Raw genomic sequence first — 72089 nt, 5'->3', positions numbered from 1 at the left:
GGGAAGTTGAGAAGGAGATCTTGTGAGGATCAGAGGTTGCTTGCTGGTAGGTACCAGGAGACGAGGTTGCAGATGTATGGATGAGACAGGTTGTGGATAGCTTTGTATGCCATGGTTAGGGGTTTGAACAGGAGTCTCAACTGGAGTAGTTGCTTTTGCAGTTAACAAAGTTTTTATGCTTGCAGTATTATCTATTTTAAAAATTAGGTGTGTATAAAGGGTTAAGTGGACTGACCACAGTGAGTTTGATGATGCCACAAATGAAGATGTTTAACCCCTTAGTGACTACCAATACATCTTTTTACTGACCTGAGATATAAGAGAATAACATCCCCATACAAGTGACAATGCAGCAGCTGTCAGCTGTACACTATAAATGACAACTTACTGCATCAGTCACAATCAGTGTTGGCACCGATTATGGTTGTTTAACCCCTTAAATGCTGTCAATAGTGACTATGTAATCTAGGTGGTTAACACATTGTGGAGGCTTCCTCTTTAACCCCATTGGCACCCTGAGATATTGATTGTGTGGTCCTGATGCTTACCATGGCAATTCATGGCCAAACTACGGCCCTAAAGTCTTCCAGCTATAGCGGTCTATTCAGAAGTTATCACTTAGTTGGTAAAAATAAACTTTTTCATTCCTGTTATGCCACTTTGAATTAATTCCTGGAAAGCACCTGAAGGGTTAATTAAGTACCTTAAACTGATTTTGAATACGTTGAGGAGTACAGGTTTTAAAATTTTTAGTTTTTTTCCAAAATATAGGACCCCCAACGACACTTCAAAAAAGAACAGGTCCCTAAAAAAATAGGTTTTGTAAATTTCCTTGAAAAAAATGAAAAATTTCGGCTATAATTTAAACCTTCAAACATGCTAACAAAATAAAATGATATTTTCTAAATGGTGCTGATGTAAAGCAGATTGGAGGGAAATGTTATTTATTACTGTTTTTGTGTGATATGATTATCTGGATTAAAGGGATAATCATTCAAATTTGAAAAATTGCACATTTTTAAACATTTTTATCACATTTCTGACATGTTTATAATTAAGTTTGCCATTATCATAAAGTGTAATGTGTCACGAAAAAACAATCTTAAAATCAATGGGATATGTTCAAGCGTTCCAGAGTTATTACCACATAAATTGACACTGGTCAGATTTTAAAAGAATGGCCAGGTCACTAAGGGGTTAACAACAATAGCATTAGTGTGTATTCAGGCTAGTAGAAGCACTACGGTAGTGAGTGTGAAACAGCTGTCACCTGCACATGTATTGCATTTTCCCCCTTACCTAAACTTGCTTATAATATGATGTAATAAAAAAGAGTTTTTATAATTACATTATTTAGTTTTTAATATTTGGAAAATGTAGCTGGAAATTCTTTACCCTCGATATGAATGACAATGGATGAGTTACATACAGGAAGGCAAAACAATACCAAGGCTAGGTATGTGGGAGCTGATACTAGCAGCAGAACACCACCACTATTTGCAACATCCATTGGGTGCTAGTATTATTAAATGAATGAGGAGTAAGATGAGTGTATTATGGAATGTTTAGCACCTTGTACGTCTCATTCACAGCAGGATAATGTTACCTCTAACAGAAACACTGTCAGAGTAAGGCCGGTTTCACATTTGCGGTTGGGTCCGCAGCGTTTCATCCGCAATAATCTGCATGCGTTGTGTATTCCTATATTTAACATTAGAAACGCAAGTGTCTGCGTTTGATTGCGTTTTGCCGCGTTTGATGATGCATGCGTCGTTTTGCCATCTGCGGTTTGGCGCGGTAAATGCTATATGTAGTAATTTTGGAGGCATCAATTAGCTGCCTAGAAACGTATGTGGTTGTTAGCGGTACAAATGCGCCAAAAAAACGCATTGCTGTCTATGTGAACGCATGTGGCCGCAAGCACATACGTTTGCTTGCGTTCGTGAATGCATGTGTTGCACCAGAGAAAAACATGTCTAGACACTGATAAGCCACCCCCCACATACAAGGAGATAAAGGGAGGGAGTGGGCAGTTGCAGGTCAGTATGCAGCAGACAGAGAAGCTTTCCAGACGCAACAGAGCCGACACAGGAAGGAATCTACACTCAGAACAATGTGAGTATATCTGTTGTGAATTCCGCTCTTGGGCTCCCTCCGGTGGTTGTAAGTGGCACCTTTGTGAGTTCTGCTCTTGGGCTCCCTCCGGTGGTTTTAAGTGGAAAGGCTGCTCCTTGGATTTAGCTGTCAGCAGCTGCTTCCACTGATTGTCTATTCTGCTCGGCTATTTAGCCTGGCTCTTTCCTTCAGCTTGTGCCACTTGTCAATGGTTCCTGGTTGGATTCACATCTCTTTGGATTTCCCTGTTATCCTGACCAGTTCAGCAAAGCTAAGTCCTTGCTTGCTCTTTTCTGTCCACAGGTTGTGGACTTATCCGTTCTGTGCTTTCTGTTTGTCCAGCTTGTCAGTATGAATTAATTCAGTGATGCTGGAAGCTCTGGGAAGCAGATTTACCCTCCACACCTTTAGTCAGGTGTGGAGATTTTTGTAAACTCTGTGTGGATTTTTTGTAGTGTTTTATACTGACCGCACAGTATTCCATCCTGTCCTATCTATCTAGCTAGACTGGCCTCCTGTGCTCATCCTGGTTTCATTCCGTGTATGTCTTTTCCCTCTCCACTCACAGTCATTACTTGTGGGGGGCTATCTATCCTTTGGGGATTTTCTCTGAGGCAAGATAGTTTTCCTGTTTCTATCTTTAGGGGTAGTTAGTTCTCAGGCTGTGACGAGGTGCCTAGGGAGTGTTAGGAGCATCCCACGGCTACTTCTAGTGTTGTGTTGAGCTTAGGGACTGCGGTCAGTACAGGTACCACTTCCTTCAGAGCTCGTCCCATGTTGCTCCTAAACCACCAGATCATAACAGTACAAGTGGCCAAAAATGAATTAAATGCATATCAAAAGAAGAAAAAATTCTGAGCCATTTTTTTTTCTGTGCTCTCTTTTGTCTTTTTTTTCCTCTTGATCTCTGGGTGGTTCAGGATTTATGCTCTGGCATGGATGTTCAGGGTTTGTTTTCTTGTGTGGATCAACTTGCTGTAAGAGTACAGAGTATCCAAGATTATGTTGTCCCGAATCCGGCTTTGGAGCCTAGAATTCCTACTCCTGATTTGTTTTTTGGAGACAGATCCAAGTTTTTGAACTTTAAAAATAATTGCAAATTGTTTTTTGCTTTGAAACCCCGTTCTTCTGGTGATCCCATTCAGCAAGTTAAAATCATCATATCCTTGCTGCGTGGTGACCCTCAGGACTGGGCATTCTCCCTTGAATCAGGGGATCCGGCATTGCTGAATGTAGACGCATTTTTTCAAGCGCTCGGATTATTGTATGACGAACCTAATTCTGTGGATCATGCAGAAAAAACCCTGTTGGCCTTGTGTCAAGGTCAGGAAGCGGCAGAATTATACTGCCAGAAATTTAGGAAATGGTCTGTGCTTACTAAATGGAATGAGGATGCTCTGGCTGCTATTTTCAGAAAAGGTCTTTTTGAAGCCCTTAAAGATGTTATGGTGGGCTTCCCTACGCCTACTGGTTTGAGCGAATCTATGTCTCTAGCCATTCAGATTGACCGGCGTTTGCTCGAGCGCAAAGCTATGCACCATATGGCAGTGTCCTCTGAACAGAGTCCTGAACCTATGCAATGTGATAGGATCTTGACTAGAACAGAACGGCAGGAATTCAGACATCAGAATAGGCTGTGTTTTTACTGTGGTGATTCTGCTCATGTTATTTCTGATTGCCCTAAACGTACTAGGAGGGTCGCTAGGTCTGTTACCATTAGTACTGTACAGCCTAAATTTCTTTTATCTGTGACCCTGATTTGCTCATTGTCGTCCTTTTCTGTCATGGCATTTGTGGATTCAGGCGCTGCCCTGAACTTAATGGACTTAGAATTCGCCAGGCGCTGTGGTTTTTCCTTGCAGCCTTTGCAGAGCCCTATTCCTTTGAGGGGCATTGATGCTACTCCATTGGCCAAGGATAAACCTCAGTACTGGACACAGATGACCATGTACATGGCTCCTGCACATGAGGAAAATTGCCGTTTTCTGGTGTTGCATAACCTGCATGATGTTGTTGTACTGGGTTTTCCATGGTTACAGGAACATAATCCGGTGCTGGATTGGAAAACTATGTCTGTGACTAGTTGGGGTTGTCAAGGGGTACATAGTGATGTTCCTTTGATGCCAATTTCCTCTTCCCCCTCTTCTGAGGTCCCTGAGTTTTTGTCGGATTTCCAGGATGTATTTGATGAGCCCAAGTCCAGTTCCCTTCCTCCACATAGGGACTGTGATTGTGCTATTAACTTGATTCCTGGTTGTAAGTTCCCTAAGGGCCGACTTTTCAATCTGTCTGTGCCAGACCATGCCGCCATGCAGAGCTATGTTAAGGAATCTTTGGAGAAAGGGGATATTCGGCCGTCTTCGTCACCATTGGGAGCGGGTTTCTTTTTTGTTGCTAAGAAGGATGGCTCCTTGAGACCCTGTATAGATTATCGTCTTCTTAATAAGATCACGGTCAAATTCCAATACCCCTTGCCTTTGCATTCTGATTTGTTTGCTCAGATTAAGGGGGCTAGTTGGTTTACTAAGATTGACCTCCGAGAGGCATATAATCTTGTTCGTATTAAACAGGGTGACGAATGGAAAACTGCATTTAATACGCCCGAAGGCCATTTTGAATACCTTGTGATGCCATTCGGGCTCTCTAATGCTCCATCTGTGTTCCAATCCTTCATGCATGATATTTTCCGCAATTATCTTGATAAATTCATGGTTGTATATTTGGATGATATTTTGATTTTTTCCGATGATTGGGATTCTTATGTGAAGCAGGTCAGGATGGTGTTCCAGATCCTTCGTGATAATGCTTTATTTGTGAAGGGGTCTAAGTGCCTATTCGGAGTTCAGAAGGTCTCTTTTTTGGGTTTTATTTTTTCTCCCTCGTCTATGGAAATGGATCCTCTTAAGGTCCAAGCTATTCATGACTGGATTCAACCCAATTTGTGAAGAGCCTTCAAAATTTTTTTGGCTTTGCTAATTTCTATCACCGTTTCATTGCCAACTTTTCCAGTGTGGTTAAGCCCCTTACTGATTTGACGAAGAAAGGCGCTAATGTGACGAATTGGTCCTCTGCGGCTGTTGTGGCCTTTCGGGAGCTTAAACGCCGATTTACTTCTGCCCCTCTGTTGCGTCAGCCGGATGTTTCTCTTCCTTTTCAGGTTGAGGTTGACGCTTCTGAGATTGGGGCAGGGGCCGTTTTGTCTCAGAGGGAGTCTGATGGTTCTTTGGTGAAACAGTGTGCTTTTTTTCCAGAAAGTTTTCACCTGCGGAACGCAATTATGATGTCGGCAATCGGGAGTTGTTGGCTATGAAGTGGGCGTTTGAGGAGTGGTGACATTGGCTTGAGGGAGCTAAGCACCGCGTTGTGGTCTTGACTGATCATAAAAATCTGATTTACCTCGAGTCGGCCAAGTGGCTGAATCCTAGACAGGCTCGATGGTCCCTGTTTTTCTCCCGTTTTGATTTTGTGGTCTCGTATCTTCCGGGATCTAAGATGTTAAGGCTGATGCCCTCTCTAGGAGTTTTTCGCCTGATTCTCCTGGAGTCCTTGAGCCGGTTGGCATTCTTAAGGAAGGGGTGATTCTTTCTGCTATCTCCCCTGATTTGCGGCAGGTGCTTTTGGAATTTCAGGCTGATAGGCCTGACCGCTGTCCAGTGGGGAAGCTGTTTGTTCCTGATGGATGGACAAGTAAGGTGATTTCTGAGGTTCATTGTTCTGTGTTGGCTGGTCATCCTGGGATTTTTGGTACCAGAGATTTGGTTGCTAGGTCCTTTTGGTGGCCTTCCTTGTCGCGCGATGTGCCTGCTTTTGTGCAGTCCTGTGGGACTTGCGCCCGAGCCAAACCTTGCTGTTCCCGCGCTAGTGGGTTGCTTTTGCCTTTGCCGGTCCCTGAGAGGCCCTGGACGCATATTTCCATGGATTTTATTTCAGATCTTCCTGTTTCCCAGAAGATATCTGTTATCTGGGTTGTTTGTGACCGGTTCTCTAAAATGGTCCATCTGGTACCTGTGCCTAAGTTGCCTTCCTCCTCAGATTTGGTTCCATTGTTTTTTCAGCATGTGGTTCGTTTGCATCGCATTCCGGAGAATATTGTGTCTGACAGAGGTTCTCAGTTTGTCTCTAGGTTTTGGCGGGACTTTTGTGCTAGGATGGGCATTGATTTGTCTTTTTCTTCAGCGTTTCATCCTCAGACTAATGGCCAAACTGAGCGAACTAATCAGACCTTGGAGACCTATTTGAGATGCTTTGTGTCTGCTGATCAGGATGATTGGGTGGCTTTCTTGCCGTTGGCCGAGTTTGCCCTTAATAATCGGGCTAGTTCGGCTACTTTGGTTTCACCTTTCTTTTGTAATTTTGGTTTTCATCCTCGTTTTTCTTCTGGGCAGGTTGAGCCTTCTGATTGTCCTGGTGTTGATTCTGTGGTGGGCAGGCTGCAGCAGATTTGGACTCATGTGGTAGACAATTTGACGTTGTCTCAAGAAAGGGCTCAACGTTTTGCTAACCGCCGTCGGTGTGTTGGTCCCCGGCTTCGTGTGGGGGATTTGGATTGGTTGTCTTCCCGTCATGTTCCTATGAAGGTTTCTTCCCCTAAGTTTAAGCCTTGGTTTATTGGTCCTTATAAAATTTCTGAAATTATTAATCCAGTGTCTTTTCGTTTGGCTCTTCCAGCCTCTTTTGCCATTCATAATGTTTTCCATAGATCTTTGTTGCGGAGATATGTGGTGCCTGTTGTTCCCTCAGTTGATCCTCCTGCCCCAGTGTTGGTTGAGGGAGAGTTGGGATATGAGGTTGAGAAAATTTTGGATTCTCGTTTTTCGAGGCGGAGGCTTCAGTATCTTGTCAAGTGGAAGGGTTATCGCCAGGAGGATAATTCTTGGGTTGTTGCCTCCGATGTCCATGCCACCAATTTGGTTCGTGCTTTTCACTTGGCTCGTCCTGATCGGCCTGGGGGCTCTGGTGAGCGTTCGGTGACCCCTCCTCAAGGGGGGTACTGTTGTGAATTCCGCTCTTGGGCTCCCTCCGGTGGTTGTAAGTGGCACTTTTGTGAGTTCTGCTCTTGGGCTCCCTCCGGTGGCTTTAAGTGGAATGGCTGCTGCTTGGATTTAGCTGTCAGCAGCTGCTTCCACTGATTGTCTATTCTGCTCGGCTATTTAGCCTGGCTCTTTCCTTCAGCTTGTGCCACTTTTCAATGGTTCCTGGTTGGATTCACATCTCTTTGGATTTCCCTGTTATCCTGACCAGTTCAGCAAAGCTAAGTCCTTGCTTGCTCTTTTCTGTCCACAGGTTGTGGACTTATCCGTTCTGTGCTTTCTATGTTTGTCCAGCTTGTCAGTATGAATTAATGCAGTGATGCTGGAAGCTCTGGGAAGCAGATTTACCCTCCACACCTTTAGTCAGGTGTGGAGATTTTTGTAAACTCTGTGTGGATTTTTTATAGTGTTTTATACTGACCGCACAGTATTCCATCCTGTCCTATCTATCTAGCTAGACTGGCCTCCTGTGCTCATCCTGGTTTCATTCTGTGTATGTCTTTTCCCTCTCCACTCACAGTCATTACTTGTGGGGGGCTATCTATCCTTTGGGGATTTTCTCTGAGGCAAGATAGTTTTCCTGTTTCTATCTTTAGGGGTAGTTAGTTCTCAGGCTGTGACGAGGTGCCTAGGGAGTGTTAGGAGTATCCCACGGCTACTTCTAGTGTTGTGTTGAGCTTAGGGACTGCGGTCAGTACAGGTACCACTTCCTTCAGAGCTTGTCCCATGTTGCTCCTAAACCACCAGATCATAACATATAACCTAGCCAATGCTTTATTTTCTATTTTCTGTCACTACATGTTCTAATTTCTTCCATTTTTTTCTTTCTGCATGCATCAGAATGTCTTCTTCTGATGAAGAGCAACGTCCTGGGCCTTCTGAAGCCAAACATGTCAGTGAAGTGAGTACTCACCTCGTCAGATTGGTAAGTATTCACTGTCACATCTACACATATGACAATTTTTTAAAAAAATTTTTTTAGAATACTTCTACTGCGGCAGAGGCTGGGCAGGAGCAGTGGAGTCACGGTCATGTGGCAAGGCGACAGCATGTACGTATACAAGACTGACTGTTTACTGTATCCTCACTTTGTTATTCTTGAATCTTCCTTTCTTTACTTTCCTCTTTCTTTACATTTTTCTTCTGGACTCCTTTTGTATCTTGACTTTCATTATTCATGCTATTTCTCATCCTCTGTTTTCTTTCTTTTCTTTATGTTAATATATCCAACATTAATGTCTTTATTTAATTTTTAGGTTCCCGAACGGGATGAAGACCTCATAGAAAATGACCTCCTCATCTCCCTGGTCCAGGAGCAAATCCCGTTGTAGGACACCCGGGTTCCACAGCACTCGGACAATGTGATGATCCGGCGCCTATGGAATGAGGTGGCCAAAGCGATGTGGGATGGCTGGGACAACGCCCCTACTCGGGTCCAAAATGCATTTTGTAAGTATTGCAATGCAGTATGAAGCAGCAGTGACCTTGGCCATGCTCACACAACTGTGTGTGATGAGAGAAACTCTCAGGAGTTTCTCTCATCACACACAGTTGTGTGAGCACGGCCAAAAGTACATTGTGTAGCCATAATTTTTTGTTTTTTCAACAGTGTAGAAAGTCAAAACACGTTGGTGTTCGATGAAGGACCGCTTCAACAAGGACCTGCGTCAAGAGAGCCATGTTCCCAGTGGTTCAGGAGCCAGGATCCGAAAGTACAAATACCATCGCATTCTGGCATTTTTAAGACCCGTCCTTGCCCAAGAACGTAAATATTTCTCCCGTGCATTTGGTTGTGTTGTATTGCCATAATCTGTATGTTTCTATTCCACAGGAGTTGGCATCTGGTTAATTTTTGGTATTATTTTTTTTTTCCTTTTTTCACAGCACATGGAGCAGCACTGTTGGCCCAAGTTCTGGAGTGGTCCTTCATCAGACAGCCACGGACCCGTACCAGCCATCCTGCAGCGCTGCAGCAAGTGGGCCTGCCACACTACCTGGAGACCAGGAAGCTGGTCCATGAGGTGATCCCCTTTCCCAGTCCTCTGCCTCTGCCACTTTTTTGGGGCTCCTCCCGGCAGCGGCAGAGGGCATCGGACAGGTCCCTCATGCCCAAATTTTTGCACTTGATCTCGGTTTTTCACGAAGGACTCAAGGCTTTGCGTGACCGAATGGATATTTCCCTTAGCCACATGAATACACGTATCCAGGAGGTCAAATCATTTCTTTAACCAAATTGAGCAGGGCATGTCGGAACACCTTACTCCTGATCTCCAGCTCAGTGTCATGCAGGCCTGCAATGCTGCTTACCTGCAGGCTATGCAGCAGAGTCGGAATTTTCAGCAGACAGTGTCGGCATATCCACCTGTGCCTTCACTGTCACGATTAACCTCAATGCCGACCTCTGCTGCATACCACTGCACGGCCACCTCTATTCCTAGCACTGCCGGACACCTGTACAGCACCACCACCATGTCGGGTGCTGTAGGACAGCCCACCACCATCACAATGACAACCGCTGCATCTGCTTGGACCTCCTCCACTGACAGCATGATGAAAGAGCAGGACCCTGGCTGTTGTGAATTCCGCTCTTGGGCTCCCTCCGGTGGTTGTAAGTGGCACTTTTGTGAGTTCTGCTCTTGGGCTCCCTCTTGTGGTTTCAAGTGGTATGGCTGCTCCTTGGAGTTAGCTGTCATCAGCTGCCTCCACTTATCATCTCTTCTGCTTGGCTATTTAGCCTGGCTGTTCCTTCAGCCAGTGCCACTTGTAAATGGTTCCTGGTTGGATTCACATCTCTTTGGATTTCCCTGTTATCCTGACCAGTTCAGCAAAGCTAAGTTTTTGCTTGCGCATTTCTGTTCACAGATTGTGGACTTATCCGTTCAGTGCTTTCTATGTTTGTCCAGCGTTATCAGTATGAATTAATTCTGTCTTGCTGGAAGCTCTGGGAAGCAGATTTACCCTCCACACCTTTAGTCAGGTGTGGAGATTTTTTTTGTAAACTCTGCGTGGATTTTTGTAGTGTTTAATACTGACCGCACAGTATTCCATCCTGTCCTATCTATCAAGCTAGACTGGCCTCCTGTGCTACATCCTGGTTTCATTCTGTGTATGTCTTTTCCCTCTCCACTCACAGTCATTATTTGTGGGGGGCTAATCGATCCTTTGGGGATTTTCTCTGAGGCAAGATAGTTTTCCTGCTTCTGTCTTTAGGGGTAGTTAGGAGCATTCTACGGCTACTTCTAGTGTTGTGTTGAGCTTAGGGACTGCGGTCAGTACAGTTACCACTTCCTGCAGAGCTCGTTCCATGTTGCTCCAAGACCACCGCATCATAACAGTACAAGTGGCCAAAAATGAATTAAATGCATCTCAAAAGAAGGAAAAGAAGGTTCTGAACCATTTTTTTTCTGTGCTCTGGTTTGCCTTTTTTTTCCTCTTGATATCTGGGTGGTTCAGGATATATGCTTTGGCATGGATGTTCAGGGTTTGTTTTCTCGTGTGGATCAACTTGCTGCAAGAGTACAGAGTATCCAGGACTATGTTGTCCAGACTCCAGCTTTAGAGCCTAGAATTCCTACTCCTGATTTGTTTTTTGGAGACAGATCCAAGTTTTTGAACTTTAAAAATAACTGCAGATTGTTTTTTGCTTTGAAACCCCGTTCTTCTGGTGATCCCATTCAGCAAGTTAAAATCATCATATCCTTGCTGCGTGGTGACCCTCTGGACTGGGCATTCTCCCTTGAATCAGGGGATCCGGCATTGCTGAATGTAGACGCATTTTTTCAAGCGCTCGGATTATTGTATGACGAACCTAATTCTGTGGATCATGCAGAAAAAACCCTGTTGGCCTTGTGTCAAGGTCAGGAAGCGGCAGAGTTATACTGCCAGAAATTTAGAAAATGGTCTGTGCTCACTAAATGGAATGAAGAGGCTCTGGCTGCTATTTTCAGAAAAGGTCTTTCTGAAACCCTTAAAGGTGTTATGGTGGGCTTTCCTACGCCTGCCGGTTTGAGCGAATCTATGTCTCTAGCCATTCAGATCGATCGGAGTCTGCGCGAGAGCAAAGCTGTGCACCATATGGCAGTATCCTCTGAGCAGAGTCCAGAACCTATGCAATGTGATAGGATCTTGACTAGAACAGAACGGCAGGAATTCAGACGTCAGAATAGGCTGTGTTTTTATTGTGGTGCTTCTGCTCATGTTATCTCTGATTGCCCTAAGCGTACTAAGAGAGTCGCTAGGTCTGTTACCATTAGTACTATACAGCCTAAATTTCTCTTATCTGTGACCCTGATTTGCTCATTGTCGTCCTTTTCTGTCATGGCATTTGTGGATTCAGGCGCTGCCCTGAACTTAATGGACTTAGAATTCGCCAGGCGCTGTGGTTTTTCCTTGCAGCCTTTGCAGAGCCCTATTCCTTTGAGGGGTATTGATGCTACACCCTTGGCCAAGGATAAACCTCAGTACCGGACACAGATGACTATGTACATGGCTCCAGCACATGAGGAAGATTGCCGTTTTCTGGTGTTGCATAACCTGCATGATGTTGTTGTACTGGGTTTTCCATGGTTACAGGAACATAATCCGGTGCTGGATTGGAAAACTATGTTGGTGACTAGTTGGGGTTGTCAAGGGGTACATAGTGACGTTCCTTTGATGTCAATTTCCTCTTCCCCCTCTTCTGAGGTCCCTGAGTTTTTGTCGGATTTCCAGGATGTATTTGATGAGCCCAAGTCCAGTTCCCTTCCTCCACACAGGGACTGTGATTGACCTATTAACTTGATTCCTGGTTGCAAGTTCCCTAAGGGCCGACTTTTCAATTTGTCTGTGCCAGAGCATGCCGCCATGCGGAGTTATGTTAAGGAGTCTTTGGAGAAGGGGCATATTCGGCCCTCTTCGTCAACATTGGGAGCGGGTTTCTTTTTTGTTGCTAAGACGGATGGCTCCTTGAGACCCTGTATTGATTATCGTCTTCTTAATAAGATCACGGTCAAATTCCAATACCCCTTGCCTTTGCTTACTGATTTGTTTGCTCAGATTAAGGGGGCTAGTTGGTTTACTAAGATTGACCTCCGAGGGGCATATAATCTTGTTCGTATTAAACAGGGTGACGAATGGAAAACTGCATTTAATACACCCGAAGGCCATTTTGAATATCTTGTGATGCCTTTTGGGCTCTCTAATGCTCCATCTGTGTTCCAGTCTTTCATGCATGATATTTTCCGCAATTATCTTGATAAATTCATGGTCGTATATTTGGACAATATTTTGATTTTTTCCGATGATTGGGAGTCTCATGTGAAGCAGGTCAGGATGGTGTTCCAGATCCTTCGTGATAATGCTTTGTTTGTGAAGGGGTCTAAGTGCCTATTCGGAGTTCAGAAGGTCTCTTTTTTGGGTTTTATTTTTTCTCCCTCGTCTATAGAAATGGATCCTGTTAAAGGGACCCTGTCACCTGAATTTGGAGGGAACAATCTTCAGCCATGGAGGCGGGGTTTTTGATTCACCCTTTCCTTACCCGCTGGCTGCATGCTGGCTGCAATATTGGATTGAAGTTCATTCTCTGTCCTCCGTAGTACATGCCTGCGCAAGGCAATCTTGCCTTGCGCTGGCGTGTACTACAGAGGACACAGCATGAACTTCAACCCAATATTGCAGCAGCATGCAGCCAGCGGGTAAGGAAAGGGTGAATCAAAAACCCAAAAACCCCGCCTCCATGGCTGAAGATTGTTCCCTCCAAATTCAGGTGACAGTGTCCCTTTAAGGTCCAAGCTATTCATGACTGGATTCAACCCACATCTGTGAAGGGCCTTCAAAAATTTTTGTGCTTTGCTAATTTCTATCACCGTTTCATTGCCAACTTTTCCAGTGTGGTTAAGCCCCTTACTGATTTGACGAAGAAAGGCGCTGATGTGACGAATTGGTCCTCTGAGGCTGTTGAGGCCTTTCAGGAGCTTAAACGCCGATTTACTTCTGCCCCTGTGTTGCGTCAGCCGGATGTTTCTCTTCCTTTTCAGGTTGAGGCTGACGCTTCTGAGATTGGGGCAGGGGCCGTTTTGTCTCAGAGGGAGTCTGATGGTTCTTTGATGAAACCGTGTGCTTTTTTTTCCAGAAAGTTTTCGCCTGCGGAACGCAATTATGATGTCGGCAATCGGAAGTTGTTGGCTATGAAGTGGGCATTTGAGGAGTGGCGACATTGGCTTGAGGGAGCTAAACACCGCGTTGTGGTCCTGACCGATCATAAGAATTTGATTTACCTCGAGTCGGCCAAGCGGCTGAATCCTAGACAGGCTCGATGGTCCCTGTTTTTCTCCCGTTTTGATTTTGTGGTCTTGTATCTTCCGGGATCTAAGAATGTGTTAAGGCTGATGCCCTCTCTAGGAGTTTTTCGCCTGATTCTCCTGGAGTCCTTGAGCCGGTTGGCATTCTTAAGGAGGGGGTGATTCTTTCTGCTATCTCCCCTGATTTGCGGCAGGTGCTTCTGGAATTTCAGGCTGATAGGCCTGACCGCTGTCCAGTGGGGAAGCTGTTTGTTCCTGATAGATGGCAGAGTAAGGTTATTTCTGAGGTTCATTGTTCAGTGTTGGCTGGTCATCCTGGGATTTTTGGTACCAGAGATTTGGTTGCTAGGTCCTTTTGGTGGCCTTCCTTGTCGCGCGATGTGCGTGCTTTTGTGCAGTCCTGTGGGACTTACGTCCGGGCCAAGCCTTGCTGTTCCCACGCTAGTGGGTTGCTTTTGCCTTTGCCGGTCCCTGAGAGGCCCTGGACGCATATTTCCATGGATTTTATTTCGGATCTTCCTGTTTCCCAGAAGATGTCTGTTATCTGGGTTGTTTGTGACCGGTTCTCTAAAATGGTCCATCTGGTACCTTTGCCTAAGTTGCCTTCCTCCTCAGATCTGGTTCCATTATTTTTTCAGCATGTGGTTCGTTTGCATCGCATTCCGGAGAATATTGTCTCTGACAGAGGTTCTCAGTTTGTCTCTAGATTTTGGCGGGCCTTTTGTGCTAGGATGGGCATTGATTTTTCTTTTTCTTTGGCATTTCATCCTCAGACTAATGGCCAAACTGAGCGAACTAATCAGACCTTGGAGACCTATTTGAGATGCTTTGTGTCTGCTGATCAGGATGATTGGGTGTCTTTCTTGCCGTTGGCCGAGTTTGCCCTTAATAATCGGGCTAGTTCGGCTACTTTGGTTTCACCTTTCTTTTGTAATTTTGGTTTTCATCCTCGTTTTTCTTCTGGGCAGGTTGAGCCTTCTGATTGTCCTGGTGTTGATTCTGTGGTGGACAGGCTGCAGCAGATTTGGACTCATGTGGTAGACAATTTGACGTTGTCTCAGGAAATGGCTCAACGTTTTGCTAACCGCCGTCGGTGTGTTGGTCCCCGGCTTCGTGTGGGGGATTTGGATTGGTTGTCTTCTCGTCATGTTCCTATGAAGGTTTCTTCCCCTAAGTTAAAGCCTCGGTTTATTGGTCCTTATAAAATTTCTGGAATTATTAATCCGGTGTCTTTTCGTTTGGCTCTTCCAGCCTCTTTTGCCATTCATAATGTTTTCCATAGATCTTTGTTGCGGAGATATGTGGTGCCCAGTGGCGTATCTAGGGGGGGCAGCCGGGGCATTTGCCCTGGGCGCAGCCGGCAAGGGGGCGCAGTCGGGCCGCCTAATTCGGCGGTCCGCAGTGTCTCCTCCGGCGGCTGCATTCTGCTGCCCCCCGCACTGGGAGTCAGCTGTTCTCTGTGCCGACTGTCAAGCTGACAGCCGGCACAGAGAAGCTGCAGAGTGCCGACTCCCAGTGTGTGCAGAGGGGGAGGGGAGCCCCTGCAGAGTGGCTGCGACGGGCAGGGAGAAATCCCTGCAGCTCCACTGCCCAGCCGCACGATCTGTCTTCTTCCTGCTTCCTCTCACACAGACGCGCCGCTGGATGACGTCATCATTCAGCGGCCGGCTGTGTCAGAGGAAGGCGATGGAGCTGCTGCGCAGAGCGCGAGGAGAGGTGAGAGGAGTGTGTGTATGTGTGTGTATGTGAGTGTGTGTATGTGTGTGAGTGTGTATGTGTGTGAATGTATGTGTGTGTGAATGTGTATGTGTGTGAGTGTGTGTGTGAATGTATGTGTGTGTGTGTGTGTGTGTGTGTATGTGAGTGTGTGCGTATGTGTGTGTCTCAGTATTGTGTGTGTGTATATCGCGCTGCAGGGGAATGTGCAGAGGAGTGAATGGTGTGGGGGGTGAGAGGGCAATGATGGGGCTGACAGGGGGGCACATGCCCTTGGAGGGGGGCGCCAAAATGAATTCTTGCCCCGGGTGCCAGAAACGCTAGATACACCTCTGGTGGTGCCCGTTGTTCCCTCGGTTGACCCTCCTGCCCCGGTGTTGGTTGAGGGAGAGTTGGAATATGAGGTTGAGAAGATTTTGGATTCTCTTTTTTCGAGGCTGAGGCTTCAGTATCTTGTCAAGTGGAAAGGTTATGGCCAGGAGGATAATTCTTGGGTTGTTGCCTCCGATGTCCATGCCTCCGATTTGGTTCGTGCTTTTCATTTGGCTCGTTCTGATCGGCCTGGGGGCTCTGGTGAGGGTTCGGTGACCCCTCCTCAAGGGGGGGTACTGTTGTGAATTCCGCTCTTGGGCTCCCTCCGGTGGTTGTAAGTGGCACTTTTGTGAGTTCTGCTCTTGGGCTCCCTCTTGTGGTTTCAAGTGGTATGGCTGCTCCTTGGAGTTAGCTGTCATCAGCTGCCTCCACTTATCGTCTCTTATGCTCGGCTATTTAGGCCTGGCTGTTCCTTCAGCCAGTGCAACTTGTAAATGGTTCCTGGTTGGATTCACATCTCTTTGGATTTCCCTGTTATCCTGACCAGTTCAGCAAAGCTAAGTTTTTGCTTGCGCTTTTCTGTTCACAGATTGTGGACTTATCCGTTCAGTGCTTTCTATGTTTGTCCAGCGTTATCAGTATGAATTAATTCTGTCTTGCTGGAAGCTCTGGGAAGCAGATTTACCCTCCACACCTTTAGTCAGGTGTGGAGATTTTTTTTGTAAACTCTGCGTGGATTTTTGTAGTGTTTAATACTGACCGCACAGTATTCCATCCTGTCCTATCTATCAAGCTAGACTGGCCTCCTGTGCTACATCCTGGTTTCATTCTGTGTATGTCTTTTCCCTCTCCACTCACAGTCATTATTTGTGGGGGCTAATCTATCCTTTGGGGATTTTCTCTGAGGCAAGATAGTTTTCCTGCTTCTGTCTTTAGGGGTAGTTAGCTCTTAGGCTGTGACGAGATGCCTAGGGAGAGTTAGGAGCATTCCACGGCTACTTCTAGTGTTGTGTTGAGCTTAGAGACTGCGGTCAGTACAGTTACCACTTCCTGCAGAGCTCGTTCCATGTTGCTCCTAGACCACCGCATCATAACACCTGGCATGGCCTTCCATGCCGCCACCACCATGATGCAGCAGGACCTTGGCATGGCCTTCCGTACCGCCACCACCACGATGCAGCAGAACACTGGCATGGCCTTCCATACTGCCACCACCGTGATGTAGCAGGACCCAGGCATGGCCTTCCGCTCTACAAGCGCTATGGACTCTGGCATGGCCTTCCACCCTACGAGCACGATTGACTCTGGCATGGCTGCACGCTCTATGAGCATTATGGACTCTGGCATGGCTGCACGCTCTATGAGCAATATGGACTCTGGCATGGTTGCATGCTCTGCGAGCACTATGGACTCTGGCATGGCTGCAGGCTCTATGAGCACTATGGACTCTGGCATGGTTGCACGCTCTACGAGCACTATGGACTCTGGCATGGCTGCATGTTTTACGAGCACTATGGACTCTAGCATGGTTGCATGCTCTATGAGCACTATGGACTCTGGCACAATGCAGCCAGATCCTGACAGGTCATCAACCACGACCATGCCACGACATATGAGCCCACCGAGGCTTACCAGAACTCGGCAATCCCAGAAAGGGAGAAAAAACAAAAAACAGCATACTATTAGTATTCCTCCCCCTCACCTCCCAGTGTGTCTGTTATGTCAGGTTTGTCTCACCCTTCCAGTGCGTCTCAGGCCTCTCATGTGTCAAGCCCTATCCCCGAACTACCAGACCCCACAAGTTTCATTGCCCCTTCTCCTGCCACCCCTGTGTCGTCCACAGTTAGTCAGGCCTCACAGCTTCACACCCCCGTTTCCCTCACTCTACCCCAAGCAGGCGCAGTTAAATAAATATTTTTGTTGTTCTAAAATAAATACAAGTATTTTGCCCACAATTATGTTTGGTTAATTGTGTCTTTCGCCGCCGGCAACACACACCGTGCACCAAATAAAACACAGCGCCGCACACTTTATTTTTTGGCCACATCATAGCTCCAGTAGTTAACAAGTACAACACTTTGTGTGTCTTTAGTATAGAGCTATGAGGTGGACCAAAAAATTTATACTTGTATTTTCTCCATAATCTCTTCATTCTGCTTAGTCTGTGACTAGTGTTGGAGACTGAAGAGAAAATGGTGGCAATACAATGCAAAACTATACTCAACAGGTCAGGTGTCCAAAAACTCATTAGCTAGGACGCCTGACCTGGTGAGTAGAGAAGTGCATTATATAACCTCCATTTTCTCTTCTGTGTGCGTAATCTATTTCACACAAAGTGAAGGGAAGATGGCGGTCATACATGGCATATCTATGCTCACCTGGACATGTGTCAGAAATAGTAAATTCATGAGGCTGGTATATGTGCATCATGAATTCATTATTTCTGACACCTGACTTGATGAGTATAGATCTGTTTTGTATGACAGCCATTGTCTCTTCAGTCTGTGTCTAATGGATACTGCATAGCAGAACAGAATCAGGACGCAATGACATCAACAACCTTACCACTAAAACAACATGGCTGCCGTCACACTAGCAGTATGTGGTCAGTATTTTATATCAGTATTTGTAAGCCAAAACATGGAGTGAAACAAATAGAGGAAAATTATAATATTAACATACCTAGCACCTCAGCCTTTATCACCCACTCCTGGTTTTGGATTGCAAATGCTGATAATAAATACAGACCAAATACTGCTAGTGTGAGGACAACCTCGGTTTGTAGAGTAAACACATATGAGACACGGTCAAGACACCAACAAATAAAGTTTATTAACGAGAAACATTAGTAACATGTAAGAAAATATCTGGTACAGATAAAATAACAACAGGACATTTACACAACATTGTCCTGCCATGACAAACGTCCAATATCCGAATAAAAAAAGGCAGCAAATTGGTCCCGCATGTGGCCAACTTGAGCTGTTAACTGCAGCAGGTGATGCTGGTAATTGGGCAGTGGGTGTGCAACTGGTTCATCCAGTTCAATGTTGGGCCGCTCCTTAGCCATTGTGTAATTGTGCAGAACCACACAGGCTTTGACCACCTTGTCGACTGTCTCCATTTTTAGAAAATGGCTGAAGCAAGAATGCGCCATTTTGAGACTAGAATCCCAAAGGTACACTCTACAGTTCTTCGAGCCCTGGTCAGTCTGTAGTTAAAGATCCTTTTAGTGTGGTTCAAGTCCCGACTGGAATATGGCTTCAGTAGGTTTTCACACATCTGAAAGGCCTCATCCCCAACCATAATAAATGGCATTGATGGACCTTGAGTGTTGGGGAGAGGTTGTGGCCGTCGAAAATTAAAATTTTTGCCATACACACGGCAGCCCATATCAGAGTTCTTGAAAGTCTGGGAATCGTTGCCACGGCCAAAATCTCCAATGTCCACGGCGATGAAGCGACAGTCCGCATCAGCTATTGCCAAGAGAACAACAGAAAAATAATTTGAAGTACTCCGATCCTGTTATGGCTGGTTTGATAATGCGCATGTGCTTTCCATCCACCGCTCCCAAACAGTTTGGGAAATCACACACACTCCAGAATTTTTCCGCAATTCCAATCCACATGTCCAAGGTGGTTAGGGGTATAAACTCATCCCGGAGTACATTTCCCAAAGCCCGGCAGGTGTCCGCAACTATTCCCGACAGGGTAGATATTCCAAGCCGGTATTGGAAGTGGAGGGATGATAAACTCTCTCCGGTTGCCAGAAATCAGGAAGAAAATGAATAATAAAAAAATTACAATCAATTCTATTTATGGTGTTGTTATGCTAAAGACATAAAGGAAAATACCAAACAAAAAAACATGTCAGAACACCTGAAATGAGCACTGGCATTGGTTTAGATTTCTTACGTACCTTAATGTAACCAGCAGACGTTCCTCTGGTGGAATCGCTCTACGGAGCTGAGTATCCTGTCTCCGTATGGCTCCTGGGACACGAGCAAGCAAATCCCGGAACGAGTCTTGCAGCATCCTTGTATATTCTGGGAATTTATCCGGGTTGGCATTAAGCTCGCCATACTGCGTTTGATAGGCTCCACATCTCTCACGTAATTCAATAATGGGATGTCTCCAAAAACGCCTACGACGTCTCCTCCATCTTTCGCAATTTCTGTCTTGCTCCCAAGCAAACGCACAGGCAAGAAACAGCTTGATGCTTAAATCCAGGATGAAATAAAAGCTCTCCATGCGAAGATCCATCATGACACAGGATACAGTCTATATAAAGATATCCCATAATACACGCCCTCTGTAGTCACATTGGCGGTGTCTGGTTATCTAGGTTTTTCTCCTGTAAAATTTGTCACCATGCACACCAAAAACGCAAACGCAGGCAAAAACGCATAGCGCATAGAAAAGCCACATTTGTATGTATTTATATGCGTTTTTTTCCTGTACTTGTGGATGCGGATTAAACGCTGCGGATTCTAACGCAAATGTGAAACTAGCCTAAGTCAGTGTTCTGCATAAAATAGTCTGCCTGATCACAAATGACTGAGATAGAATTTTTTGATAATTTTTTTAATTGAAAAAACATGAAGAGTCTGACAGCTTGAAGAGTTATTAAATGGTCTGTTAAGTACTAATGGCTTAACTGAACATTCATTTCTATGGTGAAGTACTTTGACCTTATTAAGGTTGTGTTTGTGTTAATGAGTTCGAAAGTCTGAGGAGACTTCATAGTGTAACAGTCTTTTCAGGGCAGTTGGAGGCTTTGCAGTATTGTGGTTCGCGATGAACAGATTTTCTGCATGTTGAAAGATTTAGAAACATTTGTCGAACCTGGTGAATTTGAATTTCAAAAGATTAGATCTTATATTTGGAATCCATATTCTGGTATATGCTGAGATGAGGATATGATATTTTTGACCATTTCTAAAAAAAAATACTTCTTTAAAAAGCTTCAGAGATTGGTAAACATTTTCTAGAGCACCTGTCTGTGATTTATTTCTCACTATATGATGAAATTTAGTGGTCTAAAGTGAAGGATTTTGAGTAATGTGCTAATCTTGCAACAATTTCTAATGTTATAAACATGATAAAAAGGCTTTACACAAATCTATAAAAGTTTAAAATGCTATTTTAAAATGTAATTTTACATAATTTGTGGTTATTTGATGTCTTACTTACTTACTCACTATTTGTTGCGATATGTTTTGAAATAATAAAATCATTTTGGCTCTGCAGTTACTTGGCTGTATACTTCCAACATGAAATAATCTCAAAATATTCTTAAATTGGGGGCATGGCCTGGGCAGCTTAGAAGACGGACGCATATTGTTTCTGCTCCCACCCCAGGTTACTAAAACTCAAGTAATTCCTCCAAAAACAGCAACCAAATGGGACAACCCTTCCCCCCGGCACCCATAGAGAAGCAGACAGTGCTAGGCATAACAGAGACTGTAGGGAAGAGCAAGACAAGTGAAGCCAAATTGCCGACAGCCCACACGCATAGGCCTGTATTAAAAAGGACCCCTTCCAGGTCCCGCTGCAGCAGTTCTGCTGATTCACCCTCATCCCCGAAGTACAGTCAGCCACCACGCTTACTGGAGCCAGAGAGAAGCCCAATCCCACACCTGCAGATGGCATCTGGTCAAAAGATTTACCCAACAGCGGTTTGGAACGGAGGACGCCCGGGGGTTGCGTCCACTGGAGATGATCGCACACTGACAGGTGCCCGCACCTGCCTGCCCACTGGATATATTCACCTGATGCTTCAGCGCAGACTGAGGAAGCAGTCAGGATTGTCGGCGGAGAGACTGTGAAGCTTCCCCTGAATGTAAGTGAGAAGCAAGTAGCGGTCTGTGGCTCCTCCCCCACCAGTGCTTCCACGAGGCCAGCACCATCTTTTCTCTAGACTGTATCACTAAAGTGGAGCATACTGTGACCAAATCTCTCCTTCCTCGCCCAATCCCTAAATTTGGCAATAACCCTATGACCCAGACATTATTACTGCACACTGGATTATCTATTGTGGATTGCAATTACCTGTTTTCTATTAATTGAGCAACTCAGCTATAAACTATAATTTTCTAGCTGCTACAATAGTGACATCTATGACCCATTTCATACATGACCACTAACCCCACTGAAATGTACAGATAACTACTCCTTACTACGTCAAAGTGGTGATCACTGCCTATCACGCTAACAGACGCTCCAATATGGTCAAAATTAATAAATAGCATGAAAAACAAGACGTCAGCTGATGATCAGAAACAAAAAGCACATGGAGTCCTAGACAAATACCTAAAGAAGAAGTCAGATTCTAATCAAACCCCTTTAAGACGTGCCTCTAAGAGAACAAACTCTCTAGACATTATGGACAATTCCAAATCTAGCAGAGAGGGCTTTGACTCCGATTCCACCTCAGAGGACTCCATACCAATTTCCAGAGCATTTATGAAAAAACCAATGGAACAGAATATGAAAACCCTTCTTGAGGAATTATAACCAACAGAGATGGTGAAGTAAACACGATCAAAAGTAAATATAAATATCAACTCTTTATTATATGTTTTAGAAAATACATCAAACACTAACAATACATATACATAAAAGTATCAAGACTAATATATAGATAGTGACGACAGAGATGGAATACCTAAGAACTCTGCTGTCAATGGACTACCTAATGTAGCAACAAAGACATCCAATCTGAGAACTCACATAGATACCCCCACTAAACAATCCCAAATGAAAATAAATACTAGCAGTAATAATAACGCTGCAGCAGACTATCACTCCATATATATGATTAGTAGGCATAGAATATAGATAGTGTGGTATACACCCAAAATGTAACGGGTAATCTATAAAGAGGCTATACCCCCCAAGGAACTATGTCCCATCTCCCTTACAAAAAATATGATGTGTCCGTACCTGCAGCCATAGTGAGGGTAAATACGCGGCTCCCAGATGACCCCGACGCGCGTTTCGCTGTCCTGCAGCTTCGTCAGGAGGTGACTGACTCAATGTATGGCTTCCATATAAATAGTCTAAAGTGCCCTGATTTTGTGCAGCTGCCGCGGCGCGTCCCCGGCATGTTGCCGCCCGATGACGAGCGCGGCGCTCAGGGATCGCGTCACCCGGCAACAAAAGCCCGGTCACATGACCGCGCCTGTTGCCAGGGCAGCGCGATGCCCGTACCGAGCGCCGCTACCCCCATCCAGCGACAGCGCATGCGCGGGTCGCGCACTAGTCTGCATTGCATAAAAACATCTACTAGGTACAAGATATTGCATCCCCAACCCCCATGTCCTATCGTGGCTATACCTCTGGGCCTATCAATGTAATGATATACATAGATGGAGGTAAGTAACCCCTACTTCCATCTAATGTAACGCTAACCTCTCCAATGTCAATACGAACCTACCCACTACAGTGGCACATAGCACCAGTGCATCTCAATGTGTACATAGCATGATTCCAAGCGTATAGAAAGAAGGTGTCTCTCTTATAGAGTGCTGATAGTAGCCATGATACAAGTTGACATAAGTAAAGTAGAATAAGTTACATAAATAAACATCTGTATATAGAGCCACAGAATACAATATCACCCATATTGGGGACATAACACCAAATACGAAATATAAAATACCCAATATAAACTACCTCTACACAGCCCATAATCTGTCCCAACATAATTTTTAACACTATATTCACCCCAACATGACCAGTTGTTATAACTATTCATATCTGCTTTATAAATTCACAATTATTCTTCTCTCAATAGGATCGTTCCAGTTCATGCGGACAGTGGCTTCATCACACAGGTGTCAGTCGACTTGATCATCGCCCATAGGCTCGTCATAGATTTTTCCATGCCTAATGACCAGGAAGTTAGGGTAAGTATACAACTCATATACCTAGATAAATAGAAACGGTAAATAAAAACAATATAAATAACAACATACACAATTAAAATTCGCGCCATACATTAGATGAAGGATTTGAAGCTCAACACCTCATTTAACCCCCGAGGTGCAAGGGTATTGAGTACAACAATCCATTTGGTCTCCCTTTTTAGTAGTTCTTTTTGATAATTGCCTCCCCTTATTCCCAAATGAACTCTGTCTATTCCTCTTATTTAAATCCCCTAGGGTCACTCTAATGATGGACTAAAAAGTGTCTAGGGATAGTTTTTAACGTTGTGATGTCCTGAGTGGGATCCGCATTTTTAATGTCCCTTACGTGTTCTAACACCCTCACTCTTAGTTGTCGTGTGGTCATGCCAATGTAAATCTGATTACATGGGCAAGATGCAAAATATATTACCATATCAGTTCTACAAGTGATATGGTGAGTGATATTGTATGTACGTGATTGATCACTATTGAAGAATACCGACGTACGTTCAATAAATTTACAGGCCGAACAATCGCCACATTTAAAGCAACCCCATTTGGGGCCCAATCTCTCTGAAAAGAAGGAATTTTTAGGAGGTATATAATGGCTGCGGGTCAAGATATCTTTCAGGTTTTTTGATCTTCTCCACGTAATAGATGGCACCTCTGGGAGATGTTTGGCCAAATCATTGTCGGCTGTCAATACTGACCAATGTTTCCTACAGATATCTAATATATCCGTCCACCTGGAATTAAAATCAGTGATCAATCTCACTGGTTGTTCTACCTGTGTTGTTGGTTTTTGTTTCTTAACAAGTAACTGGTTCCTAGGTGTAAATTTGGCCCGCCGATAGCCAGCCCTAATGTTATGATGATTGTAACCCCTTTGTTTCAAATTCTGTGTCAGAATCTTAGCCTGTTGCTCAAATTTAAAACTATCTGAGCAAATACGTTTCATACATAAAAATTGTCCCACCGGGACGGACCTGATAGTCTGTGGGTGATGTGATGACCCCGCATGGAGGAGAGCATTAGTGGCCGTCTCCTTACGAAATACATCTGTAGTGACAAATCGATCGCTGCCAACCTCTATCAACACGTCTAGAAACTCTACACATTTTTTACTGAATTTCCATGTCAGATTGATGTTAAGAGAGTTCTTATTTAATTTATTTAGAAATGATGTGAGCCCTGCTTCTGTACCCTGCCAAATAAACAGAATATCATCAATATATCTAGACCATGAGATCACAGCGGCAAAGTCCTCCAAATCATAAACAATTTCCCTCTCCCACAGCCCCAGGAACAAATTTGCATACGAGGGCGCACAAGTCGCCCCCATAGCAGTGCCCTGGAGCTGTAGGAAAAAACGATCTTTAAACGTAAAAAAATTGTGTGTCAGGGAAAAAGTCAATAAACTAATAATAAAATCAATCAAATCTAAATCAAGATTAGTCATATTTAAGAAGGACTTTGACGCCGCGATCCCATGGTCATGTCGTATGGAAGTATAAAGCGCTTCCACATCACAGGTAACAAGAAACATATCATGCTCGAGCTCTACATCATTTAATCTCCTCAAGATATCTGACGTGTCACGAACATAGGATGGCAGCGTCTCGACACATTTCTGTAGATAGAAATCTATAAACCTACACACTCCTTCACACAGTCCACCAATCCCAGAGACTATGGGTCGTCCCGGTGGGTTACAGGCATCTTTATGTATCTTAGGGGAATTGTCTGGACTTTGAACAGACCTACAGCAATTGGGTCACAGGGTTGAAGTTTTGGAGTCTTCTAACACTGACACGGTTGATGTGATAAACTGCCTTCATGATCAAGTCCTTCAACAGCAACAGCATCTCAATATAGCCTTCCTGGTGGCAGAGGACCAGGAAAACAAAAGCAGGAGGAAGAATATTAGACTGAGAGGTATTCCTGAATCTTTTACACGTGAATCTTTGGACAAGGTCTCCAGAGAGATTTTTGCCAAGCTCCTTGGTCAATAGAGAGCTGATTCAATCATTATAGAATGGGTGCACCATGCACTAAAACCAAAGCTGAAGCTGAATTACCCCCTAGAAATGTCATTTGTGGTCTCCTAAGTTATGTTGACACACCTGCTATTTTAACAAGCGCCAGGGAACAAGACAAAATTCTCTGTGATAACTCTCAGCTCCAGCTTTTCCAGGATATAGCCCCTTCCACCATTATAAAGAGATGGATTATCAAACCCCTTCTGATAGAATTGAGAGCCAAGAGCCTGGTCTACAAATGCTTATATTCTTTTGGCCTCACAATCATCGTAGGAGGCTGACAGATTACAATACGCACTCTGGAAGACCTGGATAACGCTTGTGAGTTGCTGGGCCTTTTGCCTATCAACCTCCCTTCCTGGATGCCGATCGACACAGGATGGAATCATCCCCTGCTGACGAGACTGCAGGAGTGGTCTCTCAAGAAGAAACTCAAGATGGTGCACCACCACATTATGGGTGTCGGGTCTGAGCATTCCAACATGAACAGTTTCCTGGAAAGTGGATTGGTCATCGTGGGCCAGTTGAATGGACACCAAGGTCTTCCGATCTGACCACCTTAGACTTTTATCTTTGGAGTTATCTGAAGGCAATTGTCTATGCTGTGAAGATTACGGGATGTTCAGCATCTGAAACAATGGATACTGGTGTTAGGGCTGGCGGAACGCACCGAGTAAATATAGAGATATATTTGCAGGAGTGGAACCTGCTGCTAGTAAATGGCGGCAATATATGGCGGTACTACGCCAGAATAGACATGGGTTCTGTCACCCAGTCTGAATAGGAGCAAACTCTGTTGCTTCACAGAGTCGCCGGGATTAAAGACAACGCTGTGCCCTGTTAGCATTCACAGGGCGCAGCAATTGGATACTAGTAACATAGTAACATAGTTAGTAAGGCCGAAAAAAGACATTTGTCCATCCAGTTCAGCCTATATTCCATCATAATAAATCCCCAGATCTACGTCCTTTTACAGAACCTAATAATTGTATGATACAATATTGTTCTGCTCCAGGAAGACATCCAGGCCTCTCTTGAACCCCTCGACTGAGTTCGCCATCACCACCTCCTCAGGCAAGCAATTCCAGATTCTCACTGCCCTAACAGTAAAGAATCCTCTTCTATGTTGGTGGAAAAACCTTCTCTCCTCCAGACGCAAAGAATGCCCCCTTGTGCCCGTCACCTTCCTTGGTATAAACAGATCCTCAGCAAGATATTTGTATTGCCCCTTATATACTTATACATGGTTATTAGATCGCCCCTCAGTCGTTTTTTTTCTAGACTAAATAATCCTAATTTCGCTAATCTATCTGGGTATTGTAGTTCTCCTATCCCCTTTATTAATTTTGTTGCCCTCCTTTGTACTCTCTCTAGTTCCATTATATCCTTCCTGAGCACCGGTGCCCAAAACTGGACACAGTACTCCATGTGCGGCCTAACTAGGGATTTGTACAGAGGCAGTATAATGCTCTCATCATGTGTATCCAGACCTCTTTTATTGCACCCCATGATCCTGTTTGCCTTGGCAGCTGCTGCCTGGCACTGGCTGCTCCAGGTAAGTTTATCATTAACTAGGATCCCCAAGTCCTTCTCCCTGTCAGATTTACCCAGTTGTTTCCCGTTCAGTGTGTAATGGTGATATTGATTCCTTCTTCCTATGTGTATAACCTTACATTTATCATTGTTAAACCTCATCTGCCACCTTTCAGCCCAAGTTTCCAACTTATCCAGATCCATCTGTAGCAGAATACTATCTTCTCTTGTATTAACTGCTTTACATAGTTTTGTATCATCTGCAAGTATCGATATTTTACTGTGTAAACCTTCTACCAGAACATTAATGAATATGTTGAAGAGAACAGGTCCCAATACCGACCCCTGCTGTACCCCACTGGTCACAGCGACCCAGTTAGAGACTATACCATTTATAACCACCCTCTGCTTTCTATCACTAAGCCAGTTACTAACCCATTTACACACATTTTCCCCCAGACCAAGCATTCTCATTTTGTGTACCAACCTCTTGTGTGGCACGGTATCAAATGCTTTGGAAAAATCGAGATATAACACGTCCAATGACTCACCGTGGTCCAGCCTATAGCTTACCTCTTCATAAAAACTGATTAGATTGGTTTGACAGGAGCGATTTCTCATAAACCCATGCTGATATGGAGTTAAACAGTTATTCTCATTGAGATAATCCAGAATAACACCCCTCAGAAACCCTTCAAATATTTTACCAACAATAGAGGTTAGACTTACTGGCCTTTAATTTCCAGGTTCACTTTTAGAGCCCTTTTTGAATATTGGCACCACATTTGCTATGCGCCAGTCCTGCGGAACAGACCCCGTCGCTATAGAGTCCCTAAAAATAAGAAATAATGGTTTATCTATTACATTACTTAGTTCTCTTAGTACTCGTGGCTGTATGCCATCCGGACCCGGAGATTTATCTATTTTAATCTTATTTAGCCGCTTTCGCACCTCTTCTTGGGTTAGATTGGAGACCCTTAATATAGGGTTTTCATTGTTTCTTGGGATTTCACCTAGCATTTCATTTTCCACCGTGAATACCGTGGAGAAGAAGGTGTTTAATATGTTAGCTTTTTCCTCGTCATCTACAACCATTCTTTCCTTACTATTTTTTAAGGGGCCTACATTTTCAGTTTTTATTCTTTTACTATTGATATAGTTGAAGAACAGTTTGGGATTAGTTTTACTCTCCTTAGCAATGTGCTTCTCTGTTTCATTTTTGGCAACTTTAATTAGTCTTTTAGATAAAGTATTTTTCTCCCTATAGTTTTTTATAGCTTCAATGGTGCCATCCTGCTTTAGTAGTGCAAATACTTTATTTTTACTGTTAATTGCCTGTCTTACTTCTTTGTTTAGCCACATTGGGTTTTTCCTATTTCTAGTCCTTTTATTCCCACAAGGTATAAACCGCTTACAGTGCCTATTTAGGATGTTGTTAAACTTTTTCCATTTATTATCTGTATTCTTAATTCTGAGGATATTGTCCCAGTCTACCAGATTAAGGGCATCTCTAAGCTGGTCAAACTTTGCCTTCCTAAAGTTCAGTGTTTTTGTAACTCCCTGACAAGTCCCCCTAGTGAAAGACAGGTGAAACTCTACAATATTGTGGTCGCTATTTCCTAGATGCCCGACCATCTGCAGATTTGTTCTGTCAGGTCTATTAGATAGTATTAGGTCTAAAAGTGCTGCTCCTCTGGTTGGATTCTGCACCAATTGTGAAAGATAATTTTTCTTGGTTATTAACAGAAACCTGTTGCCTTTATGGGTTTCACAGGTTTCTGTTGTCCAGTTAATATCAGGGTAGTTAAAGTCCCCCATAACCAGGACCTCATTATGGGTTGCAGCTTCATCTATCTGCTTTAGAAGTAGACTTTCCATGGTTTCTGTTATATTTGGGGGTTTGTAACAGACCCCAATGAGAATTTTGTTACCATTTTTCCCTCCATGAATTTCGACCCATATGGACTCGACATCCTCATTCCCTTCACTAATATCCTCCCTTAAAGTGGACTTTAGACAAGACTTTACATAGAGACAAACCCCTCCTCCTCTCCGATTTTTACGATCCTTTCTAAACAGACTGTAACCCTGTGAGTTAACTGCCCAGTCATAGCTTTCATCTAACCATGTCTCGGTTATTCCCACTATGTCAAAGTTACCTGTAGATATTTCTGCTTCTAGTTCTTCCATCTTGTTTGTCAGGCTTCTGGCGTTTGCGAACATGCAGTTTAGAGGATTTTGTTTTGTTCCAATCTCCTCGCTGTGGATTGTTTTAGAAATGTTCTTACCTCCCTTCTGAGTATGTTTTCCTGGGTCTTCTTTGTTCGAGTCTAATGTTTTTCTTCCCGTCCCCTCTGCTTCTAGTTTAACGCCCTCCTGATGAGTGTAGCGAGTCTTCTGGCGAATGTGTGTTTCCCAGGTTTGTTGAGGTGTAGTCCGTCTCTGGCGAGGAGTCCATCGTACAAGTATTTCACACCGTGGTCCAGGAATCCGAATCCTTGTTGTCTGCACCATCGTCTTAGCCAGTTGTTTGCATCAAGAATCCTGTTCCATCTCCTGGTGCCATGCCCGTCTACTGGAAGGATAGAAGAAAAAACTACCTGTGCATCCAGTTCCTTTACTTTCTTCCCCAACTCTTCAAAGTCCTTGCAGATTGTCGGTAGGTCCTTCCTTGCTGTGTCATAGGTGCCAACATGTATCAGAAGAAATGGGTGGACGTCCTTGGAGCTGAAGAGCTTTGGTATCCTATCGGTCACATCCTTGATCATCGCACCTGGAAGGCAGCATACTTCTCTTGCGGTTATGTCCGGTCTGCAGATGGCTGCTTCTGTGCCTCTCAGTAGTGAGTCTCCCACCACCACCACTCTTCGTTGCTTCTTGGCTGTACTTTTTGCTGTCTTGGCTGTACTTTTTGCTGTTACTTGTTGCTGTGTGCCCTTTTCTTTTTTGCTTGCTGGTATTGCTTCATCCTTAGGTGTGCCATCTTCATCCTCTACAAAGATATGATATCGGTTCTTCAGTTGTGTGGTTGGTGATTTCTCCATGGTCTTCTTGCTTCTTTTGGTCACATGCTTCCACTCATCTTCTTTTGGAGGTTCTCTGACACTTTTTTCACCTTCTGTGACCAGTAGAGATGCTTCTGTTCTGTCTAGGAAGTCTTTATTCTCTTTGATGAGTTTCAAAGTTGCTATTCTTTCTTCCAGACCACGCACCTTTTCTTCTAAAAGGGCCACTAGTCTACACTTCTGACAGGTGAAATTCGATTCTTCTTCTGGTCGATCTGTGAACATGTAGCACATGCTGCAGCTCACCATGTAGGTTGTCACATCTGCCATGTTGCTCTTAGATCCTGCTGACTTGCTGTGTGTTTTCCTTCTTGTGTAATCTACTGTAAGTATTCAGACAGAAATCCGAGAGTGGACCCTCTGGGTCGTGACTCTAGAGCCCCCGGGGTCGAGCGGACCAGATGGAATCACCCCCTATACAGGGAGTGTTAGGAGCAGGACCTCGGGGGAATGGAGACACAACAGCTAGAGCCAAAGGGACGACCCAAAATAAAGAAGGAAACCACAGGCTATAAGGATGGCAGGGAATAATAGGAAAACAAGACTTAACTGAAAGAATGTCTGGAACACGGAACGGCAGGACTCAGCAGGAACACGGACCGGCAGGATACAACAGGAACACGGACTGGCGGGATACAGCAGGAACACGGACAGGCAGGATACAGCAGGAACACGGGCTGGCAGGACACAGCAGGAACACGGACTGGCAGGATACAGCAGGAACACGGACTGGCAGAATACAGCAGGAACACGGACAGGCAGGATACAGCAGGAACACGGACAGGCAGGATACAGCAGGAACACGGGCTGGCAGGAAACAGCAGGAACACGGACTGGCAGGATACAGCAGGAACACGGACTGGCAGAATACAGCAGGAACACGGACAGGCAGGATACAGCAGGAACACGGACTGGCAGAATACAGCAGGAACACGGACTGGCGGGATACAGCAGGAACACGGACAGGCAGGATACAGCAGGAACACGGACTGGCAGGATACAGAGACAAAGCAAGGACTGGGCTGAGAAAAGACACTGGTACAGGGGAGCCTAGGGCATAGGGACACTGACGGCAGACAGTGCACCTACAAAGCAAAGGCGTCTTACCTAGGAAAACGCCGGGAAGAAATACCCGATGGGCGCCGCCATGTTGGGGCGGAGCCACCGGGTCGCGACCTCCCAGAAGGCTCAGCGACGGGGGAGACGCGACCGCGCATGCGCGAAGAGACCAGACGCCGAGAGCCGGCGAAGGAGGAGGCAGAGCGGCGCGGGACAGGATCGTGAGCGCGCCGAGGGATGGGAGAAGCCGGGTAAGTATGTGCGGGCGTGACAGTACCCCCCTCCTTAGTCCCCCTCCTTTTAAGGCTAGAAAGGAATCTTTTCATGATAAGGGGAGCGTTGATGTTCTCTCGGGGCTCCCAGGACCTCTCCTCAGGGCCAAATCCCTCCCAATCAATCAAAAAATAAGTTTTACCCCTAACTACTTTTTTGGCAAGAATATCTTTAACATTAAAGATTCCATCAGAAGTACAGAGCTGAGGAGAGGAAGAGGTAGCGGAGTGAAAACAATTAAAGACTGCGGGTTTAAGAAGAGACACATGGAAGGCATTGGGGATGCGCAAAGAGGCAGGTAGCTTCAACTTATAAGAGACATCATTAATGCGACTCAAGATAGGAAAAGGACCAATGTAGCGAGGACCCAGTTTGTAAGAGGGAATTTTAAGCTTGATATAGCGAGAGGAGAGCCAAACTTTATCACCCGGAGAATATGGCGGAGCATCCAAACGCTTCTTGTCAGCAAACCTTTTCATATTAAGGCTAGCTTTCTCAAGAGCCACTTTGGTCTCATTCCAAATCGTAGAGAATTCCCGAGACAAGAAATCCGCTGCCGGTACCCCCGAGGAAAGAGAAACAGGAAGAGGAATGTTCGGATGTTGACCATAGACTACGAAAAAGGGAGATTTGGAGGAAGACTCGCTGGGAAGATTGTTGTAAGAGAATTCAGCCCAAGGGAGAAGAGAGACCCAGTCATCTTGGTGTGCATTGGTGAAGTGTCGCAGATATGTAGTCAGAACTTGATTAACTTGCTCCACTTGTCCGTTGGACTGAGGGTGATAGGCGGAAGAGAAGTCCAAGTTAACCTTTAATAGACTGCAGAGAGCTCTCCAAAAACGTGAGGTAAATTGTACTCCACGGTCTGAGACAATATGATGTGGAAAACCATGAAGACGGAAGACTTGGTGTAAAAAGATCTTTGCCAACTCAGGAGCGGAAGGCAGACCAGGCAAAGCGATGAAGTGAGCCATTTTAGAGAACCGATCTACAACAACCAAGATGACAGAGCAATTCAAGGAAGAAGGTAGATCAGTGATGAAGTCCATAGCGATATGACTCCATGGAACGGAAGGCACAGGCTTTGACATTCTTATTTCCAGGTCGGAAATGAAGTTCAAACTCAAATCGTCCGAAGAATAAAGACCATCTGGCTTGTCGTGGATTTAGTCTTTGGGCAGACTGAATATAGGCCAGATTCTTGTGGTCAGTGTAAATGATGAATGGATGAAGAGACCCTTCAAGAAGATAACGCCATTCTTCCAAGGCTAGCTTGATAGCCAATAGCTCCTTATCCCCTATAGAGTAGTTACGCTCAGGAGCGGAAAAAGTTTTAGAAAAGAAACCACAGGTCACCAAACGTCCGGACGAAGATCTTTGCAAAAGTACTGCTCCAGCTCCAATAGAAGATGCGTCGACCTCAAGGACAAACGGTCTATTAGCATCAGGACGATGAAGCACAGGGGCCGTAGCGAAACTTTGTTTAAAGGGAACCTGTCACCTGAATTTGGCGGGACTGGTTTTGGGTCATATGGGCGGAGTTTTCGGGTGTTTGATTCACCCTTTCCTTACCCGCTGGCTGCATGCTGGCTGCAATATTGGATTGAAGTTCATTCTCTGTCCTCCATAGTACACGCCTGCGCAAGGCAAGATTGTTTTGCGCAGGCGTGTACTATGGAGGACAGAGAATGAACTTCAATCCAATATTGCGGGCAGCATGCAGCCAGCGGGTAAGGAAAGGGTGAATCAAACACCCAAAAACTCCGCCCATCTGACCCAAAACCAGTCCCGCCAAATTCAGGTGACAGAGTCCCTTTAAGGGACAAAAAAGACTCTTCAGCCTCAGGGGTCCAAAGGCTGGAATTGACTCCCTTGCGAACTAGGGCAGAGATAGGCTTGGTCATGGAAGAAAAATGAGGAATAAATTGTCTATAGTAGTTGGCAAAGCCAAGAAAACGTTGGATTGCTTTTGTTCCAAGAGGACGAGGCCAATTCAGGACAGCAGAAACCTTCTCTGGATCCATCTCTAAGCCAGATCTTGAGACAATATACCCAAGGAAGGGAAGAGAGGACTGTTCAAAGACGCACTTTTCAATCTTAGCGAACAGATGATTCTCTCTTAGCCTTTGCAGGACTCGGCGGACATCTCGCCTGTGAGTGGAGAGATCCGGAGAGAAGATGAGGATGTCGTCAAGGTAAACCACGACTGAGGAGTAGAGAAGATCCCGAAATACATCGTTCACAAATTCCTGGAAAACCGCGGGGGCGTTGCAGAGACCAAACGGCATAACCAAGTATTCGTAGTGACCGTCACGAGTATTGAAGGCGGTCTTCCACTCATCGCCTGCACGAATACGAACCAGATTGTATGCGCCACGTAGATCTAATTTGGTAAAGATTTGCGCACCCCGAAGACGGTCGAAGAGTTCCGGAATGAGTGGCAGAGGATATTTGTTCTTCACCGTGATGTTGTTTAGGCCTCGATAATCAATACAGGGACGGAGGGAACCGTCTTTCTTCTTCACGAAAAAAAACCCTGCTCCGGCCGGAGAAGAAGACTTGCGGATGAAACCTTTAGCAAGATTTTCTTGAATGTACTCAGACATAGCTTGAGTCTCAGCAGGAGAGAGAGGATAGATTCTGCCCCTGGGCGGGTTAGTTCCAGGCACGAGATCTATGGGACAATCATAGAGACGGTGAGGCGGAAGCTCCTCAGCCTCCTTCTTGTTGAAGACATCAGAAAAAGCGCTGTAGACAGAGGGTAAGGCGGGAAAGGAAGAAGAAGGAGAAGAATTAGAGGAATATCCCACAGGACGCACCGGCAGCAGACAACGTTCCCGACAAAGCTCACCCCAGCGCAAGATATTACCATTGCGCCAATCTAAAATGGGCTCGTGGCTCCGTAACCAAGGAAGACCTAAGAGCATAGGATGAGACAGACCCGCTAAAACATAAAATGCAATTCTCTCCTTGTGCAGAGCCCCAACCTGAAGTTCCACCTCAAGTGTCACTTGAGTAATGGTCTCCTGTAAAGGTTTACCATCCACAGATGCTAGAATCACAGGAGCCTCTAAGGTTCTGACTGGAACGGAGAATTTCAAAACCTCTTCCAACCTAATAAAATTCCCTGCAGCGCCCGAATCCACATACGCATCCAGAGAAACGCCCTTGCCCGCAATATGCAAAAGAACGGACAAAGTAAGGGGTTGAGAGGAATCACACACACCTAGGGAGGCCTCTCTTACCTGACCTAGGCGGAGGAGTTTTCCGGACGTTCAGGGCAAGAGCGCAATAAATGAGCAGCACTTCCGCAGTAAAAACATAACCCCTGAGTGCGCCTCTCTTTACGACGTTGTTCGGACATTTTAAGACGGTCCACTTGCATAGGTTCCAGTGCGGACGCCTGAGAGGAGGTTCTAGGCTGTGGACTGAGTGGCTTACGGGTGGCAGAAGAAGGACGAAGAGACCTCCGCTCGCGAGCGCGTTCTTGGAACCGAAGGTCAATACGGGTCGCTAAGGAAATTAATTCCTCCAAAACCGTAGGGGTGTCCCGACCAGCTAACTCATCCTTTATGCGCCCAGAGAGACCCCGCCAGAAAGCACCCACCAACGCCTCATTGTTCCAGCCCAAGTCAGAGGAGAGGGTGCGGAACTGAATAGCGTACTGGCCTACGGATAACGATCCCTGATGGAGAGAGAATAGGGCTTCAGTTGTAGAGGCCAGTCGCCAGGTTCGTCAAAGACAAGACGGAAAGTCTCCAAAAATTCAGACAACCGGGAGACTAGGGGATCGTCTCGCTCCCAGAGTGGATTAACCCATGCCAAGGCGTCACCCTCTAGATGGGAAATCAAAAACGCAACTTTGGACCGATCCGTCGGGTAATGCTGGGGCAGAAGCTCAAAGTGAAGACGGCATTGGTTTAGAAATCCTCGGCAGGACTTAGGATCCCCATTGTACCGAGGCGGTTTAGCCAAGCGGGGTGGAGGGTGGGAAGCAGGAGCAGACGTAGAAGCGGCTGTCTGGATGGAAAGCAGCCGATCGTCAATAGAAGATATATAACTAAGTATATGGGCCTGGGTGTCACGCTGCTGAGCTAACTCTTGCTGTAAGCCAATGAGTAGAGCGGCGTTGCCAGAATCGGAGGACTGGAGCGTGGACAAACGAGAATCCATAGCCTTCATAAAGGACATCATACGGGACTGATTCTGCCGCAAAAAGAGTAGCTCTTTTTGCGTAGCAGAGGCCCCAGCGGGGTCCATGGCCTTTGCTTCCTGTAAGTATTCGGACAGAAATCCGAGAGTGGACCCTCTGGGTCGTGACTCTAGAGCCCCCGGGGTCGAGCGGACCAGATGGAATCACCCCCTATACAGGGAGTGTTAGGAGCAGGACCTCGGGGGAATGGAGACACAACAGCTAGAGCCAAAGGGACGACCCAAAATAAAGAAGGAAACCACAGGCTATAAGGATGGCAGGGAATAATAGGAAAACAAGACTTAACTGAAAGAATGTCTGGAACACGGACCGGCAGGATACAACAGGAACACGGACTGGCGGGATACAGCAGGAACACGGACAGGCAGGATACAGCAGGAACACGGGCTGGCAGGACACAGCAGGAACACGGACTGGCAGGATACAGCAGGAACACAGACTGGCAGGATACAGCAGGAACACGGACAGGCAGGATACAGCAGGAACACGGACAGGCAGGATACAGCAGGAACACGGGCTGGCAGGACACAGCAGGAACACGGACTGGCAGGATACAGCAGGAACACGGACTGGCAGAATACAGCAGGAACACGGACAGGCAGGATACAGCAGGAACACGGACTGGCAGAATACAGCAGGAACACGGACTGGCGGGATACAGCAGGAACACGGACAGGCAGGATACAGCAGGAACACGGACTGGCAGGATACAGAGACAAAGCAAGGACTGGGCTGAGAAAAGACACTGGTACAGGGGAGCCTAGGGCATAGGGACACTGACGGCAGACAGTGCACCTACAAACCAAAAGCCTTTTACCTAGGAAGACGCCGGGAAGAAATACCCGATGGGCGCCGCCATGTTGGGGAGGAGCCACCGGGTCGCGACCTCCCAGAAGGCTCAGCGACGGGGGAGACGCGACCGCGCATGCGCGAAGAGACCAGACGCCGAGAGCCGGCGAAGGAGGAGGCAGAGCGGCGTGGGACAGGATCGTGAGCGCGCCGAGGGATGGGAGAAGCCGGGTAAGTATGTGCGGGCGTGACATCTACTCAGCCAAGCTTTCTTGCAATAATGTCCTACAGGCAAAAATTTGCGCGTAAGGTGCGCGGTTTGGTGATGCTTTCCAAGCAGCTGGTCCCGGCTGTACCCAACGATCTTCTAGCTGAGGGAGACTCTTCGCTTTTCCCAGAAGGCACCTGGAATATGCAAATTATCCTCCTCAAGCTTGATTCCCTGGTTTGGTGATGCTTTCACTGCAACTCACTCCCACTATGCTGGTGGTTGATCCCGCTCTGACCCTTGGTGACTTTTGAGCACACGCATGAGGACGCCCTGAGTCAGATGCTGGGATCAAATGGGAGTTCCCACCCTACACTGACGGATTGTCAGGAGACACTAAAGAAAGGCTCACAGAGTGCGTACAGTACCGCAGCGGCGGTCACTGCAGAATAGACGCAGTATATTTTTTGCCTGGTGCTGGATGGCACTATCTGGCGCTAGACAGTTACAACACTCGCGACCATTCAACAACTCTAGGGATGGGAATGATTCGGAGCTTCCACCAGAACAGGCATACATCCACACACACACAAATACAGATTTATACTAGTGCATGACCGTGCAGCTATGCAAACCTTTTATAGCTGTAGCACTCAAGGACTATTCTAGTGGTCCAATAGGAGCTGCTACAGGACCTGAGCATGTGACCCCCGACCTCCAATGGGAGGTTGTCCTGTGGGCATGCTCAGTATGGGAAAAGCAGGACTTGAAATGCCTGCTCGCTGCTGATCAGTACTGACTACAAAGGCAGAGCCTGGAAAGGCAGCAGTAACCAAGCACACGGTATCAGCTTGAGCCACACGCTGGGACTGACATCTCTGCTGAGCAAGCTCCACTGTGGCTGGAGGAGAATGGGAGACGGCAGCGGACATGGTTCGAGATTCATTCTGTGCAGCGTCTCCTAACAACTGGAATCCTGTGCTAGCATTTCTTCTGCGGTGTTGCTATCAGTGTGTCAAGAGTGGGAGAAGAGGGATGCATTGACAATCCAACACAATGGGCAGCACTTTAAACACATTTTATAAGTGGTCATAAACTTGTAAATAACTAATGAAAGAATAAATGACAGAAAAACAACTGGCACATCCAAACTAGTGTGAATAGGTGCTTTGGCACAATAGAGTGCAACTTTTTTTTGTATATTGTATATGGAGGTAGCTGCTCCTGGTATGCACCAATTCACACTAGTTTGGTTGTGCCAGTCATTTTTCTGTCATTTCTATGTTAGGTTACTGACTGAGCACTCCTCCCTTCACCATGGGGTTTTTAATTACATCTAACATGCATACAGACATTTGCCTTAGGTAAGTGTTCACATTTGGATACCCATCAGATTAATGAGGCCACCTTGACAAAGGTTGATGGGCTCACACTATTTGGCCAAATTTTGTGCAAAGCGTCTCATAAATATCTTTCCTGATGTTCTAAAGCCATTTTGCAATTCATATTTCATGTATTTCATATTCGACATGCTTTGGCACAATAGAGTGCAACCTTTTTTTGTATATCATGAAAGAATAAAGTTATAAAGTTAAAACCAAGTGCACCATTGTTTTTCTTGTGAAATTCTCAATAAGTTTGTTGTGTCACATGACCCTCTTCCCATTGAAGAAAATAAAGTTGGATCCAAAATGGCAGACTTCAAAATGGCCACCATGGTCACCACCCATCTTGAAAAGGTTTTCCCCCTCCCATATACTAATGTGCCACAAACAGAAAGTAGATATCACCAGCCATCCCCACTTTATTTAGGTGTATCCATATAAATGGCCCACTCTGTATTATCCCTCCATCTCATAAGCTTAATTAAATAACTTCAAATAACTTATCCATTAAACACTCACTCATCACAAACCAACTTCCACATTGCCACTTCCTGGATAATATCCCACTCAAAATTATCGCCTGGTTAACGCACCCAGGCTACTTGGATGTGTACGGCTTATGGGACACTCTTCCAACCTTTCCAATCTCAGATCTTCACTGTAACCTGATCCCATGTAAAGATAACTGGCCGATCACAGCCTTCACACACCCCTCTGATTTCCTCCAGAACCATCATGTATGCTATATAGTGGAAAAATTTAAGATGGAGCTGAAACAAAATCCTGACTGGCCCTGGCATTCGTTTTTGGTTAAGTTAAACCCCCCCAATTCCAAAACTTGTCTCTAAATTATATGCAAATCTTGTTAAGCTTCCAACCCGATTTAAACCTCTTGGTAAGCAGAACTAAAAATCTCCCTATCCCCTCAAAAAATAAATAAAATCTTGGATAACTCACATGGGTTTTCCAGATGCATCCGATTACAAGAGAGAGCCTGCAAAATCTTTTCCTGGTGGTATAGAACCCTGGAACAGTTATTCCACCCAGGCTTGATCGATTCGCCACTATGTTGGAGATGCTCTAATTCAGTTCGATCTTTAGCACATATATTCTGGCAGTGCCCAGAACGATCAAAATTTTGGACAGACATAAATAAAAAGCTCCTCATAACCTATTTTATTGAATCTTCACAATAATTCTTGTCCGGCTGCACCAGCTAACTTCCTACTTTAATCAGTCCTACCGTCACATTACTCTTGTCTTCCAGCCAGTCCCTAAGGGAACAATAGTGCTAGATCAATAGTATAATACCTGCCGGAATATGTTACTAGTTGTTGTTGTAAACCTGTTTTACAGTTTTCAAATTTTCTCAACAGTAGACTCTAAGCCCTCGCGACGTAATACTTGCAGATCAATGACTACTTCGTTTGAATTTTCTTTAGATTGAATTTCTGAAATTTGCAATTGTTTGTTTTGATGTTATGTTTTAATATTTAAATGAAGAATTTAAAAACAAGTCTCAAATTGTAAAATCATAGTAATATTTGATGAACAAGAAACCAAATGCCATCTTGTCTAAGTGCATGACTTAACTAGGGATCTAAAAAACTTGAGTTTTTGTCTTAAAAAAATATAAACAAGTTGGAGTAAAAGCAGGTATCCACGTTATTTAGCTCTCTATTAAAAATGTGGATATTCAAAGTGGTGCATATTTACTAGCGCACATTCACCACATTGGTTAATTGTTTTAGAAATATTGTGTACCTTTAATTGACAAGAAGTGTTGGCATAAAAATGTATATGTGATATTGCTCCTATATGTTGGCAAACGAAAAACTAGGAATTTTAGTTAAAGTAAACTGCAATATATTTAATGTGTCTAAATTTTTCACAGTATTAGTAAATCAATCCTAGAATGTGTTAAAAAATGTTCTCTTCCAATACAAAACCCTTTGAATTAAGCAGTGCTGCATTTAAACTAAGCAGAAATGACCTTGTATTCACACATCTCACTGTCTGTGTAATATAGGGATGTCCTGGGGCATCGGTTCAGCACAACTGCACTGCTTCCATATGGTGATGCTCAGGTCATTGAACCCCAATCCGGAGGAGGGAATAGATTTTATTTACATTTTTTAGCTCAATTGCTGATGCATAATTCTGCATATGATTCTTTGATAGTTTCTTAGCATAAAGAAGCAGGAATAGTAGTAACATTCATGGGTGATTTGCTTAGTCTGTCAGGGGGTTACAGTTTCCATTTTTCAATCTTGTCAAATTAAAAGTATATTCTAATTCAGTCATGACTTGGTCTCTGTGCATCATAAGTCATTGCTTGCTCATTTCTTCTACCCTGAAAGATTAAATTTATGCAAACTCAATAGATACAATATAAAATTTAAGGCAAAGAGCCAGGAGAAATAAAATTAGTTCATTCTAACATATCAAGTCTAATCTCCACATTGAGTACTTGTATATTTGAACAGTTTAACATTTCTATTTATATTCATTTATAGTTAGCTTTCTGAAATACATATAATTAAAGTTTTTTCTTTCTATGTAATATAAACCAGGCTTAAGGGATCATGTAAAGCTGAGAATCCATATATATACTAACTTATGTATCACCCGCTGTTCCTCTATTCCGCCAGCAGTCTCCTTGCAATCTCTAAAAATTAACCCATGCTAGGCCTTAGGTGCTAACTGCTAAGATTTGGTAAAAAAACAACTCTCTGTGGAAGGACCTGCGAATGCATCACCTTGATTTTTTTTCTAAAAATAACTAAATGTAGAATTAGTAAATGTTCTATGACTCAGTATCAGTGCAATCCAAGCCAATAATAATAATAATAATAATAATAATAATAATAAGTGCATTAGAAATGGATTTATTTGACCAAAACTGGACATATTAAGTGGACATTCTCGGAGTCAATCAAAAGAGAGGCAAGAGTGACTCTATAACAACATTATAACAGTAAGATTTAGACACAAAAGCATTTTGTTACATTTTTTCACTGGTAAAAAACTGTTTTGAGTGATACAGCAATGTAATTTAACATTTCATTTTGATACAACCTCTTAAATGATTTTCGTATTTCCTGTTCAATTTTTTTACCTTATGCTGTAGATGAAGAAAAGTTTATAAAATTATAGCATAATTCCAGTATAGGTCAGGATTAGATGCAGAGATGCTCTGCAGAATAACTTTTGACCTTTGTCTTCTGGTAAGTGTTCATCTGCCTAACACCTTAACATAATGTAATATTAAGCTTTTTAAGGGAAAACCTTGCCAACTTAAGTCTCTAGATATGTCTCAGACTGTTACATATGGTTAATATGAGAAACTAATGTCTTAAGTATTTTGACATTTCATAATATAAAATAACTCTTCACTGAAAAGTAGAAGGGGAGCCATATCTATGACCATCTAAGTCAAATATATTTTATTTTCTATACAACCTTCATAGTAAGGATGCACTATTGGCTTACAGTCTAAAAATATGTTTCTGAAAAGTAATTTAAGGTTTCTGAATGCATAGTGGCTTCAGGAAGATAAACTATTAAAACAGTACTGCTTTCTATGGTCAAACACTATATGACAAACAGCACTAATGGGAAACATACTCATGAATGAAAGATTTTGAAAGCTCCGCAAAACGGTTTATTCGAGCTGCTAATTATAGATTATACAATAAGATGGATTGTAGCAATTTAGATTCTAAATTAATGGCAGATTGTAATGAAAATACATAAGTAAAACTACAACCCCAAATCCAAAAACAAGTTGTGACTCAGTGTAAATTGTAATGTTAACAAAAATGCAATGAATTGGAAATGTCTTATAGCCATATTTTATTCATAACAGAACATAGAATATTTATCAGAAATTAAAAGTCAGATGATTTTAAATTTTCATTTGAAAAATTTTTTACATTAAAAGAAGGTCTTACATAGCGTGTATTAGTGAGGCAAGAAATTTCCTACAGCATGTTAGAGAACGACTCACCTGATGTGGTTGTGATGCACTCAGTCATAACTCTTTGAAGCAGTGGTGGTCGAAACTGTAAAGGGCTGGAGATTTGACTACTAAACACAATCCGGGCTTCAATATATGCATACACAGGCTTAGTGAATCCTGCTTTGAGCAGGGGGCTGAAAATGATGACCCTTGCAGTCCCTTCCAACTCTAAGATTCTATGATTCTATGATTAGGAACATAAAACATAGTGTATAACTGACTTGTTAACTCAGATATTTTGCCTGGATGTGCACCTTTTGGCATTTGAATGGATGGATGGACTTCATTTTATATTCTTTCAATTGTCATGATACACACATGATGCAGTTTTTTCAATATTCTTTGCCACAGACTGGATGATGCTGTTTATCTTTTCTTGGGAAATATTTTTCCTTGCTGTTCCCCAATTCAAACCAGTGACCTTTCTCTTTGGAATCAATCTAATAACACACTGAGCTATTAGGGAATGTGAGAAAAAGTTTTAAATTGCAGTATACAGGAATAAAATATTTTTTCCACCAACAGGAGCAAAACAGTAACAATACAGTGACATGACAAGAATCTGCAAAACAAATCAAATGCTAAATAGTTGCAAGTCAAACATATGAATGAGATAGCAAAGTTGAATGTCTGTAAATGATGGTAGTCTCATGTTCAAAGCAGTAGTGGATGGTGAGACATGGAGCCTGAAAATCAAAAGTTCAAAACATTGTTACCCTTTTGCTTGTCAATGTATGACAAACTTTATAAACATATAATTGATTAGATTTAGAATTAAATATATTTTACCAATTTGAAAATTAAAAATAATATTTTTAAAGTAAAATAAAATAATTGATTTAAACCCTTCAGGACTAAAGTGAAAAGTGTAACCCCTTTACGACCTATGACATCATAGGTAACCTTGCCCTCTTTGATGTGGGCTCCGGCACTTAGCCTACATCTTTTCAGGCACCTGACAGCTGATTTTATCAGCTGTCATGTGCACTTAACAGCTGCAGGTAGAATCACAATCCACCCACAGCTGTTAACATGTTAAATGCTGCTGTCAATCTCAGACAGCGGTATTTAACATACACATGACAGAAGCACATCACTAATCCCTTTTTGGTGCCCCTGTCACATGTTCGCGAAGCGCCAAGTGGTTGGCACAGCAACCTGGGTCTGCAGGAGACCTCAGTGTTTTTGTTGCTGATCTGCCTTGTAGCTGGCGTTCATAGCCATTGATCATTTCTGCTACAGATAATGATGGCTTGGATCCCTCTGATGTTCAACAAAAAATGTCTGGGCGAGCTATGGTTAAGTATTCCATTCCTAATATTTTGTAATTTAATTGTATGATTCCCACATACTAAATATTAGAATCAAACTTAAAAACTGCTTTATTGTAAAATTTGCATGTTATTGCTGACTGAAAGTTTTTACAACCACGTTTAATAACAGAGCTAGACTGACATTTTGAATTGCCACATCAATATGTCATATTTACCAAAGCACTACTCCTAGTGTTTAATAGATGTTATGCAACTAGATGATACATGATTTTGTAAATGCTTACTTCATAGAAATGCTTACTTCATAGAATACTGGGTCACCTTGAATAATTGGCTAATACTTACATAAAACATTTCTAAAGTATTTATGAGACTTGTTGAAGGTGGTAATAAACCTATAGTTACATAGGTTGAAAAAAGACCTAGGTCCATCAAATTTAACCTGTCTCCGCCAATTATACATTTTGCCATAACAATGTTACGAGGAAACTGTCCAACACTTTTTTAAAAGCTGCCATACTGTGTAAAGAACCTTTTCCTATTCAGCTGCTGGATCGCTTTCTTCCACCTGTAATGAGTGACCACTGGTCTTTAGTATGGTCTTCGGAATGAATAAGTCATGTATATATATATATATATATATATATATATATGAGATATTGTCTTTTTTTCTAAGCTAAACAAGCACAATTTTTCAAACTTCTCATTATATGAGAGACCTCTCATCCCTTGCAATAATCTAGTTGCCCACATTTGAACTGACTCTAGCTTCTGAATATCCTTTTTAAAATTTGGGACCCAAAATTGGATCCCATATTTTACATGTAGCCTCACAGTAATTTATAAAGGGGTAACAATATTTTGGGATCACAGGATCTTATCTCTTTTTTATGCACCCTAAAATCTTGTTTGCTTTTGCAGCTGCTGCTTGATATTGAGTAATGCTGCTCAGCTTACTTTTAACCAGATTACCCTAGTTCTTTTCCTGTTCTTTAATCCCAAGTTTTTTCCATTTAATGTATATGCTGAAAAATAGGATTATTCCGTCCCAGGTGCATTACTATAAATTTATTAAGATTAAGTCTCATTTGCCAAGTGTTTGCCCATTCAGACATCTTATTCAGATCTATTGTATTGTTAACATTGTTACTTATGACTGTTGTGATTGAAGCTGTTAAACTGTAAAGCGCTGCGGAATATGTTGGTGCTATATAAATAAAGATTATTATTATTATTATTTTGCAATATTGTACTGTTAAGGTCAGATTTTAATGCCCTACATTGTTTGGTGTCAGCAAAGACTAGTGTTGAGCGATACCGTCCGATACTTGAAAGTATCGGTATCGGATAGTATCGGCCGATACCCGAAAAATATCGGATATCGCCGATACCGATATCCGATACCAATACAAGTCAATGGGACATCAAGTATCGGAATGTATCCTCATGGATCCCAGGGTCTGAAGGAGAGGAAACTCTCCTTCAGGCCCTGGGATCCATATTAAAGTGTAAAATAAAGAATTAAAATAAAAAATATTGTTATATTCACCTCTCCGGCGGCCCCTGGACATCAGCGGGAGGATCCGGCGTCCGGCACGGCTTCTTTCTTCAAAATGCGCGCCTTCAGGACCTGTGGAATGACGTCCCGGCTTCTGATTGGTCGCGTGCCGCCCATGTGACCGCCACGCGACCAATCAGAAGCCGCGACGTCATTCCTCAGGTCCTAGAAGGCGCTCATTCTAGGACTTTAGCTGAGGAATGACGTCGCGGCTTCTGATTGGTCGCGTGGCGGTCACATGGGCGGCACGCGACCAATCAGAAGCCGGGACGTCATTCCACAGGTCCTGAAGGCGCGCATTTTGAAGAAAGAAGCCGTGCCGGACGCCGGATCCTCCCGCTGATGTCCAGGGGCCGCCGGAGAGGTGAATATAACAATATTTTTTATTTTAATTCTTTATTTTACACTTCCGATACCGATACCCGATATCACAAAAATATCGGATCTCGGTATCGGAATTCCGATACCGCAAGTATCGGCCGATACCCGATACTTGCGGTATCGGAATGCTCAACACTAGCAAAGACTGACACTTTACTCCAAATCCCATCAACAAGGTCGTTAATAAAGAGATTAAAAGCAATTAAGAATTGCTTGTACTATTGCATTTTGTTTTTAGTCTTCTATTCTTTCTTTCTTGAGAACTTCCTATTGATTTAAGATATTTGTGCGATTGTAAGCATCTTTACATGCAATACAATCTAGGAATATAATAATGTAAATATCCAATGTTAAAATGAGAGCACTGAAAGAGGCTTGCACATTGACATCATGATGTCAAGGGTCAGTGCAAATAAGTACATGCAACCAAGTAAAAAGTATATAATAGATATTGTTAAACAACATAGTAAATTACATAAACTAGGAATAATGAGGTAAATTTCAATGTTAAAAAGAGAAACATTTAATGCAGAGAATTGTGGTGCTGGGACATGCAAAGGGACTAGTAGTACCACGTACCCTAACATGATGAGGATGCAAAACTCTAAAAAAAAAATTGTAAGTGAAAAATATAATGCATTTTTTTCTTTTTTTTAAAAAAAGGCTAACTAAATAATTGAAATTAATACACTATGATATAATGTTGGGACTTGTGGTACTACGTAGATGAACATGGAAGCAAAAATACAAACAGCTGCAACGAAGACTGATAAAAACAATCATATATTTTAAAATGTAATGCTCTGTTACTAATAGATAAAAATGAATAATAAAATAAAAATACATAGGGTAAGTGGTCGAACTTGTAGTGCTACTTGAAGGGACATTTTGATGAAAATATCAATTTCTAAGGTGGCCTAGTAAAAACACTTGGGTGGTAAAAGTAATGTGCTGTAGATAAAAGAGAAGGAAAAAAATAAACATCACGAAACAAACAGTAGTCAATACATATCAGAAGGTGTCTCATCTACCTCATTAAGCCCATTGGGGTGGTGACACGGGAGCTTGTAAATCCAGAAAGCATCTTGTTATTTAACCCTTTCACCCCTGAACCTGTTTTCGCCTTTATGACCAGGCCAATTTTTACAATTCTGATCAGTGTCAATTTATATTTTAATAACTCTGGGGGGATTCCAAAGATCCCACTGATCGTAATACTATTTTTATGACACATTGCACTTAATATAATGATAACATTTCTTCGATATGACACGCGTTTATTTCTGAGAAAAATTTGGCAAAAATTTTGAAAATTTCACAAATTTCAAACTAGGGTTGAGCGACCTTGACCTTTTTAGAGTCGAGCCGTGTTTCGCGAAACCCGACTATCTTAGTAGTCGAGTCGAGTGGAATCGGCCGATTATCGCGAAAAGTCGGGTATCGCCCGAAACACGAAACCCAATGCAAGTCAATGGGGGAGCATAGTCGGCAGTGAGTGGAGGCCAGGAAAACACCTACACTGCCCATTTTAATGGCAAAAACATCCATTCTTGTTACAGAAGCTTGTCAATCGTAATTTAGCTTATAATAATTGGAAGGCATTTGAAATTGGGGGTCATTTGGCTAAAGTTGTGTGGGGTAGGGCTGGTTCAAGTAATTAGTGGGCCCAGTAAATCTGGACCACGTCACGGCAGTGGAGCAGGGAGAGGTAAGTATTTCAACTTTGCAAGTGCTGTGATCCTGAGCAAGCAGGGGGGGCCCACTCGTTGGCATTGGCACTGGCACAGGGCCCCTCAAAGTACAGCGCTGTGTTTGCACGGCGGGGGCGCCTCCCACCGGCAGCAACACTTTTGCGTACTATGAGAGGCCCTGTGCCAGTGACGTCGCCAACTAGTATTCCTCCCCCACCTGATGAAGGAACCTGCACTTTCATCTGCACCTTCCTCTTTGTCCCCGTGTAAGGTGGTATGGTATGCGGGAAGAGGAACCTGACTTTCAGCAGGGTCACAATCTTGCTGTGTAGCGTGCACGGGGAATTTTGCGTTATGGGTCAATGTACCAGCAGACTCATCTATCACTGGCTGGGCAATGGGCAGGATGAGGAGGAAACACAGATATAGGCCCAAAGAATAAAGTTGGCTAAATGCAGTTCAAAATTGGTAACACAGGACTAACCAGGGGGCATTGCAGTGGAGGACAACTGGAATGAGAGGCTGACACAGAGAGTAGGCCCAAATCAGTAAGTAGTCGAAATGCAGTTCAAAATTGGCAACCGTAGTAAACAGGCGGCACAGCTTTGTTCAGTGGAGGAGAACAGCAAGGAGTGGCAGACACCGATAGTAGGCCCCAACCCAACTAGTAGGCCAAATGCAGTCTAATATTAACAACTACTTAACGAGAGCCTGAAAATGGAATTTCAGGACAGGAAACCAGGAGAACAGCAAGGAGTGGCAGACACCGATAGTAGGCCCCAAACCAACTAGTACGCCAAATGGAGTTGTTCCATTTAACCACAATTTAATGAGAGCCTGAAGCTCAGGAAAGGCAACCTGGAGAACACCTTGGAGTGGAACACACCATCTCTCTACACCCCATACCCAATTTGTAGGCCTAATGCAGTGTAGTTTCCAACAACTACTAAACGAGAGCATGAAGATCGAAGCATTGGCGAGGAAACCTGGGGAACACGTTGGAGTGGAACACACCATCTCTCTACACCCCATACCCAATTTGTAGGCCTAATGCAGTGTAGTTTCCAACAACTACTAAACGAGAGCATGAAGATCGAAGCAATGGAGAGGAAACCTGGGGAACACCTTGGAGTGGAACACACCATCTCTCTACACCCCATATCCAATTTGTAGGCCTAATGCAGTGTTGTTTCCAACAACTACTAAACGAGAGCATGAAGATCGAAGCAATGGAGAGGAAACCTGGGGAACACCTTGGAGTGGAACACACCATCTCTCTACACCCCATACCCAATTTGTAGGCCTAATGCAGTGTAGTTTCCAACAACTACTAAACGAGAGCATGAAGATCAAAGCAATGGAGAGGAAACCTGGGGAACACCTTGGAGTGGAACACACCATCTCTCTACACCCCATACCCAATTTGTAGGCCTAATGCAGCGTAGTTTCCAACAACTACTAAACGAGAGCCAGAAGATCGAAGCTCAGGAAAGGCAACCTGGTGAACACCTTGGAGTGGAACACACCATCTCTCTACACCCCATACCCAATTTGTAGGCCTAATGCAGCGTAGTTTCCAACAACTACTAAACGAGAGCCAGAAGATCGAAGCTCAGGAAAGGCAACCTGGAGAACACCTTGGAGTGGAACACACCATCTCTCTACACCCCATACCCAATTTGTAGGCCTAATGCAGCGTAGTTTCCAACAACTACTAAACGAGAGCATGAAGATCGAAGCAATGGAGAGGAAACCTGGGGAACACCTTGGAGTGGAACACACCATCTCTCTACACCCCATACCCAATTTGTAGGCCTAATGCAGTGTAGTTTCCAACAACTACTAAACGAGAGCATGAAGATCGAAGCATTGGCGAGGAAACCTGGGGAACACCTTGGAGTGGAACACACCATCTCTCTACACCCCATACCCAATTTGTAGGCCGAATGCAGTGTTGTTTCCAACAACTACTAAACGAGAGCATGAAGATCGAAGCAATGGAGAGGAAACCTGGGGAACACCTTGGAGTGGAACACACCATCTCTCTACACCCCATACCCAATTTGTAGGCCTAATGCAGTGTAGTTTCCAACAACTACTAAACGAGAGCATGAAGATCGAAGCAATGGAGAGGAAACCTGGGGAACACCTTGGAGTGGAACACACCATCTCTCTACACCCCATACCCAATTTGTAGGCCTAATGCAGCGTAGTTTCCAACAACTACTAAACGAGAGCATGAAGATCGAAGCAATGGAGAGGAAACCTGGGGAACACCTTGGAGTGGAACACACCATCTCTCTACACCCCATACCCAATTTGTAGGCCTAATGCAGTGTAGTTTCCAACAACTACTAAACGAGAGCATGAAGATCGAAGCAATGGCGAGGAAACCTGGGGCACACCTTGGGGAGGCAGACACCGTTAGTAGGCCCTACCAAAGTTGTACCCCCAATGCAGTTTTAAAATTCCTAGAGGCTGAAAACAAGACTATTGACGCTCAGCTTTTTTCAAAGGAACACAGCTGAATTGAGTGGCGCAGACAGACACAGGTAGTAGGACTTAAACCAAAAATGTGGCTCACTGCAGCTTAAAAAAGTTACAGGGGTACACAAGTAGCAGTGCTCTGGGCAGTGGAGGACAATTTCAATAGTGGACCGCAGACAGACTTTGTACGCCTACTATTAAAAAAAGGATGCTCTATGCAATTAAAAATAGGTTCCAGGGGTCCACGGGCAGCAGTGGTGTGGTCAGTGGACGAGTATTGGAAGGAGGGACCGCAGACAGGCGTAGTAGGCCTAACATAACAAAATTAGGCTGTAGACACTGTAAAATTGGTTCCAGGGGTACACGGGCAGCAGTGGTGTGGTCAGCGGAGGAAAATTGGAGTTAGGGACTGCAGACAGACTTTGTAGGCTGTCCCCTGTGGACCATGCATCCAACACATTAATCCAGTGCGCCGTAATGGACACGTAACTTTTTGTGGACATGCCTACTGGTCCATGCGTCTCTTGTCAGGTGCACCTTTCTACTGTTTGATTGCCTGAGTGCTATGACAATGCAGACTTTTTCATGCCGCTGGAGGGCTGGGATGGCTTTTCTCGCAAAAGAAATGTCGACTGGGTAGCTTGAACCGTTGCACAGCGTAGTTCATCTGGGCTTTCTAAATATAAAACAAAGAAAAAAAGGAGGCTACATGCACTTTCAGCTGGGTTCCAGGGGTACACGGCCAGCATTGGTCTGGTCAGTGGAGAACTATTGGAAGGAAGGACCGCAGACAGGCTTCGAAGGCCTAACATAATAACAGATGGCTGTAGGCAATTTTAAATTGGTTCCAGGGGTACACGGGCAGCAGTGGTGTGGTCAGTGGAGGCCTAGTGGAAGGAGTGACCGCAAACAGGCATCAAAGGCCTAACATAATAACAGATGGCTGTAGGCAATTTTAAATTGGTTCCATGGGTACACGGGCAGCAGTGGTGTGGTCAGTGGAGGCCTAGTGGAAGGAGTGACCGCAAACAGGCATCGAAGGCCTAACATAATAACAGATGGCTGTAGGCAATTTTAAATTGGTTCCAGGGGAACACGGGCAGCAGTGGCCTGGTCAGTGTAGTAGTAGTAGAAAAAACGGACCGCAGACAGGCTTCGAAGGCCTAACATAATAAAATTGGGCTGGCTGTAGGCAATTTTAAATTGGTTCCAGGGGTACACGGGCAGCAGTGGTGTGGTCAGTGGAGGCCTAGTGGAAGGAGTGACCGCAGACAGGCATCGAAGGCCTAACATAATAACAGATGGCTGTAGGCAATTTTAAATGGGTTCCATGGGTACACGGGCAGCAGTGGTGTGGTCAGTGGATGCCTAGTGGAAGGAGTGACCGCAAACAGGCATCGAAGGCCTAACATAATAACAGATGGCTGTAGGCAATTTTAAATTGGTTCCAGGGGAACACGGGCAGCAGTGGCCTGGTCAGTGTAGTAGTAGTAGAAAGAACGGACCACAGACAGGCTTCGAAGGCCTAACATAAAAAAATTGGGCTGGCTGTAGGCAATTTTAAATTGGTTCCAGGGGTACACGGGCAGCAGTGGTGTGGTCAGTGGAGGCCTAGTGGAAGGAGTGACCGCAGACAGGCATCGAAGGCCTAACATAATAACACATGGCTGTAGGCAATTTTAAATTGGTTCCAGGGGAACACGGGCAGCAGTGGCCTGGTCAGTGTAGTAGTAGTAGAAAGAACGGACCGCAGACAGGCTTCGAAGGCCTAACATAAAAAAATTGGGCTGGCTGTAGGCAATTTTAAATTGCTTCCAGGGGTACACGGGCAGCAGTACAATGGTCAGTGGAGGCCTAGTGGAAGGAGGGACCGCAGACAGGCTTCGAAGGCCTAACATAAAAAAATAGGACTGTTGGCAATTTAAAATTTGTTCCAGTGGTACAAGGGCAGCAGTACAATGGTCAGTGGAGGCCTAGTGGAAGGAGGGACCGCAGACAGGCTTCGAAGGCCTAACATAACAAAAATGTCAATACAATGGTATTGTCAGTGCCAGGCATTGAAGGATGTCAGCGCATAGACTAAACATTGGTGGAGCTGTGAGAGATAATTTTACAAGTGGTAGAGCACTGTTTGAGCTGGGGGGGGAACTGTCTTGTGGCCGGCGGTACAGGCCCAGGGCCCCACATATTACAACGGTGTGTCTGACGTTGGGTGCGCACCACCACCACCAGAGACACTTTATTGTACTATGAGGGACCAAGTGGCAGTGCCGTCGACCAAAAGCGGGCACACCCACCTCTTCAGACAAACAGCACTCTCACGGGTGCTGGCGCCAAGTGGCGATACCACGGCCCCGTGTGGGGAGTTTGGCCATTTAGTGAGGTGTAAACATGTCGTATGCTGGACAATCAGGTGCAGAAAATTACGAGATTGGAAAAGTCATTCAGAATAGTCCACAGGCAAGACCTTTTCATAGGAAAGCTAGGTGTCAGCCGGGCAAGGTGGGGCAAAAGATTTCGAAATCCAGTTGTGGTTCATTTTAATGAAGGTTAGATCATCTACATTTTGGGTAGCCAGACGAGTCCTTTTTTCTGTTAGTATTGAACCTGCAGCACTGAATACTCTTTCTGATAGGACAGTAGCTGCCGGGCAAGCAAGCTCCTGCAATGCATATTCTGCCAATTCTGGCCAGGTGTCTAATTTGGATGCCCAGTAATCAAATGGGAATGACGGTTGAGGGAGAACGTCGATAAGGGATGAAAAATAGTTTGTAACCATACTGGACAAATGTTGTCTCCTGTCACTTTGAATTGATGCTGCAGTACCTGTCCTGTCTGCGGTCATAGCAAAATCACTCCACAACCTGGTCAGAAAACCCCTCTGGCCAACGACACTTCTGATTTCTGCCCCTCTAACACCTCTGGTCTGCTGGCCCCTGCAGCTCGTGTGAGAACGATCACAGGCGCTGTGTGCAGGGAATGCCAGAAGCAAACGGTCAACAAGAGTTGATTGTTTGGTTGCTAATATTATTTCCAAGTTGTCATGTGGCATTATATTTTGCAATTTGCCTTTATAGCGAGGATCAAGGAGGCAGGCCAACCAGTAATCATCATCGTTCATCATTTTAGTAATGCGTGTGTCCCTTTTGAGGATACGTAAGGCATAATCAGCCATGTGGGCCAAAGTTCCAGTTCTCAAATCTGCGGTTGTGCTTGGTTGAGGGGCAGTTTCAGGCAAATCCACGTCACTTGTGTCCCTCCAAAAACCAGAACCCGGCCTTGCCGTGCCAACAATTTCCAGTGGCCCCGGAAAAGCTTCCTCATTAAAAATATAATCATCCCCATCATCCTCCTCGTCCTCCTCCTCCTCTTCGCCCACTACCTCGTCTTGTACACTGCCCTGGCCAGACAATGGCTGACTGTCATCAAGGCTTTCCTCTTCCTCAGCTGCAGACGCCTGATCCTTTATGTGCGTCAAACTTTGCATCAGCAGACGCATTAGGGGGATGCTCATGCTTATTATGGCGTTGTCTGCACTAACCAGCCGTGTGCATTCCTCAAAACACTGAATGACTTGACACATGTCTTGAATCTTCGACCACTGCACACCTGACAACTCCATGTCTGCCATCCTACTGCCTGCCCGTGTATGTGTATCCTCCCACAAAAACATAACAGCCCGCCTCTGTTCGCACAGTCTCTGAAGCATGTGCAGTGTTGAGTTCCACCTTGTTGCAACGTCTATGATTAGGCGATGCTGGGGAAGGTTCAAAGAACGCTGATAGGCCTGCATACGGCTGGAGTGTACGGGCGAACGGCGGATATGTGAGCAAAGTCCACGCACTTTGAGGAGCAGGTCGGATAACCCTGGATAACTTTTCAGGAAGCACTGCACCACCAGGTTTAAGGTGTGAGCCAGGCAAGGAATGTGTTTCAGTTGGGAAAGGGAGATGGCAGCCATGAAATTCCTTCCGTTATCACTCACTACCTTGCCTGCCTCAAGATCTACAGTGCCCAGCCACGACTGCGTTTCTTTCTGCAAGAACTCGGACAGAACTTCCGCAGTGTGTCTGTTGTCGCCCAAACACTTCATAGCCAATACAGCCTGCTGACGTTTGCCAGTAGCTGCCCCATAATGGGAGACCTGGTGTGCAACAGTGGCAGCTGCGGATGGAGTGGTTGTGCGACTGCGGTCTGTGGACGAGCTCTCGCTTCTGCAGGAGGACGAGGAGGAGGAGGAGGGGGTGCGAACGGCTACAGCCAACTGTTTCCTAGACCGTGGGCTAGGCAGAACTGTCCCAAACTTGCTGTCCCCTGTGGACACTGCATCCACAACATTCACCCAGTGTGCCATGATGGACACGTAACGTCCCTGGCCATGCCTACTGGTCCATGCATCTGTTGTCAGGTGCACCTTTGTGCTCACAGATTGCCTGAGTGCATGGACGATGCGCTCTTTAACATGCTGGTGGAGGGCTGGGATGGCTTTTCTGGAAAAAAAAGTGTCGACTGGGTAGCTCGTAGCGTGGTACAGCGTAGTCCATCAGGGCTTTGAAAGCTTCGCTTTCAACTAACCGGTAGGGCATCATCTCTAACGAGATTAGTCTAGCTATGTGGGCGTTCAAACCCTGTGAATGCGGATGTGAGGCTAAGTACTTCCTTTTTCTAACCATAGTCTCATGTAGGGTGAGCTGGACTGGAGAGCTGGAGATCGTGGAACTAGCGGGGGTGCCGGTGGACATGGCAGACTGAGAGACGGTGGGAGATGGTATTGTTGCCGCCGGTGCCCTAGATGCAGTGTTTCCTACTACGAAACTGGTGATTCCCTGACCCTGACTGCTTTGGCCTGGCAAAGAAACCTGCACAGATACTGCAGGTGGTGCGGAAAATGGTGGCCCTACACTGCCGGAAAGGATGTTGCGTTGATGACTAGCTTCATTGGCCGAGGGTGCTACAACCTTCAGGGACGTTTGGTAGTTAGTCCAAGCTTGCAAATGCATGGTGGTTAAATGTCTATGCATGCAACTTGTATTGAGACTTTTCAGATTCTGCCCTCTGCTTAAGGTAGTTGAACATTTTTGACAGTTGATTTTGCGCTGATCAATTGGATGTTGTTTAAAAAAATGCCAGACTGCACTCTTTCTAGCATCGGATACCTTTTCAGGCATTGCAGACTGAGCTTTAACCGGATGGCCACGCTGTCCTCCAACAGGTTTTGGCTTTGCCACGCGTTTTGGGCAAGATACGGGCCCGGCAGATGGAACCTGTTGCGATGTTGATGCCTGCTGCGGCCCCTCCTCCTCCGCTTCAGAACTGCTGCCGCCTGCACCCTGTTCCCCCAATGGCTGCCAATCGGGGTCAAGAACTGGGTCATCTATTACCTCTTCTTGTAGCTCGTGTGCAACTTCGTCTGTGTCACCGTGTCGGTCGGTGGTATAGCGTTCGTGATGGGGCAACATAGTCTCATCAGGGTCTGATTCTTGATCATTACCCTGCGAGGGCAATGTTGTGGTCTGAGTCAATGGACGAGCATAGTAGTCTGGCTGTGGCTGTGCATCAGTGCACTCCATGTCAGATTCAACTTGTAATGGGCATGGACTGTTAACTGCTTCACTTTCTAAAGGAACCTGCACTTTCATCTGCACCTTCCTCTTTGTCCCCGTGTAAGGTGGTATGGTATGCGGGAAGAGGAACCTGACTTTCAGCAGGGTCACAATCTTGCTGTGTAGCGTGCACGGGGAATTTTGCGTTATGGGTCAATGTACCAGCAGACTCATCTATCACTGGCTGGGCAATGGGCAGGATGAGGAGGAAACACAGATATAGGCCCAAAGAATAAAGTTGGCTAAATGCAGTTCAAAATTGGTAACACAGGACTAACCAGGGGGCATTGCAGTGGAGGACAACTGGAATGAGAGGCTGACACAGAGAGTAGGCTCAAATCAGTAAGTAGTCGAAATGCAGTTCAAAATTGGCAACCGTAGTAAACAGGCGGCACAGCTTTGTTCAGTGGAGGAGAACAGCAAGGAGTGGCAGACACCGATAGTAGGCCCCAACCCAACTAGTAGGCCAAATGCAGTCTAATATTAACAACTACTTAACGAGAGCCTGAAAATGGAATTTCAGGACAGGAAACCAGGAGAACAGCAAGGAGTGGCAGACACCGATAGTAGGCCCCAAACCAACTAGTACGCCAAATGGAGTTGTTCCATTTAACCACAATTTAATGAGAGCCTGAAGCTCAGGAAAGGCAACCTGGAGAACACCTTGGAGTGGAACACACCATCTCTCTACACCCCATACCCAATTTGTAGGCCTAATGCAGTGTAGTTTCCAACAACTACTAAACGAGAGCATGAAGATCGAAGCATTGGCGAGGAAACCTGGGGAACACGTTGGAGTGGAACACACCATCTCTCTACACCCCATATCCAATTTGTAGGCCTAATGCAGTGTTGTTTCCAACTACTACTAAACGAGAGCATGAAGATCGAAGCAATGGAGAGGAAACCTGGGGAACACCTTGGAGTGGAACACACCATCTCTCTACACCCCATACCCAATTTGTAGGCCTAATGCAGTGTAGTTTCCAACAACTACTAAACGAGAGCATGAAGATCAAAGCAATGGAGAGGAAACCTGGGGAACACCTTGGAGTGGAACACACCATCTCTCTACACCCCATACCCAATTTGTAGGCCTAATGCAGCGTAGTTTCCAACAACTACTAAACGAGAGCCAGAAGATCGAAGCTCAGGAAAGGCAACCTGGAGAACACCTTGGAGTGGAACACACCATCTCTCTACACCCCATACCCAATTTGTATGCACGGGCAGCAGTGGTGTGGTCAGTGGAGGCCTAGTGGAAGGAGTGACCACAGACAGGCATCGAAGGCCTAACATAATAACAGATGGCTGTAGGCAATTTTAAATGGGTTCCATGGGTACACGGGCAGCAGTGGTGTGGTCAGTGGATGCCTAGTGGAAGGAGTGACCGCAAACAGGCATCGAAGGCCTAACATAATAACAGATGGCTGTAGGCAATTTTAAATTGGTTCCAGGGGAACACGGGCAGCAGTGGCCTGGTCAGTGTAGTAATAGTAGAAAGAACGGACCACAGACAGGCTTCGAAGGCCTAACATAAAAAAATTGGGCTGGCTGTAGGCAATTTTAAATTGGTTCCAGGGGTACACGGGCAGCAGTGGTGTGGTCAGTGGAGGCCTAGTGGAAGGAGTGACCGCAGACAGGCATCGAAGGCCTAACATAATAACACATGGCTGTAGGCAATTTTAAATTGGTTCCAGGGGAACACGGGCAGCAGTGGCCTGGTCAGTGTAGTAGTAGTAGAAAGAACGGACCGCAGACAGGCTTCGAAGGCCTAACATAAAAAAATTGGGCTGGCTGTAGGCAATTTTAAATTGGTTCCAGGGGTACACGGGCAGCAGTACAATGGTCAGTGGAGGCCTAGTGGAAGGAGGGACCGCAGACAGGCTTCGAAGGCCTAACATAAAAAAATAGGACTGTTGGCAATTTAAAATTTGTTCCAGTGGTACAAGGGCAGCAGTACAATGGTCAGTGGAGGCCTAGTGGAAGGAGGGACCGCAGACAGGCTTCGAAGGCCTAACATAACAAAAATGTCAATACAATGGTATTGTCAGTGCCAGGCATTGAAGGATGTCAGCGCATAGACTAAACATTGGTGGAGCTGTGAGAGATAATTTTGCAAGTGGTAGAGCACTGTTTGAGCTGGGGGGGGAACTGTCTTGTGGCCGGCGGTACAGGCCCAGGGCCCCTCATATTACAACGGTGTGTCTGACGTTGGGTGCGCACCACCACCACCAGAGACACTTTATTGTACTATGAGGGACCAAGTGGCAGTGCCGTCGACCAAAAGCGGGCACACCCACCTCTTCAGACAAACAGCACTCTCACGGGTGCTGGCGCCAAGTGGCGATACCACGGCCCCGTGTGGGGAGTTTGGCCATTTAGTGAGGTGTAAACATGTCGTATGCTGGACAATCAGGTGCAGAAAATTACGAGATTGGAAAAGTCATTCAGAATAGTCCACAGGCAAGACCTTTTCATAGGAAAGCTAGGTGTCAGCCGGGCAAGGTGGGGCAAAAGATTTCGAAATCCAGTTGTGGTTCATTTTAATGAAGGTTAGATCATCTACATTTTGGGTAGCCAGACGAGTCCTTTTTTCTGTTAGTATTGAACCTGCAGCACTGAATACTCTTTCTGATAGGACAGTAGCTGCCGGGCAAGCAAGCTCCTGCAATGCATATTCTGCCAATTCTGGCCAGGTGTCTAATTTGGATGCCCAGTAATCAAATGGGAATGACGGTTGAGGGAGAACGTCGATAAGGGATGAAAAATAGTTTGTAACCATACTGGACAAATGTTGTCTCCTGTCACTTTGAATTGATGCTGCAGTACCTGTCCTGTCTGCGGTCATAGCAAAATCACTCCACAACCTGGTCAGAAAACCCCTCTGGCCAACGACACTTCTGATTTCTGCCCCTCTAACACCTCTGGTCTGCTGGCCCCTGCAGCTCGTGTGAGAACGATCACAGGCGCTGTGTGCAGGGAATGCCAGAAGCAAACGGTCAACAAGAGTTGATTGTTTGGTTGCTAATATTATTTCCAAGTTGTCATGTGGCATTATATTTTGCAATTTGCCTTTATAGCGAGGATCAAGGAGGCAGGCCAACCAGTAATCGTCATCGTTCATCATTTTAGTAATGCGTGTGTCCCTTTTGAGGATACGTAAGGCATAATCAGCCATGTGGGCCAAAGTTCCAGTTCTCAAATCTGCGGTTGTGCTTGGTTGAGGGGCAGTTTCAGGCAAATCCACGTCACTTGTGTCCCTCCAAAAACCAGAACCCGGCCTTGCCGTGCCAACAATTTCCAGTGGCCCCGGAAAAGCTTCCTCATTAAAAATATAATCATCCCCATCATCCTCCTCGTCCTCCTCCTCCTCTTCGCCCACTACCTCGTCTTGTACACTGCCCTGGCCAGACAATGGCTGACTGTCATCAAGGCTTTCCTCTTCCTCAGCTGCAGACGCCTGATCCTTTATGTGCGTCAAACTTTGCATCAGCAGACGCATTAGGGGGATGCTCATGCTTATTATGGCGTTGTCTGCACTAACCAGCCGTGTGCATTCCTCAAAACACTGAATGACTTGACACATGTCTTGAATCTTCGACCACTGCACACCTGACAACTCCATGTCTGCCATCCTACTGCCTGCCCGTGTATGTGTATCCTCCCACAAAAACATAACAGCCCGCCTCTGTTCACACAGTCTCTGAAGCATGTGCAGTGTTGAGTTCCACCTTGTTGCAACGTCTATGATTAGGCGATGCTGGGGAAGGTTCAAAGAACGCTGATAGGCCTGCATACGGCTGGAGTGTACGGGCGAACGGCGGATATGTGAGCAAAGTCCACGCACTTTGAGGAGCAGGTCGGATAACCCTGGATAACTTTTCAGGAAGCACTGCACCACCAGGTTTAAGGTGTGAGCCAGGCAAGGAATGTGTTTCAGTTGGGAAAGGGAGATGGCAGCCATGAAATTCCTTCCGTTATCACTCACTACCTTGCCTGCCTCAAGATCTACAGTGCCCAGCCACGACTGCGTTTCTTTCTGCAAGAACTCGGACAGAACTTCCGCAGTGTGTCTGTTGTCGCCCAAACACTTCATAGCCAATACAGCCTGCTGACGTTTGCCAGTAGCTGCCCCATAATGGGAGACCTGGTGTGCAACAGTGGCAGCTGCGGATGGAGTGGTTGTGCGACTGCGGTCTGTGGACGAGCTCTCGCTTCTGCAGGAGGACGAGGAGGAGGAGGAGGGGGTGCGAACGGCTACAGCCAACTGTTTCCTAGACCGTGGGCTAGGCAGAACTGTCCCAAACTTGCTGTCCCCTGTGGACACTGCATCCACAACATTCACCCAGTGTGCCATGATGGACACGTAACGTCCCTGGCCATGCCTACTGGTCCATGCATCTGTTGTCAGGTGCACCTTTGTGCTCACAGATTGCCTGAGTGCATGGACGATGCGCTCTTTAACATGCTGGTGGAGGGCTGGGATGGCTTTTCTGGAAAAAAAAGTGTCGACTGGGTAGCTCGTAGCGTGGTACAGCGTAGTCCATCAGGGCTTTGAAAGCTTCGCTTTCAACTAACCGGTAGGGCATCATCTCTAACGAGATTAGTCTAGCTATGTGGGCGTTCAAACCCTGTGAATGCGGATGTGAGGCTAAGTACTTCCTTTTTCTAACCATAGTCTCATGTAGGGTGAGCTGGACTGGAGAGCTGGAGATCGTGGAACTAGCGGGGGTGCCGGTGGACATGGCAGACTGAGAGACGGTGGGAGATGGTATTGTTGCCGCCGGTGCCCTAGATGCAGTGTTTCCTACTACGAAACTGGTGATTCCCTGACCCTGACTGCTTTGGCCTGGCAAAGAAACCTGCACAGATACTGCAGGTGGTGCGGAAAATGGTGGCCCTACACTGCCGGAAGGGATGTTGCGTTGATGACTAGCTTCATTGGCCGAGGGTGCTACAACCTTCAGGGACGTTTGGTAGTTAGTCCAAGCTTGCAAATGCATGGTGGTTAAATGTCTATGCATGCAACTTGTATTGAGACTTTTCAGATTCTGCCCTCTGCTTAAGGTAGTTGAACATTTTTGACAGTTGATTTTGCGCTGATCAATTGGATGTTGTTTAAAAAAATGCCAGACTGCACTCTTTCTAGCATCGGATACCTTTTCAGGCATTGCAGACTGAGCTTTAACCGGATGGCCACGCTGTCCTCCAACAGGTTTTGGCTTTGCCACGCGTTTTGGGCAAGATACGGGCCCGGCAGATGGAACCTGTTGCGATGTTGATGCCTGCTGCGGCCCCTCCTCCTCCGCTTCAGAACTGCTGCCGCCTGCACCCTGTTCCCCCAATGGCTGCCAATCGGGGTCAAGAACTGGGTCATCTATTACCTCTTCTTGTAGCTCGTGTGCAACTTCGTCTGTGTCACCGTGTCGGTCGGTGGTATAGCGTTCGTGATGGGGCAACATAGTCTCATCAGGGTCTGATTCTTGATCATTACCCTGCGAGGGCAATGTTGTGGTCTGAGTCAAAGGACGAGCATAGTAGTCTGGCTGTGGCTGTGCATCAGTGCACTCCATGTCAGATTCAACTTGTAATGGGCATGGACTGTTAACTGCTTCACTTTCTAAGCCAGGGACGGTATGTGTAAAGAGCTCCATGGAGTAACCCGTTGTGTCGCCTGCTGCATTCTTCTCTGTTGTTGTTTTTGCTGAAGAGGACAAGGAAGCGACTTGTCCCTGACCGTGAACATCCACTAACGACGCGCTGCTTTTACATTTACCAGTTTCACAAGAGGAGGCCAAAGAGCTAGAGGCTGAGTCAGCAAGATAAGCCAAAACTTGCTCTTGCTGCTCCAGCTTTAAAAGCGGTTTTCCTACTCCCAGAAAAGGGAGCGTTCGAGGCCTTGTGTAGCCAGACGACGAACCTGGCTCCACAGCTCCAGACTTAGGTGCAATATTTTTTTTCCCACGACCACCTGATGCTCCACCACTACCACTACCTTCATTACCAGCTGACAATGAACGCCCCCGGCCACGACCTCTTCCACCAGACATCCTCATTGTTTTAAAAACGTAATCAAACTAACGGTATTTGTTGCTGTCACACAACTTACACGGTGAGCTATAACTTCAGTATGATTTAGCTACCCCTTTAAAGGTGGGTGAGACCACAACGAAAATCAGGCACAATGTTACACACTCTGTTTTTGGCGGCACCAAATGAGAGAGATGTCACACACACGCAGGACTGTCACTGAAGCACAAATGTAAATATTAATCTCCCACTGTTTTTTTTTATTTATTTATTTTTCTTTCAGGGAGACTTTAGAAACAAAATAAAATAAAATGATTTTTTCAGGAAGAATTTAGAAACCAAATAACATAAAATGATTTTTCCAATGACAATTTAGAAACCAAATAAAAAAAAAAAAAAAAAAAGGCTTTCTATGCCCCACTGAGTGAGAGATGCCACACACAGGAGTCAGGAGTGGCACACAAGCCCAGAGGCCAATATTTTTCTCCCAATGATTGATGTAGTGATTTTTTCAGGTAGATTTTGGAACCCAAATCAAGCAAAAAAAATAATAGGCGTTCTATGGCCCACAATTGGAGAGAGAGAGAGAGATGGCACACCCAGGAGTCAAGACTGGCACACAAGCAGAAAGGGCAATATTAATCTCCCACTGATTTTTTTTTTTCAGGGAGACTTTAAAAAAAAAAAAAATAGAATAAAATGATTTTTTCAGGAAGAATTTAGAAACCAAATAAAATAAAATGATTTCTTCAGGGAGAATTTAGAAAACAAATAAAACAAAAAATAGGCTTTCTATGGCCCACTGAGTGAGAGATGACGCACACAGGAGTCAGGAGTGGCACACAAGCCCAGAGGCCAATATTTATCTCCCACTGATTGATGTAGTGATTTTTTCAGGTAGATTTTGGAACCCAAATCAAGCAAAAAAAAAATAGGCTTTCTATGGCCCACAATTGGAGAGAGAGAGAGAGAGATGGCACACCCAGGAGTCAAGACTGGCACACAAGCAGAAAGGGCAATATTAATCTCCCACCGATTTTTTTTTTTTTTTTCAGGGAGACTTTAGAAAAAAAAAATAATAGAATAAAATGATTTTTTCAGGAAGAATTTAGAAACCAAATAAAATAAAATGATTTCTTCAGGGAGAATTTAGAAAACAAATAAAACAAAAAATAGGCTTTCTATGGCCCACTGAGTGAGAGATGACGCACACAGGAGTCAGGAGTGGCACACAAGCCCAGAGGCCAATATTGTTCTCCCAATGATTGATGTAACATAGTAACATAGTAACATAGTTAGTAAGGCCAAAAAAAGACATTTGTCCATCCAGTTCAGCCTATATTCCATCATAATAAATCCCCAGATCTACGTCCTTCTACAGAACCTAATAATTGTATGATACAATATTGTTCTGCTCCAGGAAGACATCTAGGCCTCTCTTGAACCCCTCGACTGAGTTCGCCATCACCACCTCCTCAGGCAAGCAATTCCAGATTCTCACTGCCCTAACAGTAAAGAATCCTCTTCTATGTTGGTGGAAAAACCTTCTCTCCTCCAGACGCAAAGAATGCCCCCTTGTGCCCGTCACCTTCCTTGGTATAAACAGATCCTCAGCGAGATATTTGTATTGTCCCCTTATATACTTATACATGGTTATTAGATCGCCCCTCAGTCGTCTTTTTTCTAGACTAAATAATCCTAATTTCGCTAATCTATCTGGTTATTGTAGTTCTCCCATCCCCTTTATTAATTTTGTTGCCCTCCTTTGTACTCTCTCTAGTTCCATTATATCCTTCCTGAGCACCGGTGCCCAAAACTGGACACAGTACTCCATGTGCGGTCTAACTAGGGATTTGTACAGAGGCAGTATAATGCTCTCATCATGTGTATCCAGACCTCTTTTAATGCACCCCATGATCCTGTTTGCCTTGGCAGCTGCTGCCTGGCACTGGCTGCTCCAGGTAAGTTTATCATTAACTAGGATCCCCAAGTCCTTCTCCCTGTCAGATTTACCCAGTGGTTTCCCATTCAGTGTGTAATGGTGACATTGATTCCTTCTTCCCATGTGTATAACCTTACATTTATCATTGTTAAACCTCATCTGCCACCTTTCAGCCCAAGTTTCCAACTTATCTAGTGATTTTTTCAGGTAGATTTTGGAACCCAAATCAAGCTAAAAAAATAATAGGCTTTCTATGGCCCACAATTGGAGAGAGAGAGAGAGATGGCACACCCAGGAGTCAAGAGTGGCACACAAGCAGAAAGGGCAATATTAACCCCTCTGTGACCTTAGACGTACTATCCCGTCGAGGTGCCCTGGGCTTATCTGACCCTGGACGGGATAGTACGTCATAGCCGATCGGCCGCGCTCACGGGGGGAGCGCGGCCGATCGCGGCCGGGTGTCAGCTGCTTATCGCAGCTGACATCCGGCACTATGTGCCAGGAGCGGTCACGGACCGCCCCCGGCACATTAACCCCTGGCACACCGCGATCAAAGATGATCGCGATGTGCCGGCGGTGCAGGGAAGCACCGCGCAGGGAGGGGGCTCCCTGCGGGCTTCCCTGAGCCCCCCGCAGCAACGCGATGTGATCGCGTTGCTGCGAGGGTCTCCTCACCTCCCTCCCTGCTCGAGCCCCGGATCCAAGATGGCCGCGGATCCGGGTCCTGCAGGGAGGGAAGTGGCTTCACAGAGCCTGCTTAGAGCAGGCACTGTGAAGCCTGCAGCGCTGCATGTCAGATCAGTGATCTGACAGAGTGCTGTGCAAACTGTCAGATCACTGATCTGTGATGTCCCCCCCTGGGACAAAGTAAAAAAGTAAAAAAAAAATTTTCCAAATGTGTAAAAAAAATAAAAAAAAAATATTCCAAAATAATGAAAAAAAAAAAAAAATATTATTCCCATAAATACATTTCTTCATCTAAATAAAAAAAAAAACCAATAAAAGTACACATATTTAGTATCGCCGCGTCCGTAACGACCCGACCTATAAAACTGTCCCACTAGTTAACCCCTTCAGTAAACACCGTAAGAAAAAAAAAAAAAAAACGAGGCAAAAAACAACGCTTTATTATCATACCGCCGAACAAAAAGTGGAATAACACGCGATCAAAAGGACAGATATAAATAACCATGGTACCGCTGAAAGCGTCATATTGTCCCGCAAAAAAAGAGCCGCCATACAGCATCATCAGCAAAAAAATAAAAAAGTTATAGTCCTGAAAATAAAGCAATGCAAAAATAATTATTTTTTCTGTAAAATAGTTTTTATCGTATAAAAGCACCAAACCATAAAAAATGATATAAATGAGGTATCGCTGTAATCGTACTGACCCGAAGAATAAAACTGATTTATCAATTTTACCAAACGCGGAACGGTATAAACGCCTCCCCCAATAGAAATTCATGAATAGCTGGCTTTTGGTCATTCTTCCTCACAAAAATCGGAATAAAAAGCGATAAAAAAATGTCACGTGCCCAAAAATGTTTTCAATAAAAACGTCAACTCGTCCCGCAAAAAACAAGACCTCACATGACTCTGTGGACCAAAATATGGAAAAATTATAGCTCTCAAAATGTGGTATTGCAAAAAATATTTTTTGCAATAAAAAGGGTCTTTCAGTGTGTGACGGCTGCCAATCATAAAAATCCGCTAAAAAACTCGCTATAAAAGTAAATCAAACCCCCCTTCATCACCCCCTTAGTTAGGGAAAAATAAAAAAAAATGTATTTATTTCCATTTTCCCATTAGGGCTAGGGTTAGGGCTAGGGTTAGGGCTAGGGTTAGGGCTAGGGTTAGGGCTAGGGCTAGGGTTAGGGCTAGGGTTAGGGCTAGGGTTAGGGTTAGGGCTAGGGTTAGGGCTAGGGTTAGGGCTAGGGTTAGGGTTAGGGTTAGGGCTAGGGTTAGGGTTAGGGTTAGGGCTAGGGTTAGGGCTAGGGTTAGGGCTAGGGCTAGGGTTAGGGTTAGGGCTAGGGTTAGGGCTAGGATTAGGGTTAGGGTTAGGGTTGGGGCTACAGTTAGGGTTGGGGCTAAAGTTAGGGTTAGGGTTTAGATTACATTTACAGTTGGGAATAGGGTTGGGATTAGGGTTAGGGGTGTGTCAGGGTTAGAGGTGTGGTTAGGGTTACCGTTGGAATTAGGGTTAGGGGTGTGTTTAGATTAGGGTTTCAGTTATAATTGGGGGGTTTCCACTGTTTCGGCACATCAGGGGCTCTCCAAACACGACATGGCGTCCGATCTCAATTCCAGCCAATTCTGCGTTGAAAAAGTAAAACAGTGCTCCTTCCCTTCCGAGCTCTCCTGTGTGCCCAAACAGGGGTTTACCCCAACATATGGGGTATCAGCGTACTCAGGACAAATTGGACAACAACTCCTGTTACCCTTGGGAAAATACAAAACTGGGGGCTAAAAAATAATTTTTGTGGGAAAACAAAAAGATTTTTTTTTTCACGGCTCTGCGTTATAAACTGTAGTGAAACACTTGGGGGTTCAAAGTTCTCACAACACATCTAGATAAGTTCATTGAGGGGTCTAGTTTCCAATATGGGGTCACTTGTGGGGGGTTTCTACTGTTTAGGTACATTAGGGGCTCTGCAAACGCAATGTGACGCCTGCAGACCAATCCATCTAAGTCTGCATTCCAAATGATGCTCCTTCCCTTCCGAGCCCTCCCATGCGCCCAAACGGTGGTTCCCCCCCACATATCGGGTATCAGCGTACTCAGGACAAATTGGACAACAACATTTAGGGTCCAATTTCTCCTGCTAACCTTGGAAAAATACAAAACTGGGGGCTAAAATATAATTTTTGTGGAAAAAAAAATATTTTTTATTTGCATGGCTCTGCGTTATAAACTGTAGTGAAATACTTGGGGGTTCAAAGCTCTTACAACACATCAAGATGAGTTCCTTAGGGGGTCTACTTTCCAAAATGGTGTCACTTGTGGGGGGTTTCTACTGTTTAGGTACATTAGGGGCTCTGCAAACGCAATGTGACGCCTGCAGACCATTCCATCTAAGTCTGCATTCCAAATGGCGCTCCTTCCCTTCCGAACCCTCCCATGCGCCCAAACGGTGGTTCCCCCCCACATATGGGGTATCAGCGTACTCAGGACAAATTGGACAACAACTTTTGGGGTCCAATTTCTCCTGTTACCCTAGGGAAAATACAAAACTGGGGGCTAAAAAATAATTTTTGTGGGAAAAAAATTTTGTTTTATTTTTATGGCTCTGCATTATAAACTTCTGTGAAGCCCTTGGTGGGTCAAAGTGCTCACCACACATCCAGATAAGTTCCTTAGGGGGTCTACTTTCCAAAATGGTGTCACTTGTGGGGGGTTTCAATGTTTAGGCACATCAGTGGCTCTCCAAACGCAACATGGCGTCCCATCTCAATTCCTGTCAATTTTGCATTGAAAAGTCAAACGGCGCTCCTTCCCTTCCGAGCTCTCCCATGCGCCCAAACAGTGGTTTACTGCCACATATGGGGTATCAGCGTACTCGGGACAAATTGGACAACAACTTTTGAGGTCCAATTTCTTCTCTTACCCTTGGAAAAATAAAAAATTGGGGGCAAAAATATAATTTTTGTGAAAAAATATGATTTTTTATTTTTACGGTTCTGCATTATAAACTTCTGTGAAGCACTTGGTGGGTCAAAGTGCTCACCACACCTCTAGATAAGTTCCTTAGGGGGTCTACTTTCCAAAATGGTGTCACTTGTGGGGGGTTTCAATGTTTAGGCACATCAGTGGCTCTCCAAACGCAACATGGCGTCCCATCTCAATTTCTGTCAATTTTGCATTGAAAAGTCAAACTGCGCTCCTTCCCTTCCGAGCTCTCCCATGCGCCCAAACAGTGGTTTACTGCCACATATGGGGTATCAGCGTACTCAGGACAAATTGGACAACAACTTTTGAGGTCCAATTTCTTCTCTCACCCTTGGAAAAATAAAAAATTGGGGGCAAAAATATAATTTTTGTGAAAAAATATGATTTTTTATTTTTACGGCTCTGCATTATAAACTTCTGTGAAGCACTTGGTGGGTCAAAGTGCTCACCACACATCCAGATAAGTTCCTTAGGGGGTCTACTTTCCAAAATGGTGTCACTTGTGGGGGGTTTCAATGTTTAGGCACATCAGTGGCTCTCCAAACCCAACATGGCGTCCCATCTCAATTTCTGTCAATTTTGCATTGAAAAGTCAAACTGCGCTCCTTCCCTTCCGAGCTCTCCCATGCGCCCAAACAGTGGTTTACTGCCACATATGGGGTATCAGCGTACTCAGGACAAATTGGACAACAACTTTTGAGGTCCAATTTCTTCTCTTACCCTTGGAAAAATAAAAAATTGGGGGCAAAAATATAATTTTTGTGAAAAAATATGATTTTTTATTTTTACGGCTCTGCATTATAAACTTCTGTGAAGCACTTGGTGGGTCAAAGTGCTCACCACACATCCAGATAAGTTCCTTAGGGGGTCTACTTTCCAAAATGGTGTCACTTGTGGGGGGTTTCAATGTTTAGGCACATCAGTGGCTCTCCAAACGCAACATGGCGTCCCATCTCAATTCCTGTCAATTTTGCATTGAAAAGTCAAATAGCGCTCCTTCCCTTCCGAGCTCTCCCATGCGCCCAAACAGTGGTTTACTGCCACATATGGGGTATCAGCGTACTCAGGACAAATTGGACAACAACTTTTTGGGTCCAATTTCTCCTGTTACCCTTGGTAAAATAAAACAAATTGGAGCTGAAGTAAATTTTTTGTGTAAAAAAGTTAAATGTTCATTTTTATTTAAACATTCCAAAAATTCCTATTAAACGCCTGAAGGGTTAATAAACTTCTTGAATGTGGTTTTGAGCACCTTGAGGGGTGCAGTTTTTAGAATGGTGTCACACTTGGGCATTTTCTATCATATAGACCCCTCAAAATGACTTCAAATGAGACGTGGTCCCTAAAAAAAAATGGTGTTGTAAAAATGAGAAATTGCTGGTCAACTTTTAACCCTTATAACTCCCTAACAAAAAAAAAAATTGGTTCCAAAATTATGCTGATGTAAAGGAGACATGTGGGAAATGTTACTTATTAAGTATTTTGTGTGACATATCTCTGTGATTTAATTGCATAAAAATTCAAAGTTTGAAAATTGCGAAATTTTCAAAATTTTCGCCAAATTTCCGTTTTTTTCACAAATAAACGCAGGTACTATCAAAGAAATTTTACCACTATCATGAAGTACAATATGTCACGAGAAAACAATGCCAGAATCACCAGGATCCGTTGAAGCGTTTCGGAGTTATAACCTCATAAAGGGACAGTGGTCAGAATTGTAAAAATTGGCCTGGTCATTAACGTGCAAACCACCCTTGGGGGTAAAGGGGTTAATCTCCCACTGATTTGATTTTTTTTTTTTTCAGGGAGACTTTAGAAAAAAAAAATAATAAAAAAAATGATTTTTTTCAGGAAGAATTTAGAAACCAAATAAAATAAAATGATTTTTTCAGGGAGAATTTAGAAAACAAATAAAACAAAAAATAGGCTTTCTATGGCCCACTGAGTGAGAGATGACGCACACAGGAGTCAGGAGTGGCACACAAGCCCAGAGGCCAATATTTATCTCCCACTGATTGATTTATTGATTTTTTCAGGTAGAATTTAGAACCCAAATCAACCAAAAAAATAAATAGGCTTTCTATGGCCCACTATTTGTGAGAGAGATGGCACGCTCAGGACTGGCACACAAGCCCAGAGGCCAATATTAATCTCCCACTTTTTTTTTTTTTTTTTCAGGGAAAATTTATAAACCCAATAAAAAAAATAATAAATAGGCTTTCTATGGCCCACTATCGGAGAGAGAGAGATGGCACGCTTAGGACTGGCACACAAGCCCAAAGGCCAATATTAATCTCCCTTTTTTTTTTCAGGGAGAATTTATAAAACCAAAAAAAAAAAAAATAAATAGGCTTTCTATGGCCCACTATTTGTGAGAGAGATGGCACGCTCAGGACTGGCACACAAGCCCAGAGGCCAATATTAATCTCCCACTTTTTTTTTTTTTCAGGGAAAATTTATAAACCCAATAAAAAAAATAATAAATAGGCTTTCTATGGCCCACTATCTGAGAGAGAGAGATGGCACGCTTAGGACTGGCACACAAGCCCAAAGGCCAATATTAATCTCCCTTTTTTTTTCAGGGACAATTTATAAAACCAAAAAAAATAAATAAATAGGCTTTCTATGGCCCACTATTTGTGAGAGAGATGGCACGCTCAGGACTGGCACACAAGCCCAGAGGCCAATATTAATCTCCCACTTTTTTTTTTTTTTTCAGGGAAAATTTATAAACCCAATAAAAAAAATAATAAATAGGCTTTCTATAGCCCACTATCTGAGAGAGAGAGATGGCACGCTTAGGACTGGCACACAAGTCCAAAGGCCAATATTAATCTCCCTTTTTTTTTCAGGAAGAATTTATAAAACCAAAAAAAAAAAAAAAAATAGGCTTTCTATGGCCCACTATTTGTGAGAGAGATGGCACGCTTAGGACTGGCACACAAGCCCAAAGGCCAATATTAATCTCCCACTGATTGATTTATTGATTTTTTCAGGTAGAATTTAGAACCCAAATAAAGCAAAAAAAAAAAAAATAGGCTTTCTATGGCCCACTGAGTGAGTGATGATGCACACAGGAGTCAGGAGTGGCACACAAGCCCTGAGGCCAATATTTTTCTCCCACTGATTGATGTAGTGATTTTTTCAGGTAGATTTTGGAACCCAAATCAAGCAAAAAAATAAATAGGCTTTCTATGGCCCACTGAGTGAGAGATGGCACAGACAGGGATGGCACTCTAGCAGAAATGCCAATCTTAATCTCCCACAAAAAAAAAAAAAAAAAAAAGGAACTGTCCTTCAATTACTATCTCCCTGCAGTAATCTCAGCCAGGTATGGCAGGCAGCAATAAGGAGTGGACTGATGCACAAATTAAATAAAAAGTGTGGACAAACAAACAAGATAGCTGTGCAGAAAGGAAGGAATAAGAGGATTTGTGCTTTGAAAAAAGCAGTTGGTTTGCACAGCGGCGTACACACAGCAATGCAGCTATCAGGGAGCCTTCTAGGGCAGCCCAATGAGCTACAGCGCTGAGGAAAAAAAAATGTAGCTTCCACTGTCCCTGCACACCGAAGGTGGTGTTGGACAGTGCAAATCGCTACAGCACAAGCGGTTTGGTGGTTAATGGACCCTGCCTAACGCTATCCCTGCTTCTGACGAAGCGGCAGCAACCTCTCCCTAAGCTCAGATCAGCAGCAGTAAGATGGCGGTCGGCGGGAACGCCCCTTTATAGCCCCTGTGACGCCGCAGACAGCAAGCCAATCACTGCAATGCCCTTCTCTAAGATGGTGGGGACCAGGACCTATGTCATCACGCTGCCCACACTCTGCGTTTACCTTCATTGGCTGAGAAATGGCGCTTTTCGCGACATTGAAACGCGACTTTGGCGCGAAAGTCGCGTACCGCATGGCCGACCCCGCACAGGGGTCGGATCGGGTTTCATGAAACCCGACTTTGCCAAAAGTCGGCGACTTTTGAAAATGAACGACCCGTTTCGCTCAACCCTATTTCAAACTTTTGATTTTTATGTCTTTGAATCAGAATGATGTGACACACAAAATAGTTAATATATAACAATTCTTACATGGCTACTTTTTGTCAGCACAATTTTTGAAACATAATTTTTTTGATAGAAAGTTAAAAGGGTTAACGGTTTGTTAAGGCAGGCAGAACACACCAAGTAAATATGGAGATAGTATAGGTGCGCTCGCAACCCGAGGTCTACCGTGCAGGATTGGAACCTGCTGCTAGTATATGGTGGCACTATATGGCGGTACTACGCTTGTATAGACACGGGTTCTGTCACCCGGTCTGTGTAGGAGCGAACTCTGTTGCTTCACAGAGTCGCCGGGATTAAAGGTAATGCTGTGCTCTGTTAACCTCACAGAGGATCACAGCTCACTAGCAGAAATGGGAGCATACAGTGGTCATACAGTCAGCAACAGCACACAAACAACTCCCCTCCGGAGGTGCTAGAATTCTAGTGGCTATACGCCAGCCCTAAATTCACACACACAAACTCCTCTCCGGAGGTGCTGGAATTCTTGTGGCTATACAGCCGACTCTGAGCACATGCTGACACAGACCACAAAGTAGCTAAGCTCAGACACACAAGAACATAAGTTGATACTAGCACATGGCCGTGCGGCCATGCAAACCTTTTTATAGAGAAAGCTCTCCAGGACCTTCCTAGTGGTCCAATAGGAACTGCTTCAGTACCTGAGCATGTGACCCCTGACCTCCAATGAGAGGTCGTCCTTTGGGCATGCTCAATAGAGGAAAAGCAGGACTTAGTCCCAGAAGCGTCTGCTCGCTGCTGAACAGTGCTGTTACAATGGCTGAGCCTGGAAGATCAGCAGGAACTAAGCGCACAGTATCTGACTGAGCCAGACGCTGGGACCGACATCTCCGCTGAGCAGGCTCCACTGTGGCTGAAGAACAATGGGAGACCGCAGCGGAGTTGGCTCGAGATTCCCCCTGTGCAGCTGCAGGAACTCGACACCTAATACAGCTTTTCTCATTTTTTTACACAATTTACAAAACCATTTTTTAAGGACCACCTCACATTTGAAGTGACTCTGAGGAGCCTATATGACAGAAAATGTAAAAAAGTGATACCATTCTAAAACTGCACCCCTAAGGATGATTAAAACCACATTCATGAAGTTAACCCTTCAAGTGTTTCACAGGAACTGAAGCAATATGATAGGAAAAAATGAACATTTAACTTTTTTCACAAAAATTTTACTTTTAACCCACAGGTTCAGGAAGATGGGCGCCGGAGGCAGCCCTTGCACACATTGAGTTCTTGGTCGAAGCCTACGGCTTCAGGAAAATGACCGCAGGCAAAGCAATGCACTCCGTTTTGTATCACCGCTGACATCGGGCCCTCAGCATCGCACAGTTGAGGCACCCCCTTTTCTCACCCAGCGTCAAGACAGCTTCTTGAACAGCGATACATGTGGGCTCTCCCTTGCAGGCTTCCTTTTGCCTTGACTGCCCATTATGGC

This window comes from Ranitomeya imitator, chromosome 1, assembly GCF_032444005.1.
Source record: "Ranitomeya imitator isolate aRanImi1 chromosome 1, aRanImi1.pri, whole genome shotgun sequence".
In the NCBI taxonomy this organism is placed as follows: domain Eukaryota; kingdom Metazoa; phylum Chordata; class Amphibia; order Anura; family Dendrobatidae; genus Ranitomeya; species Ranitomeya imitator.
This window is presented reverse-complemented; position numbering follows the sequence as displayed.